Source organism: Cnephaeus nilssonii (assembly GCF_951640355.1).
Source record: "Cnephaeus nilssonii genome assembly, chromosome: 11".
NCBI lineage: Eukaryota > Metazoa > Chordata > Mammalia > Chiroptera > Vespertilionidae > Cnephaeus > Cnephaeus nilssonii.
The window spans coordinates 57,071,197-57,143,285 of record NC_137082.1 but is presented as its reverse complement, the minus strand read 5'-3'; positions in this window follow the sequence as shown (position 1 = coordinate 57,143,285).

Here is a 72,089-nt window from a genome sequence, read left to right as displayed (position 1 = left end):
TAGGGGGTGACCAGGCTGGCCGGGGGGGCAGCTGGGGGTGGCCAGGCTAGCAGGAGGGCAGTTGGGAGATGACCAGGCCAGCAGGGGGGCAGTTAGGGGGCAATCAGGCAGGCAGTCGGGCAGGCAGGCAGACGAGCAGTTAGAGCAGTTAAGAGCCAGTGGTCGCGGATTGTGAGAGGGATGTCTGACTACTGGTTTAGGCCTGATCCCACAGTCAGACATCCCCTGAGGGGTCCCAGATCGAAGAGGGTGCAGGCTGGGCTGAGGGACACCCCTCCCATGCACAAATTTCATGCACCGGGCCTCTAGTTATAATTCATAATATCCAAAAAGTGGACACTGACCAACTGTCCATTAACAGATGAATGGATAAACTAAGTTGGTACACCCTTACAATGGAATACTACTCAGCAATAAAAAAAATGAATTACTGACGCATATAACATGGATGGATCTTGAAAAGATTATGCTCATTGAAACAAGTCAACAACAACAGACCTGTTATTATACAACTGCTTTTATATGAAATATACAGAACAGGCAAGAAAGAAAGTAGACTAGTGGCTTCCAAGGCTGGGGAGAGGGAGAATGGAAAGTGGCTGCTAATTAGACTGTGGTAATGGTTACTCAATTCTGTGAATACACGAAAAAACATTTGAATGCACATTTTAAGTCAGTGAATTTTATAATATGTGAATTATATCTCATTAGACATGTTAAAAAAGAACAGTATACTTTTTTAAAAATCTGTTTTTTTAAAGTCAATCTGTCTTTTTCAAAATCAGTTGCAATTTTTCAACACTATGAATTACACTTTGAGAAGAGGGACATAAATCAGAATCTTTATTTTTGTCTTGCATAAAATGAGTTAGTCTCCAATGGTGATTATTCTCAAAAGGAAAAATAACCATTACCTTACTGTCTAGTTCACTCTACTTAGAGCCACTCAATATGTTGCTTTTAGTTGACTTGAGAATTATCACATTAAAATGTTTGTATATCAACAGCAGGGATATTAGTTTGGAGGGTTAAGTCTTCAGAAAAATGCATGTGGATGTAAATCACAAAATTTTGTATGCAGTTGTAAGGTCTTCAGATTAACCCTGGTAATTACTTAGTGTAGATTGGTAATCATCAGTAATGTCAAATCTAGAAAACACCATGTGGGGGGGGGGGAAGGGGGAGAGGTGGTATGAACATACATATGAGCTCAGAATCTGGCTTCTTTAAAATCAGCATTGGGAAAATGAAAGTGTCTATTCCTCACAATAAAAATAAATAAACAAATAAACAGGCCAGCCGGTGTTGCTCAGTGGTTGAGCATCAACCTATGGACCAGGAGGTTGTGGAGGCTATATGCCTGGGTTGCAGACTTGATCCCCAGTGTGGGCGTGCAGGAGGCAGCCAATGAAATCAATAAAACTATATTTTTTAAAAAATGAATAAATTGAAAAGAAAAACAAAAGAATAAATAAAGAAGCTCAAGTATAAACTGCACAATGATAAACATATTAAATTTCATTATGAAGCTTTACATTCCTAACAGTGTTGTACAAATCAAAAATTACATAACTGTCTGTATAATGAATGAACTAATTTTCTGTGTATATAAATTGATATCTCTCATAACTACTGACTAGCTTAGGACTGAACATTTCAAATTCAAGGAGTCATAGAGCTCTTTAGAAGTATGACATAGGCCATATAGCTACCCTATGTCACTCTATATCTGCGTTTCTAATTAGTAGTCCACTTTAAAATAGGAAATTAAACTCTTTAAAATAATAAGCACAGTATTGAATTGAGAGCAATAACTAACTCCAGCCTCTGCACTTCCATTTGGGAAATTCATAAATTCTCAAAGTGCACTATGCAGCACGTTTCCTCTTGTTACTCATTGTGTATTTGGAACAAAAACTATTGCTGATTGCTAAAATAATCAGTGGTATGATTGTTTCACATATTCGGCATCATTTTACATCCTGGGTTGTTGTGTTATAAGTAAACAATGCTATCAGAATTTACTATTGTTAGAATGGAGATCACCTTTGAGAGTTGGTGGTCAATAAAGTGCCATAAATTTACAGAGAGGTTGGAAGAAAATCATCATGGGCCTCAAGGATATGCCTGCAACAACATGATCACATTAATTCTGACTGATTACAAGCTTGATCCTCTGTCAATAAATTTAGCATCATGGAAATTTACCTTGTGATAAACAAACACTTGTAATTAAGAAACTTGTGCATCTAAAATATTGGCGTGCTTCAATTTTCTCTCTGGTCAAATAAGGTATCCTGGATTAGATGATCTCTAACTCTGAGGCTTTTCTAATATAAAAAAATGACCTGCTCATTGCATGTCCTACATATCTTTCCAAATAAATGCCATTCAGATTAATTAAAAATCTCAACACTCTGGGATACAGGTATTACCAGTATTGGCTTATGTTCTGACAATATTAAGGCTTGTGAAATCTTCATTAGGTGCATGTCCATCATAATTGCTCGTTTATACTCCACCCAGCCATAAATGAAATAATGCAGTGTACTGTCAGAATAAGTTAGTTCTTCTCCCCGCTTTTTCAATCAATTGAGGTATGACAGTTACCATGTTACTTACTTATTAACTTATTGATTGATTCAATAAATATTCAATAAGCTCCTACTATGTATTAAGCATATATTTTGAACAAGGGATACAATCTATATATATAAAAGCCTAATATGCAAATTGTCCCCTCAGGCAGGAGTTCAACCGACTAGGAGCTCAACTGCTCACTATGACATGTGCTGACCACCAGGGGGTGGCGCAGAATGAAGGAAGTTCCTGCCAGCAACTGGTAGCCAGGGAAGGGAGGCCCTGGCCAGCAGCTGGCAGCCGCTAGGGACCCTACCTGTGTACGAATTTTGTGCACTGGACCTCTAGTAGTAAATAAGACAGACTTGTTTTCTCTCCTCATGGATAATGGGTTGAGATTTTTTAATGGGTTGATGATTATTTGGTTTATTGATTTGTGTGGAATATACCAAGAGTCACAGCCTCAGCATTTTATAATTGGAAGAAACCTTAGAGATTATATAGTTTTACCACTTTATTTAGCAAATATGGATGTTGAGACCTACAGAAGTAAATAGGTTTGTCTAAAGCGATAAAACAAATGATCAAAGATTTAGGAAAAGCAGATAGAAATTCTGACTAGTCAATTCCTCACTATTTATTATAGTTGCAGGAATAATACGTTGCTCAAAAAAAGAAAATAAAACAGCTCATGTGACTAAATTATTCTCTGGCACTTAGGATAATCTTAATTTACTTGTTGGATGTCATCTTTGGGAAATATAAATGAGATAAAACATGAAAAGGCCTAACAGCAACATCTGATTAATTTTCCATAAACATGTTGCTCAAAACTATTAATCTTCTAAGGATGCTACTTTGAAAGGTAGTTCTCTCGCCCAGCTGGCATTGAACTATGAGCCAGAAGGTCATGGTTCGATTCTGGGACAGGGTAAATGCCTTAGTTGTGGGCTCGATCCCCAATGTGGGGTGTGCAGGAGGCAGCCGATCAATTATTCTTTCTCATTATTGATGTTTCTATCTCTCTCTCCCTTTCCCTTTCTATCTGAAATTAATGAAAATACCTTAAAAAAAGATAGGTAGTTCTCTCAGGAATAGTTCCCCTCATACTTTATATTAATTATTTTATATTTTCTTTCCTCTTATAAAGATTTCCCATGAATTATTTACTTTCTTAAACTGACGATTATAATTTTTAAGCAAATATCTTGAAAAGGACCTTTCTATTTGTTACCAACAACACAAATCTGAAAACGGGGCCTCATTCTTTTGTGGGGGCTCTGAATATAAAGGATCCTCAGACAATCTTCACAACTTTCCTGATATACTACATGGCGTAGTATACCAGGCTGAGAGTCAGAACTGTGAGTTAGTCCCAAACCTTGACCATACAATCTGGGGCAAGTCACAAAATGACTCTATGCACCAGTTTACTAATCTGTAAAATAAGGGAAATTTGTAGCAATCTTAAAGTACCCCTCAATTCTGAATACTGTGCCATTAGAGCTGGAAAAATTAGGATAATGCCTGTTAATTGAACCATATTGCATAATGATTATTCTGATGGTCACTGGTACTATTCACCCATGTGTGTCTCTCTTCCTTCTGAGCACATCATAGGTTTGTTCTTCCTCATCCCCTTGAGGTCATACATTACTGTGTGGCTTGTTTGTAAAATGTAGGTGGCTGTTTAGTAGGATATGAGACCCATAACCACTAGACACAAGTTTCAGGGCACTCAATAAACCCTGGAGAAAATGTTGCAGGGGTTGAGGTTTTGCATATATTTTATGCTGAATTGTGTGTATGCGTGGAATACTATTTGTAAGTTTGCTTGTTTTGCCTCAAAGCTAGGTAATCACTGGCATCTGGAAGCAGGTGCTTTAGGAACCACGATTAGGTAAGTGTAGGAATCAAGCATAGAGTGCTTCCTTTTAAGAGGACTCTGCCTCACAAGAGAGAATTTGTGAACAAACTAGGAGAAATGCATTGCTTTGGAAAATCAAGAATTAGACTTAGTCAACAAGGAATAATTAAAATTTAAAAGTAATATGCTAAAGAATTGGCTTATAGGGAAAGTAGATGAGCAAATAGTCATCTAGAACTGAAGAAAGAACATGGAATTAATTCTTGGGCAAATAAAACAGAGGAAGCAGAACTGAAAATTTTGGAAAAATTTCAGGGAGTGTAGCACAGGTGAGGTGAGATGCTCTGTGAAGCTGATGGTCATAACACCTGGAATTAAAGGACAGGTGAGAGGATGCAAACAAGAAGTGTATTCAATACATTTTTCTTAACTGTTTTTGGTCAAATGTTCTGTCTTCTTTCTTTTTCCCTTCTCCAAATACCTTCTGTTCCCATCAATATACTGATTTTCTTTTTATATGTCAACAATGGTCTCCATGTAAGAAAATCAAACCCTTTATTTGTCTTATTTACACCTCAAAAGCACTCAACAGAGTTAACCAAATGACCATTTTCCTCTGTTAAAATATATCATTTGGTGGCTTTTTTGAGAGATATTTTCTTACTTTATCTCCTCTTTCTTCCAGATTTCCTTTTCCAGTTCATTTGCCTGTCACATGTTAGACCTCCTCAGATCTTCAGGGATTGGTCTTAGACATAGCGGTCAAATTCCTTTCTGCCAAACACATTTTATCCCTACTTTTCTCTTTAACTAAAAAAAAAAACCCACAAAAAACAAAAAACAACTAGTGATAATCTGGTTAGTGATAATCTGTCTGATATAGCTAGTTTGGGCTCATCAATTTGATTTCAGCTGAAATGACACTTTAGGAGGGAAATGCTCCCATGTGGCTTATGCCATATGGGACTTCACACATGAACTAATGGACCACAATTAGCTTGGATGCCGAACTACACCTGGCTGCAATAGAAGCTCCGGATATTGGCCTGCTTTGGGCTCTCATGGAACCCAGCTGCACCTTTTCCAGGACTGGCTTAAGGGGCATGGGACTTTGGAACCTGAGACAAAGAAACTGCGAGTAACCCACTTTGGACCCCCTTCCTGCTGCTCCTTGCTGCTGGGAGTCCATCTCTCTCTTTAATAAATTTGCTTCCACTTAGCGTCTTTATCTGTGAATTCATTCTTCAATTTCTTGAGACAACGAATTCGACCCAAAATTTTGGCATCAATTCCATTGTGTTATATCTTTGAACATGGTTATACAAAAATTGCAGGCTTGCCTACACTTTTCTACTTTGGTCATGCAATTGATTTGATTTTCTGCATGAAGGTATAAAAATTGTTTCTCTATTCTTCAAGCTTAATAACTTGACCAGGATGTGACTCAGAATCTATGTAATAATTTTTTCCCCTGAAGATGGAATGATATTTAAAGCATCAGGATCATTTTTCAAACTTTTAAAAAATGATACAGATAAAATAGTTTAAATTAACTTGTATGATCTTGGGAGAATTATTTCACCCTAGCATTTCTCAATTCCCCATTAAGGGGAATCCTCACAGGGTAATCTGCTCTAACATAAGAAGTTATCAAAATTCCTTACTCTCATTCTTGCAACGAGAAAAAATTGAATAAGCTGAAAATCAACACATCTTAGATCCATTAGATAATTGACATCGTAGGGTAAACTGCTGCCTTCCCAAACTGGAGAGGCAGGGGACTACAGAGAGTGATGCCTCACTGGGGGTAGAAACTTCTTGAGCCAGTAACTTGAACAGTAGTTGAGGAATTGCTAGAGGCTGAGTGTGGACCAGATCAAGCTGGTATCCTGGGGGACTGCCCAGTGTTAGGGAAACTCTAAGCTTTTGTGACTTTTAGCTCCAGGAGCCTCACCTGGTTCTCACAATGATAATTTGAGAAAAAGTCTCTCATGCTTCTATCAGAAGAGGGAAAAAAAATGAACCACTTTGTAAATAATCACTTTAAATGTGAATGGGCTAAATCAACCAACAGTAAAACAGAAACTAAGTGAATAACCAATGGACAAGGGACAGACAGTATGGGGGTGAGGGCATGTGCTGAGGGGGGGGGGGGGATGTGTGTGTGTGTGGCAGCGGCCAGGGAGAAGTCAATGGGGGACAAAGGAGACATATGTAATAGTTTCAACAATAAAGAATTTAAACTAAAAAATAAAAATAATAAAAATAAAAACAAGATTCCACTATATGTTGTCCACAAGAAACTACTTAAACTCAAAAGCAAATAGATTAAAAGCTAAGGGATACAGAAAAAAATACTATGCCAACACTAATTAAAAGAATGCTGGAGTAGCTTAATTAATTTCAGAAAAAAACAGACTTAAAAGCAAAGAAGATTATCAAGGATAAAGCAGAGAATCACATAAAGGGGTCGAGTCTCCAAAAAGAAATAACATTATTTTTTTAAAAATATTTTTAATTGATTTTTTACAGAGAAGAAGGGAGAGGGATAGAGAGTTAGAAATATAGATCAGCTGCCTCCTGCATACCCCCTACTGGGGATGTGCCCGCAACCAATGTACATGACCGCAATAGAACCTGGAACCCTTCAGTCTGCAGGCCAATGCTCTATCCATTGAGCCAAACCAGTTAGGGCAGAAATAACATTCTTAATGTGTATCTTCTTAACAACTGAGCACCAAAATTTGAGGCAAAAACTAATGAAACTGCAAGTAGAAAGAGAGACATCTACTATTACAGTTAGAAACTTTAATACCCATCTATCGGTAATTTAACTACCCAGTAGGCAGAAAATCTGTATATATTTAAACTAATAACACAATCAAATGACCAGGATCTAATTGATAATTATAGATGACCTCATCCGAAAGTAACACAATACACACTCTTCAAGTTCACATCGAACATTCATCAAGATAGAGCACATTCTAAACCACAAAATGTAAGTTAACAAATTTGAAAGAATATAAATTATGTAAAATATACTCAGCACAATGGAATCAAACTACAAATCAATAACAGATAGACAGTTAGAAAAATCCAAAATACTGGAAATTATAACATACTTCTAAATAACACATGGAACAACAAAAAATTTGAAAATAATTTTAAAAATATTTTGGTCTAAATGAAAATGAAGGAAAACTTATCTATATCTGTAAAATGCAATGAAAATGGTACTTAGATGGAAATATATTGCATTGAATAAATATATAAAAGAAAATACGTAAATAAAATAAAGCAGAAATAAATGAAATTGAAACCACAAAAACAACAGAGAATACCAATAAAAACAAAAGCAAGTCCTTTCAAAAGATCAATAAAATGTATCAACCTCCAGCCATGCTAACCAAAACTAACTAACTAACTAAATAAATAATTAAGCACAAATTACTAGAATCAGACATAAAAAAGGAGCCATCATTACTGGTCCCATGGACAATAAAATGCTAATAATAGAATACTATGAAGTATTGTATGCCCACAAAATTTAGCTAATGACTGAACTACCCAACTTCAAAACTTATAATAAAGCAAGAGTAATTAAGAACATGATATTAGTAAAGGAATAGACAAATAGAAAAATAAACAGAATAAAGAGCCCATAAATAGACCCATACAATATAGTCAACTAATCTTTGACAAAGCAAATAGTGCAGGAAAAACTGTACATCTGTATGTCAAAAATGAATCTGGAGACGGAACTTAGTATATCTTCCACACAAATTAATTCAAAATTGATTATAGACCTAAATATAAAATGCAAAACTATAAAACTTTGAGATTATAACCTAGAGGTAAATGTGACCTTGGGTGTGGCAATTAGATTTTAGGTACAACACCAAAGTATGGCCCATGACATAAAAAATTAATGAGTTGGGCTTCATTAAAATTAAAAAATTTTGCTCTGTAAAATGCACTGTTAAGAGAATGAAAAGATTAACCGCACACTAGAAGAAAATATTTGTAAAACATATACCTGATATAGGATTTGTATTCAAAATATGCAAAGAACTGTTAAAACTCGCAAATAAGAAAACAGACAAACCCAATAAAAAAATAAGCAAAAGGTCTGAATAGACACCTAAGAAAATATACAGGCGGCTAATAAGCATATAAAAACATGGTCAACCTCCTTTGCTATTAGAAAATTAGTTATAATAACAATGGAATGCCACTACAAACCAATTGGAATGGGTCAAGTTTGTTTTCAAATGTTGACAATATCAGATCCTGGCAATGTGGAGCTGTACCATATCCTTGGCCTTCATTCAAAGCTTTCTTGTATTCACATTGTGGAGTCCTCTAAAACTGTCTGTACCAACATTTCAAGTTATGAAACAATAAATTTATAACACTCTAGGACAAGCAAGAATATTTTCTTTCAATAAAAAAATCCATCCCTCCCCCTAAAGTAAAACACAATTGTGAATTTGATAATAATTCTGCCTTTGTTTTTTTTTAAATAATTTTATCATCTCCATATTAACCCCTAAATATTATTTAGTTTTATTTCCTTTGACTTTTACCCAATGTTATATTGTTATGTTCACTCATTTCATAGTTGTATTACTATGTTATTTTATGAATATCCCAGTATGAGTTGTTTCTAATTTCAGAGTATGATAAACTTGCCCTAAACATTCCTGTTTATGTGTCCTAATGTACGTGTGCATGCCTATCTGTAGGGTATATACTTAAGAGTGGGAATCTGAGGCATGAGTACTATGTTTTCTTTCAACTTTACAAGACAATGACAGTTTTCAAAGTGCAAATATCACTTTGCAAGTATCAATTTATACTCCCAGCAGTGTATGTGTGTTCCCATTGCTCTATATCCTCCCAAATATTTGATATACTTAGAATTTATTTTATCCATTTTGGCAGATGTGCAATGGTATACCATTGTGATTTTAAATGCATTTCCCTGGTTATTAGTTAGATTGAGAATCTGTCATCTTTTGTTCTTTTTTCTTTTTAGCTATTTTGTTTCCCTCCTTTTATAGTCCCTAATCAAGTCTCCTCCATTTTCCCAATGGGTTGCCTGTCTGTTTCTCACTGATTTATGAGAGACTTTGGATATAAACCACTTCTCTGTTACATGGGTAGCACATATTGTCTCTCAACAGTGCAGCTGAAACTGTCTGTACATAATACAATAATTATTTATTATGACTTTCCTTGCCCCTTGCTATCTGGTCTTTTATAATGAAGAGAGGTTCTTAATTTTAATGTGCTAAATTTAAATAATTTTTATTATTAATGCTTTTCAAGTCTTCATGAAGAAGTCTACACATAAAGGTCATGCAGATATTATCTTTTTTTAAAAAAATATATTTTATTGATTTTTTACAGAGAAGAAGGGAGAGGGACAGAAAGCTAGAAACATCAACGAGAGAGAAACATCGACCAGCTGCCTCCTGCACACCCCGCACCGGGGATGTGCCCGCAACCAAGGTACATGCCCTTGACCGGAATCGAACCCGGGACCTTTCAGTCCGCAGACCGATGCTCTATCCACCGAGCCAAACCGGCTCCGGCAGATATTATCTTCTAAAAAGCTTTATGTTTTAGCTTTGTTTTTCACATATACAGGATTGGGCAAAAGCAGGTTTACAGTTGTATGTATAGAACATAATACAATAATTAATTAATAATAATACAAGAATAAACTCTATGTTTTGCGTACTCACAACTGTAAACCTACTTTTGTGCACACCTGTATAATTCCCTTGAACTGATTGTTTCCCTGAGATTTTACATATGGTTACCAATTGTTTGAGCCATTTCACAGTTTATGAAAAATTCATGAACATTCACTTTCACTCCATTGTGTATTTTTCATCTTTATGACAACATGAATTCTCTCTCTTTCTCAAATATCACAATAGCTTGTTACTGAATAATTTATTTTTGTTTCTTTATTAAGGTGTGAACTTGTTAGAGTCAGAAACTATGATATTTTTCTCTAAATATTCAGAATACCAAAACAAGGTAGATATTCAATAAATATTTTTTGATGAATGAAAACTATATGATGTTTATAAGAATCTTTCATTTGTACATATTTTGAATTACAACTATTTTATTTGCCATTCAAGTGTAGCTAATCAATTATATTTATTAATTACTCCAATTTTTTTGTCATTAGAGGTAATCCTGTAAGTTTTCATATTCATTTACATGCTTCTTATTCTCCTCAATTGAATGAAAGACCAAGGACATATATCTCAGAATTAATACTTTCACAAAAACTACAGTGGCAATAGAAATTTTGTGACAAATGCAGTCATATTAGGTATTTGTATTCATATTTTATTACTAATTTATTCATTAGATAATTGTCTCTTAAGTAAACTTAATTTAATTTCTTTTAAAACTATAGACAAATCAGAATATTTTCATATTTTTTAAATATTAAGTCATTTTAACTTATTTATTCAAAGTGTATTTCATTTAATACATATTTATACTGGTCAACATTCTAAAAAATAGACTTTATGATATTTTACAAAGAAATGGAAAAGATAGACTAATCTCATGTCCTTTAAAGTGCCTTCCTAATTTAAGCTATAATTACATTCTGGTAGGTCCAAGAAAAAATGAGTAGAATGCCATTAAAAGCATCACTCTACTGACTTAAAAAGTTAATGAAAAAAAAAGATCCTTTCCAATTTATATAAATGTCACTGAAAGCATACAAAAATTGTAGCATTGGTGGGTGATCACTCCCATTATGTCCAATGTGCTCTCAATGCTTTTCTTTTATTAGCATCTGGTTTTCATTAGTAGTTCAAATCAACAAATGGTAGTGCTGTACTGTGGAGAGCAGCTATAGCGTTTGGACAGGTTCAAGCCTTGGACTGACTTGTGGCAAAGCCACATACAAGTCCCAGCTTGGAGGGCAAAGCCCTCCCATCACAATTTAGCTAAAAGGTTAAGGTTGTAAGCTTGACTTTATAGTCCGACCCTGCAGTCCTAGGTAGCTAAGGCATGTGGGTTGCGGGGGTGGGGGGGAGGGGGTGGTGGTGCAGCAAGTGTTGCCAAAACAAAGCTTGATAGAGTTAAAGAGAATGTCAACAACAGGAAAGAAACAGATTTGAAACTCACAAGAACATCGTAAACATCTTGCCCTTGTTTTGCTTTATGTGATAAAGCTTCGGTTTACAGGGTGTGTCACTGTTTCCTCATCTAGGCACAGTGACCCACCTGGTCCCAACTGTATTCTCTTGTTTGTCTTCTTTAATCCTTCACTGCCCCTCCTCAGGTTCACCCCTGGCCATGCTGGATGCAGTTCACTTTATTAAGATGGAAATATGGATCAAAACATCTGAAAAGAGATCAAAAGAGCATTTTCTTTTCCTTTTAAATCTACAATGTTATCAGCTCCTTTATATGCTAATTATACACAGTGGCTTTAGATGTGCTGCCCAGTAAGCTAGTCACTAGCCTCAATGCCTATTCATTTTAAAATAAATTAAATTGCAATATTAAAAACTTGGTTCCTCTGTTGCACTAGCCTTATTTTAAATGCTCAATAGCCAAATGTGGCATTTACCTACTACATTAAAGAGTATAGATATAGAACATTTCCATTATCACAGAAAGTTTTTGTGGACAACGTTGGCTAGAGTTTTCAGCAGATTGGAGTTGGAATTTGTGCTTTTCATTGAAATACAACCAAGTCTGAGTGAAACCAATGAAGGTACTTTTGAGTTACTGCACTAATTTTTGTTGGAACATCATATTTTAGAACAAAAAAATGGACTAGGAGCTCACTTGAAGTTAATTTTGTTCATCCCTTTTATTAATCAGTTAACGATAGGACAAACCAGGGAAGGTTATTATATGGTGGAAAACAGACTATTGGTTAGAAAATTAATGGCAAAGCTGGAATTGGTACTCAGGTCTCCTGACATGAAGTTTATTTCTCAATCTACTATACCACACTGTCTCATTTAAGATTATTTCACTTTTGGTATTATACTCCTACCAGAGGAAAAAAAAAGAATAAATTACCAAGTTGGCAAGGCGTCAGTGAAATCATTAATTACTGTTTAAATTATGTTATCAGAAGTTATTTCCATTGTGATAAGGAAATATCACATCATTTCCAGACCCAAACTGAGCGTCATATTTACTGTAGCTACCTTTTTCTTTTTTTTTCTTTTTAAAATATATATTTTATTGATTCTTTACAGAGAGGAAGGGAGAGGGATAGAGAGTTAGAAACATCGATGAGAGAGAAACATCGATCAGCTGCCTCCTGCACACTCCCTACTGGGGATGTGCCCGCAACCAAGGTACATGCCCTTGACTGGAATCGAACCTGGGACCCTTCAGTCCGCAGGCCGACGCTCTATCCACTGAGCCAAACCTGTCAGGGCTGTAGCTACCTTTTTCATATAATAGTTTTTCTTGCTTAGATTACATTTTTAAAAAATTGATAATGTGCCTAAGTTTTAAGGTATTTTATAATATGGATATTTTGGACTTTATGGGATGGCTGGAGAAGTGATTGAAATGCCAGTTATAAAAATCTGAATTGTGTCTCAGTCTTAAAGTTACTAATAGTCTGAATAATTTTTTTTTTTGCACTATGCTCATGAAGAAGTATAGTTTAATCTCCTAACAGAGCTAAAAAATGAATATTTATTATAAGTCAATAGGGAAAAATGACCTTATTTATTCCCTAAATCTGTATTCACTATGACCATGGCATAATAGAGAATGTTGTGGGGGAAAAAAGGATCCATTTACATGTCTCCCAGAGAGATTGTGAACTTTTTTCAGTCACTGTATCACCACAAAATTTTTGTGGCCCATAGTGGGTGTTCATGCATAATAAATATAATAAATCTGAATAAATTTATAAATGGGTGAATGAATCTATGGTACCACTTATCAATACTTGGCCTCTTTACTGCCTGCCATTTTCATATTTTTAAAGCATGATGGGCTCTAAAAATACAATGTGGCCGAAACCGGTTTGGCTCAGTGGATAGAGCATCGGTCTGCGGACTGAAAGGTCCCAGGTTCAATTCCGGTCAAGGGCATGTACGTTGGTTGCGGGCACATCCCCAGTAGGGGCTGTGCAGGAGGCAGCTGATGGATGTTTCTCTCTCATCGATGTTTATAGCTCTCTATCCCTCTCCCTTCCTCTCTGTAAAAAATCAATAAAATATATTTTTTTAAAAATAAAAAAAATAAAAATACAATGTGAACAATATCACACTAACTTTAGGTATCTGGAAAACAATTTGCTGAACTATATGAAAAGCATGTAACACTGGTTTTTAGGAATCCGTCTAAAAGAACCTCTCTTAGCTTCATATGTCTCTTGGAGAAATTAACTTCAAAGACAAAATGGAAGACCACCGATCTTTTCTAAGAATACTATTCCTGTGCAGTGGATTTTAAAAAGAAAAGTATTAACATGATTGCTTAGAAACCATAAATGCATTCAAAACAGTAGGAAAAAGAGAGGAAGTAAAATGTCCATGATGGCATTTGATTTAGGTGAGGAAACAGCTAAAGTATTTTGTGCAGCCTTGATTTGGTGAAATAATTTTTTTCATCAAAGAACCCTGTTTGCAAATGTGAAGTTACTTGAAGGTTAGTTACTGTAGTATGGTAGAATATCTTTATCAGAATGACCATATGCCTTTTATATTATTTTATTTAGCAATTCTTCACAACAAAAGGTCAATGTTTATCCCCACATATTTTATATGATATCTCTTTATATATAAAAAGTTATTCATAGATTTTAAGATTGTTTAGTAGCAACTATTGACTGCCATGTTAAGTCAATAATTACTTTATTTTGGAAGAGGGAGAATTTGATATACAATATTGACAACAGATTTAATCTGTGGTTGAACACTCCTTCTTTACTTATATACTTTAAGACTTTATAATCTAGTGAGTTTGTAACAATGTTAGAAATAAAGAATGAAATTAATGGATTGGGTTCTCTAGTTTAGAACAGGATAAGATATATTCAGATGTTCATTTTTTAAAGCTGCTTTGTGTCTTTGAAATAATTCATGACATCATTTCAACTTTAAATTTCTGCTGGAAAACAAAGTTACTAAGTTTATAGTTTAGCTGCATTTTACAGGAAAAGACAAAAAAAATCCTTTTAGTCTTACAACTTAATGTTATGTGTGTTTTCAGAGACTGGTCTTTACCTCTCTCTCTCTCTCTCTCTCTCTCTCTCTCTCTCTCTCTCTCTCTCTCTTCTTTGAAGTGATCTCACTTATTTTTAAATATTTTCAGAGTTGTTGCCTCATCTACCTGATTCATTGTTTTGTTTTACAGCTTATTAAAAACTTTTAATAGGGATTGCCATCTGTTTGCCTTTTTGGAAAAGTGTCTATTCAACTCCTTTGCCCACTTTTAAATTGGATTGCTTGTTGTTGTTTTTTTGGTATTGAGTTTTATAAGTTTTTTTATAAATTTTGGATATTAACCCCTCATCAGATGTATTGGCGAATATGTTCTCCCTATAAGTGAGTTGTGTTTTCAATTTGTTGATGGTTTATTTTCTATGTAAAACTTTTTAGTTTGATATTGTTTCTTTTGTTATTTTTCTTTTTTTCCCATGCCAGAGGAGATAAATCAGAAAAAAATATCATTAGAAAAATGCAAATTAAAACCACAATGAGATATCACCTCACACCTGAAAGAATAGCTGTCACCAATAAATCAACCAATACCAAGTGTCAGAGAGAATGTGGAGAAAAGGGATTCCTCATGCACTGTTGGTGCTCTTAATTTACTCTTTTCTTCTGAAAGGAAAATCGAATCTAGAGGTAATGAAATAAGTAGAAGAATATAAGATATCGAGGACTTAACTGGAGTCATATATTGATCTTGCTTACACAGAAGTAATACTACCATTGCATCCTTTATCATTTCAAAAATACATAGAAAACTTGGAAATAAAATATTTCCAAGTATAATATATTACTTTAATCTTGGGTAAAACCAATGGTCTTTGCAGTAGTATTTAGTGATAAAGTTGTCAACTTTTTGTTCCCTGAATTAGTCTGTATTAGGGTTCATCTGTGTTAGTTATTCAGAGTTCTTCAGAGAAACAGAAAGAAATATATATATACTAGAGGCCTGGTGCATGACAATTCATGTACTGGAGGGGGAGTCCTTCAGCCCAGCCTGCCCCCTTTCACAGTCCAGGAGCCCTCAGGGGCGGGAGGCGACCCGGTGATCAGGGGAAGGCGATGCCCCATCACACCTCTGTTGCTGCCATTGCCGGCAGCACAAGCCTCGGACGGCCCTGGTTACCTGAGCCTCACGTGGCCCTGGGCGGCTGGAAAGCCGCCATCTGAGTCTTGCCTGTGCCTCGGGCCAGCCCTGGGTAACTGGGGGGCTGAGGGGATCGGGGGATTCCAGAGGCAGGTGCATTGAGCAGCTGGGCCCGCCTGGGGGCGGGCCTGGCCTTGCCATGCACCTGCCACCCCAGCAGGGCTGAGGGGACTGGGCGCCACCATCTTGTGGCTATGGCAGTCAATTAGCATATTCCCTCCTTATTGGCTGTGGGCGCCACCATATTTGAGGGCAGGGCAGTCAATTAGCATATTCCATCCTTATTAGATAGAATATCTGGTCTAACTCTGAAGGCCTGAGAAGCAGAGGGTATCACCTCAGTAGTTAGGCAGGTGATACTTTAATTACCAGTTTGTGATGTAAATATTTAAGATAACTTAGGTCTTCCAAAAGAAAAAGGGATTAATGGACATGTACAGCAGTGTGGTTATTGCTGGGGGGAGGTGGGATGGGGAGAAGTGAGGAAGAGTACAGGGGGATAAATGATAAAGGACAGAGACTTGACAGGGTGGTAAACACACAATATGGTGTATAGATATGTTGTAGAATTGTGCACCTGAGACCTGTATATATTTGTAACCAGTTTCACCCCCATAAATTCAATAAAATGTGTTATCTTAACCTTAAGTGATATCAGCATATATCATACCTATATTATTTTATAATCTAAACCCTTCATTATTAAACATTATTCTTTTCTAAGATTTACTTGTCTCTTTGCACCATTGTGGAGCCTGTGGAGCCTGCTGGGAACAGGACATCAGAAACACAAATATGTCTGGAAGGCTGGGCTGCAAGGCCATTTTTGCCAACTATCAGCAGGCTCTCCGGAGCCAGAGGGAGCACACAGCTCTTCTTAAAATGGAAGGTGTGTATGCTTGAGATGAAACTGAATTCTGTCTGCACAGGAGAGGTGCTTATGTGAACAAAGCAAAGAACAACACAGTGACTCCTGGTGGCAACCCAAACAAAACCAGAGTGGTCTGGGAAAGGCAACTTGCAACAGAGGCATGGTCCTGTCAAATTCCTAAGCAACCTTTCCGCTAAGGCCATTGGACACAAAATCCATCTAACACAAATAAAAGTGGATTTTTTTCTCTTTTCAAAAATATTTTTAATAGAGACAGTTGAGTTAATCATGGAAAATCACTATGTATCTTTTCTAAAGTAAAATTTTTCTAAAAGAGTGATGTCCCACTTTTTTGAAAGGTGTGACTAGTAATTTCTCTTATCAGTCACAGAACACTATGTCAATAGCCAATATCATTGATCTAATAATAATTCCTTATGGATGTGTAACAATTATAGCTTATGAACTGTCTTCATGTGTCATTTCATTTGATTCTATCCCAAACCCAAGATATTTTTTTTTTTCCAGAAGAGAAAACTTGAGTAAAGAGATTTGTCAAAAGGCACACAACCATTAATCACAGAACAGTGGTTTTCAGCCAGACCTCTAACTTCCATTCCAGAGGCAAAGTGGTGGGAGACTTGGCAAACTGATGGACTGCCTCGGGCCACCTTGAGGAGCGTGCTGGAGCTGACCTGACTATAAATAAGATTACCTGCATCTATCAGTGGCCATTTTCCTTAGAATGTGATTAAAGTGCAGAATATTCATCATTCTCCTATACTTTTTGAAAAGAAAGTTTTCAAATAAAAGTCACCAGGAATATTTGCATAAGATGAATACAATTTCTTGGAGAAATATTATTTCTAAAGATTAAAAGTACATGATTGAGTTTAGAATTTATTATTGTTTTAGACTGACTTCAACCTAATATGCTAAATATTCCAACAAGTTACATTTGCTCAGGAAAAGAGTTTATTTTTCTACAGATAAGAAGGAAAGAGAATAGACAGTAAAGAACACAAGGACAGACAATAAATAATCGAGGGACGCATATGTATGGTATTTGAAGACAGTACTTTAAAGCACTTAAAAAGTTACAAAATCCTTGGCCTGATATCAAATTGGAGAAGTCAAAACACATATTTTTCTCTTGCATTGATTTTAGTCTGTTACATCATTTGTGCATATTGCTACTTAATTTTGTCCTAGAATTTGGCAGTTGAAATGCTCATAGCAGCCCAGAACTTTTCCAACTTGATTTAAATAAAAATCTCTTGGTACTGATACAGACACAGCTCTCAGGATAAACTTCACTTATCGTGTTTTCTAGTAGAAACCAGTGAAATCAACTAAATCTCCCATCTGATAATGCTCAGCTTATTTTAATTAAGGTTTCAGAAGAAAAAGCTGTAAATGAGATTCCAAGTGTTTCACAAGGAGACTGTATTTCTGTGAGAAGCTAATATGTGTAAAGGAATTAAGTTAGATATTCCAGACACTGAAAATCATAATCTCCCTGAAATTAAAATAAAAACCACAGCTCTAGCTGGTTTGGCTCAGTGGATAGAGTGTTGGCCTGTGGACTGAAGGATCCCGAGTTTGATTCTGGTCAAGGGCACATGCCTGGGTTGTGGGCTGGATCCTCAGTAAGGGACATGCAGGAGGCAGCTGATCTATGATTCTCATCATTGATCTTTCTCTCTCTCCCTCTCCCTTCTTCTCTAAACTCAATAAAAAATATTTTTAAAAACTTTAAAAAATAAATAAAACCACAATAGCTACTATATCTCTAGGTCACAGTTAGACATGAACATACATAATTAGTGAGGCTGCAGTTTCCTCCTGTCCCTGGGCAAATAGAAAGGGCTGTGAGGGAAGGGAAATGAGCCTTTGGCTTTCTGATTGGACAGGAAAATTCACAACTGGAAACAGCTTCCACAGCTTTCCTCTGTTTCATTTATGCAAAAGCCATTAGAGAGAAAATATAACTATTTAACAACTCTAAATATAAAGATGCTCCCTCCCTCACCATCACAGCTTTTTCTCTTAAATCCAGGATTAACATTACATTGGTGGGAAAGTAAGATTTTGCCTGGAGCTTCAAAAGCAATGTAAGGGGTGCGGGGGGAGAAGAGGGAATGAGTATCTGTAAAACTATCAGCAACAACAAAATATATATTTAAAAAGAGAAAAAAAAACAAAATAAAAAAGCAATGTAAATCATATTTATTTTATAGATTATACTAAATTCTATTTTAAAAGGAAATACATTCTGATGATTTTTTCCCCTAATTTGAAAAGAGAAACCACAATATGTATGTGTATATGTATGTGTGTGTCTATACAAGTATGTCTATGTGTGTAGATATATATGCAGTTGTTTGATTTCAGTAAGATCAATGAGGTTACAATCTCCAGGGAATTATAAGTCCTCATTGGTTAATACTGGTTAAAATTAAGAGCATGTCTTAGTAAGAATTCTACTTTATGGTAACTAAAGAGAGAAATCATTTTGCATATGTCTAAAATTCAGTTTTAAGCTATCAAGGTACAGAATATGAATTGATTTAACTTAATTTTTAAAACCATTTTGTAAATGGCACTGGTTTTGAAAAGAAACTTTCTTCTCATTGGATCTGTATAACTTACATGTGAAATCATTTTTGTAAGGTCAATATTTGTATGAAGTAGTTTATTGTGTCTTTTCTTATTAATTTTTTGATGTTTAGAAATATCTGGCTTTCTCTAGTCTTCCTAACTTGCCCCAAATTCTCCATGCCCACAGATTTTAAACATTTTTTGATAATCAAAGAGAAAAACCAACAAAGCTTATGATTACTCCAATGCTTAAGGTAGAGTTATAGCAATCAATAACTTTTAATTTCATATCATCATTTAGTATGATTATTTACACTTAAGGAGAGATTTTTAAAAGAAAAGTGCATTTTTATAAGTAACTGCTGAATAAACCTAGGAATCTACAATATTATGTATGTAACTTCATAGAGAGAATTTCAATGATAGATTACACTGCATGGCTAACACACCTATAAAAACAGAAAGCATATTTTTGAAACTCCAACTAATGGAATAACCTACAGGGGGAAAATAAACTAACATCTTTCCTTCTTCACAAATTACTGATCAATAAATCACAATTTAAAAGAAGCTGACTAATTATATGAGGCTTGAAGCAATAGAATCCTCATTTACATATTAACAGACATTCATAGCAATGATTTTTGTCATGGGTCTGTATATGTTTAACATGATAAATTGCACCAGTAAGTCAGATAGACTTTTCTAATGCATAATAAAAAGGCATTACACAGTCTGAATATACATATTTGCTTACTACAGAAAAAAATGCAGCATTGATTTGAAAATTAAAATTAATTGTGAAATATATGCTCAGTCATAAAGCATCTACAACTTTTCTGGGGGTGAGCAGGGAGAGTAAATTCATAGTTTTTAGAAAAGATATAAAAACCAATATAACATTCCATTTTCTTAATATCAATTGGATTATAGATTTTTTTTAACAGGGCTATAGATTTTTTTAAATCATTCAACAGTTTTATTTACACAACCAGAGAAGGGAATATTCTTAAAATATCAGCTTTAATTATTTTCAAACATATTGATATAAGAAGTTAAATTGTAGTGAAATAGCAACTAGGCCATTGGTATTAATATAGTTAGCAAAGGTCCACATTGGGTGGTACTGACATCAGGGAAATTTCCAAAACCAGTGGTTGCCACTGATTAAATATTGAAATAACCCGTATTCATGGGGTCACGGGGGGAATAGGCATTGCTGCTTGTCATAATTGGGATCTCTTGCAACAACTCAACCACAAACAAAGCAGCCAACAAATTCATAAAATATGACTCATGAGACATAACTAGAAGGAGGGCAGTGATCCTATTTAATAAAGACGGAATATGCAAATTGACCATAACTCCGTGACAAAGATGGCGGTGCCCACAGCCAATAAGGAGGGAATATGCAAACTGACATGACAAGGCGAGAGGCAGAAGGTGGTTCTGGCTGGAGTGAAGGTGGAAAGGTGGCTCCAGGCCGGAGCGAAGGCGGTGCCAGCAGCGAGGGGAAGGAAGGCCTATTCTTGCAGGAATCTTCGTGCATCGGGCCTCTAGTATTGATATGCTTTCAGAGAATTGAAGCCATAGTATACACTGCCCCTTGGAAATATGGCAAGAAAGAGAACACAAAGAATGGGAGTTAATATCAACTTAGCTGAAAAAGAAGACAGTAGAGCCATAAACTAGAGGAACACCTGAATGTTAATTTTGATGAATTTCTGGATTTAGTGAGAACTCTCAGGAGAATGAGAAACTACAGAGGGCCCAATATTTTGAGGGCTGTCATACTTACGGGTTTTAACTTCAGAACCCCTATCAGGTTCTCATGGTGAAGAGACAAGTAAAAAATTGTCATTTTTCTGACTAAAGGAGGTAAAAGTCAACACTTTGGTATGTAGGGAAACATTATTTGTCACCTCATTCTGTGTCTGTTTGGCAATAGTATTATTATTTTTTTAAATAATAGATTCAAGAAGAACTTTGACCTTCTCCTCTACTGTCTAAAAAAATTTAGAGCCCTAGCTGGTTTGGCTCAGTGGATAGAGCGTTAGCCTGTGGACTGAAGGGTCCCAGGTTCGATTCTGATCAAGGGCACATGCCCTGGTTATGGGCTTGATTCCTAGTAGGGGGCATGTAGGAGGCAGCCGATCAGTGTTTCTCTTTCATCATTGATGTTTTTATCTCTCTCTTCCTCTCCCTTCCTCTCTGAAATCAGTAAAAATATATTAAAAAAAGAATTTAGATAAGGGCCTGATCAGGAAGGGAGCTCTCCCCATAGATAACTATAGCATAATGTAAACTAGGTGGGGTGGCAGAGACTTCACAGCCTTCGGATCAGTGTCCACTCTGTGCCCTCTTGTCTCTGCATGGCCAACAAATATTTGTCAAACCAAACATTTGCTTTTCCATCTTCATGTGAATTGTGTTCTTTCCCTTTGGAGTCCGAAACAATTACCCCTTCTGCTTTAGTCAAGGGGGCATGCAAGCCTCAACTGTTGAGCCCTAAATGCTATGGAACCCCATATGCATGGGCATAATTAAATTTGATTATTCTCTTCTGTTAATCTGTGTCATGTCAATTTCTTTCTTAGACCAGCCAAAAGAACTCAGCAGGACATAAGAAAATGTCTGCTCTCCCAACAGAAGTATGCTCAGGGCCTTCTCCTTAACAGTAACAAAGGCTTTCTCTGTAGGGAAAAAGAAATTACAGAGCCTCATCCAATCTGAAGGTAAGGCAATTATGTGGATCCAATATTCTTTAGCCTTTCTGTCTCTCCTAAGGTGATGGAAAGAGCTGAGAAGCACGTGGGAGGGTCACAGCCTAGCTACACAGACTCACTAAAAGCCTGAGATTTAATCATGGGATTATAGAAAATTGGATCTCCCCACATCTCACCACCACATCAACAGTGCCCTAGTATAACGACAGTGGGTACAAATGAAAGACCTGCAAGGCACACACTCTTTTTAAGAAATACTTCTTGGGGCAACCCCATAATAACAGGAGAATACCAAAAACAAGAATACCAGAAGAAATTGTAACCTCTGGCCCGTATACCTACAGCAAACATTAAACACAGCCTTAATCCCAGCCAGATAAACTTAAAACTTCACACTACAGATGGATTGCCTTAGTTCCTAGTACTTGATACATCATGTCAGATTTTCAACAAAATTAACCATGCATGTTAAAGGCATCATCACCCCAAAAGGAAACTCCATATCCTTCAGCTGTCATTCACCAGTCCTTCTTCCCTATAGTTTCAATCAAACACAAATTATAATTTAAGAATATTTCAACAGTATATTTTCATTTAGCCTATACATTATCTACATATTTCAAGGTTTATAGTATATGTAGATATAAATTGTATAATATTTGTAGAATAGATAGAATAAGGGAGATAAAAATATTCCAAAATGAGATACTGATGATGGTTGCAGAACTCTGTGAATATATTAAACACTGAATTGTATCCTTTAAAGTGTGAATTTTAGAATACATAAATTACATCGCAATAAAGCTGATACTTTTTAAAAAGCTCACAGTTATACTTTATATCTCTAAAATGTCCCTGTTCTGTACATTTCAAATATATGAAGTCATACAGAATGTTGTCTTTTGTGGTTGCCTCTCACACTTACCATAATATTTTCAAAGCTTACTTATTGTTTTTTTTTTTTTAAAGAAAAACTGTAGAATCCATTTACCTTTAATGGGATTACTGATAAGAGTTTCATCTGGTGTTTGTTTCTTTATGTCTTTTGTCTATTTGTTCCTCTATTTGTATACTGCCTTCTTTTTTGTAAAAGACATATATTGTAGTGTGTACACTACAAGGATAGACTAGAAAAACACTTTGAGGTGACAAAGATTTTTTTTAATTATAAAATAAAGTTATAAACCATAACAACTAGCTAAAGTGTACTTTATCAAAATTAAAACATTTTGCTCTTTAGAATATACTCTGCTAAGTAAATAAAAAAAGCAAGCCATAAGCTGGACAAAATACTCAAAATCCATGTTTGACAAGGGAATTGTACCAGCTTATATAAAGTACTCTTAAAACTCAATAAGGAAACAAAGAAACCAAATTTAAATATGAGCAAAACATCTTCACAAGGCAAGAGATATGAATGATAAACAGACAAAAAAGATGTTTTAACAATATTAGTCATTGGGGAAATGCAAAGTATAATTTTCATACTCATTAGCAAGTTTAAATTTTTTTAAAAAATTGTACAATACCAAACACAAATGAGGATATGAAACAACTGAATATCTTAAATATTGCTGGGGTAAAATAATAAAATAATCTTGGACAACTTTGTTTTTTAGTTTCTTATATAGTTAAACATATTTGCCATATAACCCAGTAATACTATTTCTAAGTATTTAACCAAGAGCATTTAAAACATATGTCTACATAAGGAATTTTATAGAAATATTTATAGGTTCTTTATTCATGGTTGCTGAATCAATATATTGAGTTATATTCACACAGAAGTTACTAATCAAAATAAAATAAAATTCATCAAATATACATTGAATAGGCACCATTCTGTGTATATATACTCAAAACCTCAATAAAACATGAAAATCAAAATAAATAAGTGAATGAGCTGCTAGATGCAACAACTAGGATGAATTTCAAAATACTATGCTGACCAAAAGAAGCCAGTCACAAAATAGTGCATAAAATATAATTCTTCTTGTATGAAAACCTAGAATAAGAAAAAGTAATTTATCTTAAAGCAAACAAGTGATTGGCTGCCTGGAACCAGAGGAGAGAAACACAGATAGAAAGTGAGTGCCCACTTTGTCAGGCAAGATATTCCAATGCAGTTTTTAAATTTTTCTTTTCCATTAGACAATGCCCTCCTTCACAAAAACAAGTGGTTAATAGTGATTGCGATAGATGTTAGGCACTTTATTATTTATTTATTTACTTTTAATTTTTATTGTTCAGAGTATTACAGATATCCCCTCCTCTCCCCGCCCCTGCCCCTTGCCCTTTATAAATACAGAGTGCCAGATTGTTCTAGTGCCAGCTTGGTTGAGATGGGAATCACATGTCTATGAATGCCCTCCCTGTACCGGTCGAGGTTTGTGTTGGCCAAAGGAAGAGAGAGAGGTGAAGCAGTAGCTATGACTCTCTGAAGGTCTTTTAGAGACAGGTAGGGGAGGGTTCCAGCATTCTTGTCTTGCCCGGGTTTTTATCTAACTCATCCTCCTGCTGAGCAGCAGTAGATCCACCACCAAACTCTTCACTGTGAACCTGCAGAAGCACTAAGTACACAAAGGCGAGTGTCCCATGTCTGCAAGCTTCCCTGTCCTGGTCCCATGTAGGCAGTTGATTTGGTTCTTTAGGTTTATCTGCCAGCAGTGATTTTTCTTTAAACACCCAGTTATCTATTCTGATCATTTCTTTTCCTAGCTCCTTCTTTTTCCTTTTATTTTATTTATTTTTCCACTTCCCCTAACCCCCCCAGCCCACAACCACCACACTGTTGTCCACGTCCATGAGTTCTCTCTCTTTTTTCTTTTTGGTTCAACCCCTCTACCTACTGCAACACTCACCCCTCCCACCAGAGCTGTCTGCCTTCTCTCTATCTATGAATCTGACTCTGCTTTGCTTGGTAGTACAATTTGTTCATTAAATTCCACATATGAATAAAAGCATATGGTACTTGTCTTTCTCTGACTGGTTTATTTCACTTAGCATAATGTTTTCCAGGCCCAACCATACTTTTCTTCTTTTTAATAGCAGAGTAGTATTCCATTGTGTAAATGTACCACAGCTTTTTTATCCACTCCTCTACTGATGGACACTTGAGCTGTTTTCAAATCTTGGCTATTTGTAAATAACACTGCAATGAACATAAGGGTGCATATATTCTTTTGGATTAGAGTTTCAGGTTTCTTTGGATAAATTCCCAGAAGTGGAATCACTGGGTCCAAAATTCAGAAAGAACTTATAAACCTCGACACCAAAAACCATACAATCCAATTAAAAATGGAGAAAAGTCCTGAATAGACACTTCTCCAAAGAGGACATATAGATGACCAACAGACATATGAAAAGATCCTCAATGTCACTAATTATCAGAGAAATGCATATTAAAACTACAGTGAGAAATCACCTCACACCTATCATCAACAAATCAACAAGCAACAAGTGTTGAAGATGTGGAGAAAAGGGAACCCTTGTGCACTGTTGGCAGGAATGTGGATTGGTGCAGCCACTGTGGAATGCAGTATGAAGGTACTTAAAAAAAATAAAAACAGAACTTCGTAGCAACTTTGACAACTGTGTCATTCTAATTCTGGTAATGAATCCCTTATCCCCAATCCCTCAGAGTACTCTCACCATGACTAAACATTGAAGCACGTATCCTGCTCTCTCTCTCTCTCTCTCTCTCTCTCTCTCTCTCTCTCTCTCTCTCACACACACACACACACAAACACATCTTCACAGTCATGTGCAATAGTTTAAAAAAATATTTTCCTGGTTGTGTGTGGGTTGTTTTTGTTTTTTTTTTCTTCAGAATTTTACCTTTTAAAAAACACACTCATGCAGGTTAATAATGTAAATGATTTTAACCAAGAAATGACTCAGGTAATGATAATTGAGTACATTAAATGTTGTTCATAAGCTATTTCCTTCGTCACTCAGTGATGCTGTCTCTAAATTTCTAAATTGCATGCAATAGGGCTCCAGATTTTTTCCAGAACCAATTACTACTGACAGTGCCACTGGAACCCTCCACACAAGGAGTCTCTCATCCTTTCTCTTCTATTTTACTGTCCATATTCCCATAACTATTCATTCAAGAAACATTTACTGAATACAGATTTTGTTCTAGACATTATTTATTTATTATTTTTATTTAAAACAATATTTTTATTGATTTCAGAGAAGAAGGAAGAGGGAAAGAGATATAGAAACATCAATGATGACAGAGAATTGTTGATCGGCTGCCTCCTGCATGAACTCTACTGGGGATCGAGCCAGCAACCTGGGCATGTGCCCTTGACTGGAATTGAACCTGGAACCCTTCAGTCCACAGACTGATGCTCAATCCACTGAGCCAAACCAGTTGGGTCTGTTCCAGACATTATGTAAAAATGGACCCAAGGAATTCACAATAGAGAAGCAATCATATAATAGAAAACTGAACTTATGAAGAAGCATATTCAAGGTACTATGGGTTCATTAACAAGGAGGTGACTAAATGTATAGAGAGTGAGTTTTTTAAGGCAGCCTTTATAGAGGATTAATGGATTGCTAAATTGAGCTTTATTAAACATATCTAAAGTAAATTTGTGTGAGGTTTACTTTTTATGCCACATATTTTATTTTCCTTATAGAAGTAAAAGCTACTCTTGATAGAAAAGTCAGGAAATAAGCAATTTACATAAAAATATTCTGCCCATACTTCAAGCACAAAAATATGTATTTTGTAGTTATTTAGTGATGTTAATTTTTTAACGTTCTGGTCACTCATTTATTTTTATTGTGATATGTATCATCAATTTTCCTGACAGTTTTTAAGAACTCTGTAATATGGCCCTGTAAAATTGTTACAAGCTCTTCCTCTATAATAGAGATTGTATTTTCTTTCCAAGTTTGTCATTTGCTATTTTGATTGTGATATTTCAGTCTGGATCACTGCAGAAAACAGGTGGTGCATCCAAAGGGTTTAATTTTAAAAAGTTTACAAAGCAATGGGCATGATTAAGAGAACAAAGAAGGGATAATGAAACACCCACGGATTAGCCACAGCAGGGAGGGGTTACCCTTTCTAGTCTTGGAGCAGCAAAAGGGGGAAACAATGATATTGATTCTAATCTGAACAGGAACCACAGAGGCCCTTTGGGTCGCCTGCTGGGGCCACCCATAGGTCACTGTAATCGAGAAGCTAGAAGGCAGTGGCAGCCCAGTCTTGTAATTAACAGAGGTCGGTCTCCAGGAACACAAACTAAGTAGAAAAGAGCAAAAATGAGCCACAAAAGTTTTTTGATTTATAGAATATTCTATTTTCATACGGTTAATGAACACTATTTTTCAGTTTGCAATTTCATCTGTAAGAAACCTTCTTCACCCAGAGATGATACAACTTTTTTTTTTTTCTCTTTTAGGTGTTTTTTTAAAAAAATATTTTCCATTTGATTGGACTTTTTTCCTGTTCTGAGATGACTCATTGTTCTTTCTTTAAGAACTTCACTCTCGCTTTTTTTTTCTATCTGAACAGTCGTCTCCCAAATTATAAGCTTAATCAAATTAAAGTTATCCTTTAGATTTCTAACAAGACACTGCCTTATAAGCGATAAGAGTTATTGGGGGCCTGGGACCAAATATTCACTTTACGTTGACAGTGTTAAATTTTACCCCAATGCTCCTGGAAAGCTACAACAGGTAATAAATACCTCTGTCTTTTGTGTTCCAAGAAATGGTTAAAAAATGCAAAGAACTACCCTTTCTCCTATGACTAAGAAAGATGCTTAGATATCCCCCTTTTAAAAATATGGCTGTACCAAACAAAAGCACTATAAATATCTCCTTTGCCTTATTAATGATTAGCTGAGTTGTTTGTTCCCACTGAGCAGTCTAGATAAAATACCTGCTACCTTGACTTGATCAAACTTCAGTTAAGCTTCTCTGCTCCTGCACATCAGGCCCCTTAAACTTGACCCACCTTTGAGCAAGCATCGGAACTCAGAACAAAGCCTCCTTAAGTCAGATCAAGCCTTTGCTCATCTCACGTCCTCACTCCTGGATTTTTCTTGCCTTGTTTACTCCTTCCTATAGAAGAAAAGCCTTTTTCGGCCTGACCTTTGAATTACTTACACATCTTCCGGTCCTCGTAGTCAGTCAGCATAAAAGCCCTTTCCTCAACCTTCCTCTCTCTTGCAAAGACTCCTCACTGTATTGTTAAGAGTCCTATTCCCTCAAGCACAATAATCCATTTGAAAAGAAGTTTCTCTTTACTTAAACTTTAGTTTGTTTTTTATTTGACAGCTCTTTTGCCCTTGCTCATCTCTAGGGCTGCTAGAGTCTGGGAAAGGAGTACTCATTCATTCAGCAATCATTTGTGGAGCAGCAACTCTGCACCAATACTCTGCTAGATGCCGGGGATACAGGAAAGGGAAAGGCACAGTCCATGCCATTTGTGAATTTACAGGATTATTAAAACACAGAACAACAAGTGCTAAAACACCCCCCACCAAAACCCAAAATTACCAGTTGCTATGAACAATGAAGGGGCACTTAACCCTGAGCAAGGTAAAATAGAGGAAATCAGCAATATTTGAGATGATGAAAATATATTATAGAATATCATCAATTCAGAAAAGTATATTGCAGGCAGTTAAGGACTGTTTAAAGTTGCAAATGTTCGAGATGAGTATAGCTGAGATAGTCAGAAAAGGCTTCATTTGTACACAGGTGAGGTGAGCCTTAAAGAATACTGAGGGTGTAATGAGTGGTAGATGTTTCAGCCAAGTTTTATGAGCACAAGGATGTGGAGCGGAGTGTATATGTTGGGGAGAAAAGAAGAATCAGTCTTAACATTTGCATTTCTCTACTCAGAGCACTCTCTCAGCACCCACTGGAATCCACACCTATGTTAAGCTTATAGTGTGCCATAGAAATCATGTCTCTTACTCGCTATATTTATAGTTAATTTTCACTTTGGCATCTGTCTGTAGAGCTAAATGCACTAGAGAGCACAGCCATTGCACACATTTTCCCCCAAAGCAGGACTCAGATGACCGATGGCTCTATTTTCATGGTGACATCAAGTCCTTTAGTTGCAATGAGCAGCAATTCTTGCTCCAGCACTGATTTGACACCAGACAAGTTCAGTCATCACCATAGACGGGCCTTAACAATTTTATTATGTCTATACGCTGAATGGAACATATTTGGTCTGAGGTAGATTGGCTGTTATCCTGAGGATGGAGAACATTTGTCAGAGTTTATTTTCTTTTTGGTACAGACTGCAGTGATGGGCCAACTGACTCAGACCTTATAGTTAATTCCTCGCATTATAATTTGATTTCTACCTTGGTCATCCAACAGATGGTTTCTCTCTTCCTGTCTTGGATATTATGAGTAAGTGGATCATATTCAAAGCGTGGTAAAGCCACTGTTGAAATTCTGACACAAATCATGGGCATCTTCCCGAATAAGTGCACACAAATGAGGTATTTCTGATCCTCCCTGTCAGCTTATCAAGTTTAATTGCTGTGGCCCCACATCTCTGGCTGGGATCATGCTGACGAGCAAGGATTGTGGAGACGGATATTCCTGGGCACAGACTGCAGTTTCATTTGCTTTCCTTCTAGTGTTGTTTGCTATACTTCTTTGGGCCTCGAGAAGGAAAGTTTTCTATATTCTTCCCAAGCAAAAAATGATATTTTTACCTTTCCACATTACCAGCCAGGGTGCTGGCCAAAACACGTGAAGAACTGCAACTTTGAAAATAGGCCTACTTTTAACATATGTCATTTTGATTGAGTGAAAAAAATTCACAAATTACCCAGCTAGTTTATAGGAATGTTATTTGGTTTTATAAAAGCTCTACCAGAAAATTGCATTTTAACTGCCAATAAACATATTTCAATATTGTCAGCCTTTCCTGACAGAAGCTGAGCGGTGATCACCTTGCTTTTTATCATCTCTCATATTTCTTAGTCACTTTCTGTAGTAAGACCCATAAAATCACTTATAAAAGATGCCTCATTTTACCATTAATTAGAAACCTTCAAGTATATAAACATTATTAAAGCAGAAAGAAAAAGATGCTCTTTTTAGAATATTATGTGCTGAGTTCACATAACGTTTTTAAAGAAATAGTAATTTTGATTACTTTTTATACTTTATTTCTAAATATACTTAAAGTAATATCTTTAGTTTTCATATAGAACTATTGTGAAAATGGGTTTGGTGTTGATATATAGAACATGCAGGCATTTTAACAGAAATTTAAATTATGGAATATGTGATAGTATAGAGTGACAAGAATAAATTATAAATCTATATACATATACATATAATTAAATCCTCAAAGTTCACAGCAGTTATGATGACAAAATGTGACTTTCTAAAATAAAATTTATAGTTTTATAATATTGGAATTGAATAACCTGAGGTGGAGTTTTAAATATTATCTGGATGCCTGTGGGTTAATTTGAAGTTTTATTTTCAAAATATGGATTGGGTACCATAACTAGCTCCTATAGAAATTCCACCTGAAAGCTTACTTTTCTACAATGTTTTTCACTAGAATATGGAGACCACACTGTTAACAAATGGCCTAACTAGATTTAAATCTATGGTAGAACTGTCTTAAAATGTATGATATTCTAAGTATCTAATACAGTGCCTGACACATAGCAGGCGTTCAACTTGATCCCCTTCTCTTCTTGTAAATAACAGGAACCGTGTTTGAAGTTCCAGTTTCCTCTTTACCGGATGCGTATTACTAGCACAGACATCGATTCATGAAAGGTGGGCAGACCCGTTCTCTGGCATAACGGTTCAGCCCAGCCTTCCAGGCTCAACATTATCACTGGCAGGGAAATCCACACAAATTACATATGGAGTCCTTTCAGTGATTTGGCTCTCTCCATCTTCTCCACCCTAACGTCTCAGCACATCACTCCACACAGCCTGTGCTCTCACTATCCTGCACATCTGACTCTTCACTTTCCTGACTCTGTGGCTTTGTTTGTTCTCCTTCTTTCTAAAATGCCACCCTGAACCTGTTGCCTATAATCCTATTCAGCATTTCCTTCTAGGCCTCCAATTCTGCTTCTGCACTATGACCTGGTCCAATCTCCTCCTCAGGCAAAATGAATCCTTCCTTCCACTGACTGCTCCAGTCACTTTTCTATACTTGAATCATGGCTAATATTTTATTCGGTTTTTTATTTTGGTATTTTTATGCTCCATACAGTAACATTTGTCAGGATGGGTAGGACCTATTTTGTCTGTACTCTTCACAATGTCTCCTTTTCTTCTTCTTCTTTTTTTTTAAATAAAATATATTTTATTGATTTCTTACAGAGAGGAAGGGAGAGGGATAGAGAGTTAGAAACATCGATGAGAGAGAAACATCGATCAGCTGCCTCCTGCACACCCCTACTGGGGATGTGCCCACAACCAAGGTAACATGCCCTTGACCAGAATCAAACCTGGGACCTTTCAGTCTGCAGGCCTACGCTCTATCCACTGAGCCAAACCGGTTTCGGCACAATGCCTCCTTTTCTTGTGCTTGTAATAAAGTACTAACAATCATTCAAGAGAGAATCAAGGAATGTATGCACCAGAGTAAAAAATCGATGAAGAGATATATACTAATTTAATAAATACAAATTTATAGAGACATGCATATTTGCTATAGTTTTCTATTTGTTTAAGTGTTACTCAGAGCTAAAACACACTGCCTCCCTTTATTTTGTTTTTTATTTTGGTAGGAAACACAACCTAGGATTTGCTATTTTAACCTTTTTAAGTGCATACTTTGATAGTGTTAAATACATTCTCATTATCATGCAACCACGGCCATCATCCTTCTCCAGAACTTTTTGTCTTTCCCAACGGAGACTCTGTAACCACTAAACACACACAGCACTTTATTTTATAACTGCTATCAAACAGACACTCCACATAAGGATTCTTAAAACACTGTTATGTATTTCCATTTCTAATAGTATGGGATAGTCATATCAGGGGATGCACTCTGAGATATTTAAGACAGTCTGTGGAAATGTGAGTCATGTAAAATTTGTAGGTTAAGGAAGTAACTGAGACTGTGAGCTGAAGTTTGAAAGAAACCAATAGAATAAATTATTATGAAATGAATACCTCTCTGTGAAACAAAATGGTATTAATGGAGCTATACATATCCAAAATGTTTCAATAAATATACCCTGTGATTACTGCATTTGCTTATTCACGTATTTGTGAATAGACCTTAATGTCTGGACCAAATTTATGCATTGAATTTACAATGTAGGATTTAAATTCCTTGGAAGAGCAACAGTATATTTATTTTTTTAAATATATTTTATTTTATTTTTTTACAGAGAGGAAGAGAGAGTTAGAAACATTGATGAGAGAGAAACATTGATCAGTTGCCTCCTGCACACCCTCTACTGGGGATGTGCCCGCAATCAAGGTACATGCCCTTGACCGGAGTGGAACCTGGGACCCTTCGATCCACAGGCCGACACTCTATCCACTGAGCCAAACCGGTTAGGGCAGAGCAACAGTATATTTAGAACTCAAACACATTTATTAGGCGAAGACATACATACATGTTTCTAAACACAATAATGATCTGAAAAATCCTTCCTTGTCAACTGAGAGAATATGAGGCATGGGTAAAAATGATACATTAGATATGATGACCATATGCTTTAAAACACACATTAATTTTAAGTATAAGAAGCAAAGAAGACCTTTTGATAAAAATGTTTCAGTAAATTTTTTAAAGTATATCTATCTCAAATTGTGATTATATATATAAATTAATCTTCATTCTCATATAAAGAAGTTCTCTTTTATGAATACAAGAAACTTTCACTCTGCTTGGAGATGTCAGAAAAATTCTATATGAAAGGTGACATAAATAAGTTGTGTATCAAAGAAAGGACCTTCCTAGGCAGAGTACATTGCAAATAATGAGGACTATATGTCGGGTCAAGAAATAGAAGTACACAGCCAGAGAAGTGAAAAAAAAATTCCCAGAGTATTATGCTTATTCCCAAGTCATGGTACCTTACCATAATGAACTGTTACCTTTTACATGCTTTTCTCTTCCACAGACAGATTTAATTGAAAGACTAGATTTTATCTTTATTGCAATATCCTCCATGGTATCACCAGGCTTAGATATTCTGTGTAATCAATGTGTTTTTATAAGAATTAAGACAGAAAGACCTCTAAGCATTGAAATGAGAAGGAAGTATCTGGAAGTCACCCCCTCACACCTTATGTCAGGAACACTGTCAAGAAAGCCATGAAAAGCATTGTAAGGATGGCTCAACAGGTAGAAAAATAAAAGTGCAAGAAAGGATTATAATTACAATAAATATGTGTTTAATTTTCAACAGGGTAATAAATCTGTGAAATAGCATTTCACATTGTAGAAATTTCTTCTACCTCTTATGTTATATTGTAATAATCCTCTCTAATAAAATGGTAATATGCAAATTAACCATCACTCCGCCACATAAGCCACACCCACCAGCCAAGCCACGTCCACCAGCCAATCAGGGCAAGTATGCAAATTAACCCCAATCCAAGATGGCTACAGCCACAGAGAGCAAGGTTTCCCAGGTAACAGAGCAAGCCAAGCTTTCCATAGCCATTGCAGGCCTAAGCCTCCACTCAAGCTACAAAGTTTTAATTATAGTAGGTAAACAAATACAAACAAATGGCGGCAGAATGGAGCTTGAGAGAGTAAGCCAGGGTTGCCGGCGGCAACAGGGGAAGCAAAGCTTTCCGCACACCCTGGCCGGGCTCACCCGATTAAGGCTACAAAGTTTCAATTGTAGAAGGTGAATTAACTGCCACAGAAATGGCTGCCGCCCCAGAAATGGCTGCTGCCCCAGGCTACAAAGTTTCAATTGTAGAAGGAAAATAAATTCCAGATACCAGGGCCTCCCCTTGGGTTGCCAGGGGGCGTGGCCGGCCTGCAAACCACCACAGGCCCCTCGCTCAGGCCGCCCCACACCCCAAGGGAACCCCCACCCTTATCTGTGACAACCTTCAGGGCAAACCAGCTGGCCCCCACCCGTGCACCAGGCCTCTATTCTATCTAATAAAAGAGTAATATACAGCTTGATCATCACTGCAACACACAATATAGCTGCCCCCATGTGGTCAAAGATCCTGCCCCCATTTGGACACAAGATGGCCACCACAAGATGGCCAGCAGGAGAGGGCAGTTGGGAGGCACCCGGCCTGCAAGGGAGGGCAGTTGAGAGGGACCAGGCTTGCAAGGGAGGGCAGTTGGAGGTGATCAACCCTGCAGGAGAGGGCAGTTAGGGGTGACCAGGCTGGCAGAGGAGGGAAGTTGGGGGCAAACAGGCTGGCAGGGGAGCAGTTAAGCATCAACCAGGCTGGCAGCGGAGTGGTTAGGGGGTGATCAGGCTGGTGGGCAGAAGCGGTTAGGGGCAATCAGGAAGGCAGGCAGGCAAGCAGTTGGGAGCCAGCAGTCCTGGATTGTGAGAGGGATGTCCGACTGCCCGTTTAGGCCTAATCCCACCAGGATCGGGCCTAAACGGGGAGTCGGACATCCCTCCAGGAGTTCCAGATTGGAGAGGGCACAGGCTGGGCTGAGGGACAACCCCCCGCCATGCACGAATTTCGTGCACCAGGCTTCTAGTAATATTAATAATGATACATAATATTTACTGAGTGAGTATCATGTGCCCTTAACTGTTCTCAGACTTTTTATTTCTTACTTATTTCTCACATTTGTGAAGTAGGTACTACTATTATCCCCATTTTACAGATGTAAGAATTACAGTGGAGACAACTTAAGAAATTTGTCCTGCAGACATTCACTTGTGGAGTCAACTTTTGAACCCAAGCATTTTGCTCCAGAGCTAATGTATCTATTCATGATCTTATACTGTCCCATATACTGTTAAAAATGAAATTATTCTTTTTTTCATATTACTGTTCTTACCTCAACTGACATTTGATGAGAAAGAAAAGTTGTAAAACTGAGAAATGCCAACAGAATTCTGACCCGAAATTAACTTGAGACATCTCCTGATTTGCTAAATCTTATAGTCTGAATAATGCCCAGAGTAATTCAATAAGTGCAATATTTAAATACATACCTGCATATATATATATATATATATATATATATATATATATATATATATACATATCTTACTTTTTCTCAATATTTATTAACCTTGGAAAAACCTTAACAGTTTAAATGCTTTGAGAGGTAGATGAACTCCTATTAAGATGCAAGTAGAATTTTCTTACCAAATAAGTGAAGGTGGCCAATTCAGTTTATTTTTGGAAATGTAAGTTGATGTGAAGATAGAGATATGTATGTGCACATAAATCTGTATAAATGTACACAAACATATCTATACTATATGTTATACAAAATTAAGGAAAAACACATTATACAGATTAGAAGCTTATATTTACACTAGAGGCCTTCCCCCTCTCACAGTCCGGGAGTCCTCAGGGGCGGGAGGCAACCCCGCAATCAGGGTAAGGCGATGCCCCATCACACCTCTGCTGCTGGCACTGCTGGCAGCATAAGCCTCAGCCGACCCTGGTTACCTGAGCCTTGGGTGGCCCTGGGCAGCTGGGGGGCTGAGAGGACTGGGGGACTCCAGAGGCAGGCTTGCGGCAAGGCTGGGCCCGCCTGGCGGTGGGGCTGAAGGGACTGGGCACTGCCATCTTGTGGCTGTGGGTGCCGCCATCTTTGAGGGCGGGCAGTCAATTAGCATATTGCCTCCTTATTGGCTGTGGGTGCTGCCATCTTTGTAACGGTGTGAGGGTCAATTAGCATATCCCCTCTTTATTAGATAGGATAGATTGTTTTGCCCAAATTCATCCATTGGAGATTATATGCCAGAGAAACCCAAGTCTTCCCAGCTGAGCCCTCAGATCAGATGGAAAGAAGCAAAGTTATTCCTTAAGCTTTGATAATGTCTGACCACTACACTCCCAAATCAATAAATATAGTAAAATGGTCGTTTTTTAAAATGTCAGGGTGAATTGTCACACAGCAAGAGAAAATAGAACAACATACAAAGAAAAGAAAAGTTGCTGTTTGTTCACATTTCAATGACTATGGAATTATAGATTTTTGGCATGTTAATAATAGAATTTGGTATTTCTCACATAGTTTTTAAGCATGATGTTTATCTTTCTAAAATTTTCAGGATTGTAAAAGATATAATTACTAGAGGTTTTTATTTCTTGAGTTGGGAGAGAAATCACTCTAATTTTGGCCTTCTCTTTTGTTCATTGAAATTTAAAACAATTCCTGTAATAATCATAATGCTTAAAGTTTAAATTTTAAAATAGATTCTCATTAAATAACTTCTTCTGCTACATTTCCATTTAAAAAAATAAAATTCTAGCTCTTAAAGTGCAAATTGCAATGCTTTATTTTGTTAAATAGAGAAACATAGAAATATGGCACCATATAAAACTATTAACATTTTATACATCTTGGTTTAATTGAATAGCTAAATATTTTCTTTTTAATGTCTACAACTATTGAATATACTGATGATTGTGTTATTTTCCACATATTTTCTAAGTATTAAATTACATATACATTTAAATAAAGTTATTAGGAAACACCAGAATTAGTTTAAAAATGATGATATTTAGTCATGTTCAGATTTATATTGAATGTACTTATTCTCAATTTTTTGTTTTTATACACACAAAGAATTTAACATGGTTAAAACACATCATATTACATTTAAGTCCATTACATTCAGCTTATTGATTAAGAATTTTCTGAAATTGTGTAACTTTAAAAATTTTATTTCATAGATGCATCAATCATATTGAAAACACCTTTTTTCCCCCAAAACTTTGAATATACATGAAATACATGAAGTAGGTGTGACAGTTTTTTTTTCTTTCTTTCTTTTTTTTTTTTTGGATACATCCTGGGGAAGTGGGGGGAGAGGGCAAGCCAGAGAATGTTTTCATGAGAGTTGGAGGATTCACACAGTATTTATTTACCCTTTTCATTATTTCTCTGAGCCTGAAATATACTCTTTGCTCTTCTAGCTAGTGACTTCCAAGCTGTTGAGCAAACAAAAAGCTGGTGTTTATATACAGGTGAAACTGCACTCTGGCACTCAAATCCATGCGTCTGAATGTCAAACTCTGATTAAAAAATTGTTTTCATTTTTACTCAAGAATTTGAAGAACTTATTTTATATCTCCTTACCAAATGTAAAGTTTATACAGTTGGCTAGGAAATAAAGCCATAGAATTTATAATACTATTCACTCTGGAATTTTCATGACTATATTTATAATTCTCTTGGGAAGACTGTTCCTCCAGAAATCTCAGTTGTTTCATCACATCTTAGTGTTGTTTTTTAAATTGTGGACCTTAAAGAAATAAATCTGATTAGACTTAATTATTAATTAGCATTCATTTATTGTTTTCTTACTACATTACAGGCATTACTCTAATCACTAGACATATTAACCCATTTACTTTTACCCTTCTTCTCTGAGACAGGAGCTATTGTTTTCATTTTCTACCCAGGGAAACTAAAGCACCTACAGATTACTTAAACTGTCCAACATTTTGTACACACATTATTTAAGTAGCCACATCAGTCACTTAACAAGTTACTGTTAAAATTATTAGGAGTTTAACCTGCTCACATTCACTTATCTCCATTATTCTTATTATTCCCAGAAAATTTGATACTGTGGTGATTCTAGGAGGCAGAAGCCAGCTATAGAGGTTTAAAAATAGTAGAAAACTATTTCTGATGAAGCATATTATTTATGTATTTGCCCGTTAATTTTATGAGTTGTGTGCTTATTAGATTCCAGGCACTCTTTAGCTAGTAGTTCTCCATGTAAGTGTGAATTAGAATCACCTAGGTTGCTTGTTAAAAAAAAATAAATGCTCTCTAATTTCTATCCCCTAGTTTCTGATTCATTAGTACTAGAGCTGGCCTAAGCTGGCAGTCGAACATCCCCCGAGGGGTCCTTAGCGCTGCAGTGGAGGCAGAGACAGGGAGAGGTTCCTGCCACTGCCGCTGCACTCACCAGCTGTGAGCCTGGCTTCTGGCTGAGTGGCACTCCCCCTGTGGGAGCACACTGACCACCAGGGGGCAGCTCCTGTGTTGAGCATCTGCCCCCTGGTGGTCAGTGTGCATCATACTGACGGGTCTTTCCACTGTTTGGTTGATTTGCATATTAGCCTTTTATGATATAGGATAACTGCTATAAGTTAGCTTATTGAGATATTGTGATTTTTTTATTCTTTCCTTTGACATATATATCATTGCTTCTATTTTGATGTTACCCACATATGCCTCTTATATTTTTCTTGAGTTACTCATAAAAAGATAGAACTGGACAGGTTTTAGAAACAGATATTGGTAACAGAATAGAAATTCTCCTCCAGGCTAGAAGTGGAATTTCTGAATTTAGGCTTCTATCTAGATGGATATTTATTCTTTTAGACTTCTGGAGATTTATAACTGACAAGGACCCGATAAATCACCAATATCTTAAACCAAACAGATTTCAGCAAGTGATTACTCTTTTTTTTTGCTGTTTCCCTCCTGACCATTCTCAGTAGGTCCCTGGGTGTCAAAGAGCCTCTAGTAGAAGATTGAAGATTTGACTCCTGGGATGTCTTTTGACCTCATTTGCCATTTGCAGTAAAGATTTATCAGCTCCAAATTGAAAGATGGGAATTGATTGTGAAAGCAAACATCAGGCTCTCATTCTGAAAAATAAGGAACACAGCCCTAACATCAAGAAAAAAATTTGTCCAAGTGTTATAAAACACAAAGAGAAAGACCTAGTTTATTTATGTTAATTATTCCTAATCACTGATAAAATTAAAAATACTATTTTCTCTTCCTACTTAACGGATATAAGTAAAGCTTGTGCTAGTGACAAAATCAAATAGCTTTTAAAATGTTCTTCCTTCTATGTTATCCCATTATAAAATTCTTTTGAAACTTTTGAATGGCACTAGAGCTCATTTAAAAAGAAACAAGACAGACACATGGATAAACAAGACAGATTGGCTACATGAAAATATCTTCTCCTCTTCCTCAAACATATTAACTATCATAGAAAAATAAAAAAGGAAATTAACTCTCCAGGACAAAGACAATGAGAGGTGAAACAAAAGCATATTAAAATATTTCAAATAATTTCCAGAAGACATAGAATGGATGCAGTAGTCATAAAAAGATCAGAGAGCCCAGGTTGTTAAAGCCTAAGTATTCGTTAAGGATTTCCAGTGAAAAGTCCTCAGATTCCCTGAAAAAAATAGGTGAAGAAAAGTCCTGTAAGAAAGTGGACTTGGTTGAAAAATTTTATACAAAATGATGAGACATTCAGATCTGCACCTGCATGAGAGCCAGGCAAGTATGTCTCTCCCATCCCTAGAAGAGAATAAAATTAAATTTTCGAAAGAAATTAAATCAGTATGTCTCTTGATACTAGGAAATCAGGTTTAGTGGAGTACAGATGTTAGGGGCTGGATTGTAAACCAGGGAATTTAGAAGTGAGGTTACCTCAGATCAGGTTGCATGGTAACTTAGTGGCTCATTGAGAATTCTCCAGTTCCTGCTAAGTCCCAGGAGCAAGCAGCCAAAAGCTTCTTCTAGAAAGGAAAGTAGGGCCCGGCCAGCCTGGCTCAGTGGTTGAGCGTCGACCTATGCACGCTTCAATTCCCAGTCAGGACATATGCCAGGATTTCTGGCTAGTTCCTCAGTATGGGGTGTGCAGGAGGCGGCTGATTCTCTGTCATCATTGATGTTTCTATCTCTCTCTCCCTCTCACTTCAAGTAGGCATCTGGTGGTAAGGAGAGGGATTTGCCCCCAAATTCTGTCTTCAGTGTGATTCACCTACAGAAGCCTGCCAAAGTCTCCAAACATCATCTCTATGTGCCACTGACACTTCAAGAAACAAAACAAAGCAATAATACTAGAGGAAATGGAAGCCTCTATTTACCTACAGTTAGAGCAAACATTAAACACTACCCAAGTCTTAGATTACCATGAATCTTTACACTTAAGGCTTGTTTATCTCAATCCCTATTACCTAACACATCATATCCAGCTTTCAACAAAAATTATAAGAATGTAAGAAAAAAAAAACATAGGTTGAAAAAACATCGATCAGACCGTCAAACCTCAGAGGGATATAGGGGAGGGTGGGGGTAAGGAGGAGAGATCAACCAAAGGACTTGTATGCATGCATATAAGCCTAACCAATGGACACAGACAACAGGGGGGGTGAGGGCATGAGTGGGGGAGTTGGGGGGAGTAATGGGGGGATAAGGACACATATGTAAAACCTTAATCAATAAAGAAATAAAGAAAATACAAATCTTGCATCAGAACCAGACTCAGATGTGACACAAATTTTATAATTATCAAATAGGGAACTTAAAATAATTATGAATCATATGTTATGGGTTCTAATAGAAAAGTAGGTTTTTATGAAAGAACATATGGCTAATGTCAGCAACAAGAGAGAAACCAAGAGAGAATTAAAAGAAAACATTGGAAAACAACAACAACATAGCAGTAGAAATAAAGAATGCCTTCAAAGAGCTCATTAGTAAACAGGACAGGGCTAAGAAAAGAATCAGTGAGCTGAAAGATAGGACAATAGAAAGTTCCCAGACTAAAATGCAACAAGAAAAAAAGAAAACAAACAGAAAAAGTCCAATAAATGTTAGACAAAAGGTTTAACACATGCAATACCTGTAGAGCAAGACAGTGTAGAATGGAATAAATTTTTGAAGTATGATGAGAGAGAGAGGGAGAAGAAAAGAATTAGGAGGAGGAGGAGGAGGAAGGAGAAGGAGGAGGAGGGGAAGGAGGAGGAGGAGGAGGAGGAGGAGGAGGTAGAGGAGGAGGAGGAGGAGGAGGAGAAGAAGAAGAAGAAGGAGGAGGAGGGGAGGAGGAGGAGGAGGAAGAGGAAGAGGAAGAAGGCAGGGGAGGAAGAAGAGAAGGAAGGAAGGAAGGAAGGAAGGAAGGAAGGAAGGAAGGAAGGAAGGAAGGAAGGAAAAGGGAAAGAAGGGAAGGGAAAATATATCTCAGCATATCATATTCTAACTGCAAGCCCCCTCAAAAAAAGTCCTCAATAAAACAAAACAAACAAATAAAACCCTTAATTATAGAGGAACAAAAATAAGAACACAACAGACTTCTTATTGGAAGTCATGCAAATGAGAAAAGAGAGCAGTATACCATGTTTCTTCAAACTGAAACACTTCTCCCCCTTGTCTATATCCTTAGTGCTTACTCTCTCATCTCCTTTAGGTTTTTGCTAATCTTACAGTATTAGTGAGTCCTCCCAATAACTCTATTTAAATTACAACTTTGTCCCCCATTGGTCCAAGCCCAAGCACATTATGTTCCCATTCCAAGCTTTATTTTTTATTTAAACTTATCTCTACCATTTTATATATTTTATACAATATATTATTTCTTATCTCTCCACACAAATAAGCTCCAGAAATAAGGACAAGGATTTTTATCTGTTTTATTAACTGCTATAGCTTAGAAAACTATCTGACCTATAGTAACGACTTAAAAATTTTATTAAAAGTTGAGTTGTCTGGAACAATCAGAAATAAAAGGGTAGCATATGATAATAATTATAATATAAATTATTTATTAAATATCTAACATATACCAGGTCTGCAGACTAAGAGCTTCTTCATGTATTTTGTCATTTAATTTTAAAAACAACCCAATGAGGTAGGGGTTATGTCAAGTGAGTCTTCTCAGTGCCATGGGTCAAATAAATTCCATGTCCCATGGCATGGGCTAGGGAATAACTTTCATGAGGAGAAGGTTAGCTCAAATAATAGAGTCAATAGGCGGAGATCATATGGTTCCCAATCTCCTCATTATCTCATGACACAGCCAGGAGGTCTGGTATAGGTGCTGATTTGAAGAATCCCCTCCCCACCCCGAAGCCACCTGTTGAGTGTCTTTCTTTTTCCTAAGGTTATGTGGATGTGGCCTAATCAGTGGGGAAATACACAGGATGTTTGGTACTGAAAAAGTGTGGATGTGGGATACCAACACTTTGTAGACTTTTATGGGAAAGACAGCTACCTTCTAGCTGGGGACATCAAGACCACTAGGGAGCTTTGAGCTTATAGATATTGTTGGGTCTCCCTGCCTGGGGAAAAAGGCAGGTGAAGCGGACTCCATTGCCATTTTTCAAGCTGGTCTCCTCTATGCAGGTTAATTGAAATGTGATATTGGGAACAGAGAAGAAAGTCAAAGTATAGAGCCCTCAGAATATCAATGACAAGCTCTGAAGCTGAGGCAGCCCTTCAGAGACTGGGTCTGGCTTTTGTAATCTCAAAGCAACCAATCATTATTGAAGGTTGCCCCAGGAATAGGCATAGACTTGTATGGTGAAGCTTCCTTGGTAGAGAGTAATTCCCAGATCGGAGCTGATCAGAGAATTATCTTAATTTGTAGTTGGAGAAATAAATGCCTCGGTTATAAAGTTGAAGGATTTGTCCAGTGTATAAAAGCATACACTACAGTCTCTATTGCTTTTCTTAATCCAAATGTGACTCTAATTCCTTGATGCAATGAGTACTGATAATACTGAGCAACTAGAAAGGAAATTGCACAGAAAAGGAAACAACACTGTAAAAGGTATATCTTCATTAAATAATAAGCAATAAAATCAGTTGAGGATATTTTTATAATATAACGCTCCAAATAACTCCCAACACATAAACTTTTATTGAGAATTATAAATACTTGGAGCCAAAAGGTAATACTTAAAATTCAAAGGTGATATACATTTTACTCATTGCTTAAAGTAGAGGGTAAATTATTATACTCTATCGTATAAAAATAATTTGTCTTTAGACAGTGATTCATAAGGAAATTGCTATTAAACAATCTCAATTACACACACTAAGTTACTGCTGTGTGATAAATTTTTGTGGGCAAAACTCTTAAGCAGAACTCTGTGGGAATTGAACCATTGTGTTATATATCAAAATGACTGAATTCGTACAGCAAAAAAAAAAAAAGCATGTGAAGCTAGTTTATTATTACTATCACCTCTACTAATTCATGAAACACCATATTATACTTTTTGAATTAAGCTATTTGCATTAATGACCTTAAGCAAGAGACTTAATAGTGTTCTCTTTATTTTAATTTATTTCTCTATACCACAGAGATAAAGATAATACCAATATTTCTTCTCTTATTGGATAAACAAAATGAGAAGATAAATGTAAAAACTTGGAAAATTAAATAGCAATAAAGAAATGTAAAGTGATAGTAAGAACGATATTTTAGATGTTCATAATATTGACAACTGGAAAACTGTATGATTTAAAGCTAGAAACTAGGTTATTCTTGTCATTATGTTTTTAGAGCAGTTTTAGGTTTACAGCAAAAATAAAAGGAATATACTGAAAGTTCCCATATATTCCCTTCCCTCACATATGCACAGCTTCCCCATTATCAACATTCCCTACCAGAGTGGCACCTTTGTTGTAACTGATGTACTTACATTCATCCTATCTAATAAAAGAGTAATATGCAAATTGACCGTACCTCTGCTACACCCACAAGCCATGCCCACCAGCCAATCAGGAGCGAGTATGCAAATTAACCCAACCAAGATGGCTGCAGCCACAGAGAGAGCAGGAAGCTTGGGTTTCCTCGTCAATGAAGGAAGCCAAGCTTTCTGCCTGCCCTAGCCTGCCTTGGCCTCCACTTAAGGCTACAAAGTTTCAATTATAGAAGATAAATAAATCCCAACAAAAATGGCGGCAGCCACAGAGCTGAAGAGAGCAGGAGGCTTGAGTTGCCCCCAGCAATGGAGGAAGCCAAGTTTCTGCAGCCCTGGCCTGCCTTGGCCTCTGCTTAAGGCTACAAAGTTTCAATTATAGAAGATAAATAAATCCCAGATACCAGGGCCTCCGCTTGGGTCACTGGGGGGGTGTGGCCAGCCTGCAAACCAGCACAGGCCCCATGTCCCAAGGGAACCCCCACCCTGATCCAGGACACCTTTCAAGGCAAACCAGCTGGCCCCCACCCATGCACCAGGCCTCTATCATATCTAATAAAAGAATATTATGCAAATTGATCGTCACTCCAACACACAAAATGGCTGCCCCCATGTGGCCACAAGATGGCTGCCAAAAGATGGTCAGCAGGGGAGGGCAGTTGAGAGGGACCAGGCCTGCAAGGGAGGGCAGTTGGGGGCGATCAAACCTGCAGGGGAGGGCAGTTTGGGGTGACCAGGCCTGCAGGGGAGAGCAGTTGGGGGGGACCAGGCCTGCAGGGGAGGGCAGTTAGGGGCAAACAGGCTGGCAGGGGAGCAGTTAGGCATCAATCAGGCTGGTAGGGGAGTGGTTAGAGGGTGATTAGGCTGGCAGGCAGAAGCAGTTAGGGGAAAACAGGAAGGCAGGCAGGCGAGAAGTTGGGAGCCAGCAGTCCTGAATTGTGAGAGGGATGTCCAACTGCCCATCGGGCCTAAACGGTCAGTTGGACATCCCTCGAGGGGTCCCATATTGGAGAGGGTGCAGGCTCGGCTGAGGGACATCCCCCCCATGCACGAATTTCGTGCACCAGGCCTCTAGTATATAATAAACACCTAGATAAACTATCTTTTAATTTAAAAGTAATATTTGAGTCATATTCAAAGCTACGTGAATTAAATCTTTCTAAACTATAATTTTCATATGAAAAATGGGGTGAATATTTAGCTAACAGAACCATGAGGAAAGCGATACCAGTGTAAAGCACTTCTTATTCTAAAATATTACATAGTTTCATCAAGATTATAATTATCACTTTGTCCATCACACTATCATATGATCACTATTATTATCACCATTCTTATCACCATCAACATATGGTCATGTTATAACTATTCTCTAACAAATGTCTAAAAAATAGAGGGAGTGCCAAATTTTGTCTTATACAACAAAATTGTGAATTTCTTTGTGTCCAATTAGAGGCAAGGATGATGTGGAAGATGGTTAATAAACAAATAACCATCACATAAATATTTTGAGAGACACAAATTAAGTATAACAGAAGTTTTGAACAAGGCACAGTGAGATTGACCTGGATTTTTTAAATTAAAAAATATATGATAAATAATAACTCTATTCTGATTTAAAATAATTACTAATATCATATTTAGAGTAATTAAAATTTTCAGAACAAGTCCACACATATCTTGATAAAGGTTAATGTTTATCAAGTTAAGTCTTATTATTAATGACAAGTCAATAGAACTTACTAGGTGTAACCCCTAAACTATAAAAAAAAATCAAGTTTTGTTATCTATTAAAAAGAATAACTTTGATTTCAAGGACATTTTAGTTTTGACCTCAGATTTCTCAGGATTTTCAGAAATGTTTCTCAACATTTGATGTGTCAAGAATTCTTTTTACAAACAGACTTTTTGTTAATACCTGAAGTCTTCATCTCAAATAAAGGTTATAAATACATTGGTTCCAGTATTTCTAGGAGATGCTCTGTTCAAAGTTAATTAATTCCCAGCTTTCCATTCCTAAATATACATTCTGCAGAAGCTTTTACACCAGCCAAAAAGGACAATTTTAAGAGTTAGTTGTGGTTGTAAGAAGTCGGAAGCTTCTTGTTTACAATCATTAGTGAATGAAGATAAGTACATTTTAGTGAAATACTGGGCAGGTCTTAGAAGCAATGGACTAAATATACCACATATATAGATCTTTAAATATATTCCTGACTTAACAAGTAAGAAACAGAATGGCTTCTATAGCACAATTATATTTACATCAATTAAAGTAAATTCTCGTAAAAATACAATGCAAATTTTACTATAAAACATAGAAATAATACACATCAAATATATTATAATAGTTCTCTATGGGCCTGAAAAATGGGGATAAAAGAGAACACAAGCATTCATGCATACTTCCATGCATTAACACATGCATGAATATATACATACACAATCACATGCAAATATACATGCACACATACAGAAAACTAGAAAAGGAGAAACTTACATGGGCTAATGATGATAGTGTGTTATGAAATGAGGAGTTGATAAACAGAACGTGCTACATCTGAGTATAAAAATTAAGAAATAAATAATCTAAATCCAATTTATTATAGTACAAAATAGAAAGAGAACAACCTAAATGTTTTACATTCACTCTATGATCAGATAAAATTTACTCTTAATCATTTTTTGACTGATCAAAACAAAATATTAACATCTGCCTTTAATTTAGACAACTTGCCAAATCATCTTGCAGTTTCTTGGCAGGCTGATAATCATACTGATGCCGATTTATTTTTATGTTAAGAGAAAGATATTTTAGAATTTAAAGCATTAGAAGAATATGTATGTCATAGGCAAATTTTCACAAAATTTATACTTAAATATTCTACATCTTGTTAACACATCCATAACCATTAATCTAATATTGGCTACATTTTGTATGCAAACATGTTGCTGCATCATAATGTGTGTAATTTTGTGTGTGCAAGGGTAGGCTTTCTTCAATGTCATATTCAGTCATTTTATTTATTAATTACTTTTATCACATAAAACAACATTATCTACTTAAAATATAAAGAGATACATTTATGCATAGTAGAATATACTATGGGATAAATAAGATATTTCCTTTTGTAATTATATAACAAAGAGTTATCACATGATAGAGTATATGACAAAATTCACTTCTTGTTAAAAAAAATACACATACTCCCTGAGAGTTCTGTGCCTTGGTCATCATTTCACTAGCGGGTTCTTTTCATTCAGGTCTCAAACCCAAGGCCACATCCTTAGTGAGTCCTTCTCTGATCACCAAATCCAAAATAAAACCCTCATCATCCCAATCTTCATTTATTTTTGTTATAGCATGTGCTATTTGAAATTCTCTCTCTCTGCCTTCTTGACTATTTTCTCTAGAATATAAGTCCTATAGAAACCTTACCTGATGATTTTTTGCTATATACTCAACTCAAAACACTTAGTACATGACAACCTTTCAGAAAACATTTGTTGAATGAATGGTGCAACAGTGAAGGAACAACTAAATAAATTAGATTTGACACAGTTTTTAAATTGACTCCTTTGGTGCTGTTGTCAACTAATATACACATTTTAACATTTTTTAAACCAAAGTAATAGATGCACTTGATGGAAACCATCAGGTTTTAAAATGAAAAGAGAAGGTCCTCTGCCTTACTCCTCCCTTCCCTGGTTCTAATTCCCAACGGTGAAGTGATAAGTTGGGATATGTATTCTACGTCAAGATGTTGTATAGCAACAAATACAGTATTACCAAATTGCCCTTCAAAAATGTATGATCATCATCGCCCTGGCCAGTGTTCTCCAGTGGTTAGAGAGCCAGTCTGTGCACGGAAGGGTTGTGGGTTTGATTCCTGCTCAAGGGCATGAGTATTTCTCTTGTTCTTTCATTTGGGGCATATTTCTTTGTCTCCGCATTAGGTCTTCGTGTATTGGATAGATCTGCTATGACTCCCAAGCTTGTGATTGATGGCTTTATGATGAAGATATCATGTTGGGTTCAGTGACACAATCGTTCAGGTCACATGAGCTCCATGTTCCAGGAATGCTTGTTGTGGGTTATGTGTACCTTCCTGTTGTAGTTGAGTCTTGCATGCTTTTGTCCCTTTTTTGAGGATAGAACTAATACTTTAGGCTGGCTGACTTGAAGGATAAACCTCAATCACTGTGCATGAGGTGCTGTGCAGGGGTGGTGCCTGCATCGCTTGTATGGCTAGTTGGGTAAAGCGCTGGTGTGGTCTGAAGCCCGCCACTGGTTGTGTTGTTTCTGGGTCCACTTGGGAGTGGTTTAGGTACAGGTTTATGTCAGAGGTTGTGTGTAACCGGCTTTGGTCTACCTGTCTAGAGATACCACGCTGTTCACTGTTTACGGCTGCATCCTGGGTGTGTGTGGAGGGGCCAATCCGTGTACAAGGGTTGGCTTCCTCTAGCTTAGAGCTGGGGGGGAATATATAAAAGGACTGAGGCTCTCTGAGGTTCGCCTCCAGCAGTTAACTACTCTGCCTCCCCCTGAGGTTGCTTGATCTTTTTCTAGAGCCTCTGAATAAAGACTGCAAATTGAGTTTATGCCGGCCGTGACCCAGAGACCCTTCCACTGGTTGTGAGCTTGGTACGGGGGCGGGGGCAACCAGTGTCAGGAGGATGGGGCTTGTGGGTCTCCTACTTGCGGGTCCTGCCCTCAGGCACTCAATGAGGAGAAAGTGGCCCCTACTCCTGAGCCGAACCACTCAGTCTCGCGGAAGTCTCCAACTCTACTTTTCCCAGGAGGAGCAGGCCGCAGGTTCAGGTTGGGTGCAGCCAGCTGTGGCCTCTGGAGGAGCAAGCTCAGCCAGGCAGAGCCGCTGGGCTCAGGAGGTCCCATCAGTCTTCGGGCTGATGCCAGCCCAGCGTGCAGGAGGAGGCCAAGCACTTTGCCTTGGTCCCAGACAGTAGCCTCTGAGGGACTCACTCTCTGAATGTCCCATTTCTGAGCAGCGCTCCCTTTCCCCTGTGGGGCCATGCTCAGAAGGGCAAGGTATCCAGGACTTGGAAGAGCAGATCCAGTCTCCCATTCCAGGGTAGTGTGGGCTGAGCTCGCAGGGGAGATCAGAGTGCCCCACAGCAGGATGTGGCTTCACCACCCAGACACTGATTCCCAGACATAAGCTTCCCCGGGAGACACGCTCGGAGCGTGGCAGCTCTGCACAGCAGTCATCTCCCTTCGCTGGTGAACTCAGCAGGTCAGGGCCAGCACAGGGATTCAGCAGGTGTGGGGGGTGCAGGCTGTGCGCAGGAGGTGGGGGAAGACTAGTCCCCTTTCCAAAGCCACACAGTTTAGTCACTTTCTGAGTCTCCACCAAGAGTCTCCCCAGAAAAAGGAGGCCCCCAAGGTCACTGCTGGGTGCAGCCATTAGACCCCTCCACAGAACCGGAGCAGGGCAGAGCGCGCTCTTGCCAACAGTTGGGGACTGAGCAGCGCACTCCCCAGGCTGGTGCTGTAACAACAGGAGTGCTAGTCGCTGGTAAGGTGGTGTCTGGGTCTGTAGCAGATGCCTTTCCCTCCCAGGCAGACTGAATTGCCACTGATTTTCACCCCTCTGACTTCTCAGCCCTTGCTGCTGGGAGGGGGGGGGGGGGGGGGGGGGAAGGGGGGGAGGGGACAGTGCTTTCTGCATCTCCAGTTCAGCCAGCCCTTCAGCTGGTTATTCCGGTTGATTGCTTTATAATTTAGCTGTAAATCTGGTTTGGTGCTGGAAGAAGTAAGTGTAGCTCCCACCTAATCTGCAGCCATCTTCGAATTTGATTTGGGATTTTTAAAATGAAATTATGTGTTTGGTCCCAATTGATTACATAAGTAAACTATTTTTCTATTTTATTGGGTACCCAAGCATTTCATATTTAAAATCAGGAGCTATGGGGTGATGAAATTATGCAAACTTCAACATAAATAAACATAATTTGAAACAAAAGAGAGAGAGAGCAGTTGCTGTGACTGTGGTGAAACAAAGAGAGTGAGGCTTAAGAAAACAATGGGTTTTTTAATGCTCCTGGGAATTTTGACGATTTGTGAGAATTATTTGGTAACTAATTCTCTTTAAAATATTTCACATCATGAAGCTAACGTGGTCATTGTGTTCTGGCGTACACCATATTTATTGTGAGTAATGAATTATTCTATATCTCTGTTACTCATGAATCATTAGAATAGAATGAAAAGAGAGAGCTTGTAAGTGTAGTTAAAATGATTCAATTTTTCCACTTGCAAATATGTTATTTAATGTTCACTTTTTGACTGGAAACTTTTCTGCACTATTATTTAATGATCATTTTTTTTTGCAACTTCCTCTTTGTCAAATTTGATCATTTCATTCTCTTCTGACTTCAAAAACATACCAAAATAACCTCTCCAATACCATACTCACACTTTGAGAGGAGAAAAAAAAGATTCTAAACTTTAGGTGAGATGAATAGTGAAATGGTTCTAATGAGAATATCTGTTTTCAGATAGCTATTTGCCCGACATGGTCATTTTTTTCTTCTTATTCTGTGTTGTCCTCAGTCTTTGTTATACAAACCTTTTTCCTTCTTCTTCTCCCAGGTTCCCAACACAATGGGACTTGTGCTAATTAGTTTCTTCAGAGAAACACAGCCATGAGAAGTGGTGCAGAAGGTCAGTCTTGAGTTTCTTTGAAATGTTTTGTTAAATCAGTAACAGCAAAGGTCATTTGAGATCTGAGTGGGGTATTGCATGTACTTATTCATTTTTAATATTTTATTGAATTTATTGGGTGACATTGATTAATAATATTATATAGGTTTCAGGTGTACAATTCTACAATACATCATCTGTATATTGTATTGTGTGTTCACCCTCCTTCCATCACCATTTATCCCCCATTTGCCCTCTTCTACCCCCCCACCCCAAACTCTCTTTTTCCCTCTGGTAATTTAACACACTGTTATCTGTGTCCATGAGGTGCTTTTTTTCTTTTTGTTTTTTTTTCTACTGGTCTCAAGATAGTTCACGTTTGTAGAATTCTATATTTGAAATGGTCTGATTTCAATTTTGAGAATCATATGTGTTCAACACATAGACACAAAAGGTATAAGATTACTGAGCAGCAAATAGCAATGTTGTTTAGTATATAATGGTAAAGTTCAGTGAGGAAATAGTAGTTAGACCCTCTGACATTTTCATATAAATATTTTGTGAAATTATGTGCTACTAAAAATTGAGAAACATGGACTCACGATAAAGACTACAGTTTATTGACACAAATGTTATAAAGTATTAGTAGCCATTTAGCCTAATTCCTTCACTTTGTTTATAAAATAATTCATCCATTGTTGTTAAGTACCTATATTTATGCCATTGTCTCATAACCTACAGAAGCAGCAATGCTCTATTTAACATGGGCAGTAAAACGCCTGACTCTTTTAAGAGGTCGTTCCATGAACATATTTATTATTTACAAAAGAATGCTTCATAAAGTCTCATTTGTCTCATGATATTTAAGTCATCTTTTTTCTTTATTCCTTAAAAGCCTTAAAGTTTCTTTGAATCATGGTTCTGTGGGCCTTGGAGCCTTGTCTATTTTATACCCCCATAATATATATATATATGATCTCTGAACGCATAATAATCTGGCCACACAGTGTATATTTTATATAATAAAAGGCTAATATGCAAATTGTCCCCTCGACCAGGAGTTCGACCAGCAGGCAGGCCGGTCAATCGCCCATGTCCCCTCCCCCTGGCCAGGCTGGCCAGACCCCACCCATGCACAAATTCATGCATTGGGCCTCATATATATATATATATATATATATATATATATATATATATATACACACATATACATACACACACACTGAGTGGCCAGATTATTATGCCTTCAGAGATCATAATAATCTGGCCACTCAGTGTATATACATCAACAACAAAAGTATACAATTTGCAAAGCATTTTATCCTTTCTTCTATTTGTAAAAAAGTCTCTGCATTCTATTTAATAATTAACTTCTAGAACAGATCTTAATTATTAGAAACTACTTTTTAGTTTTCCAAATTAAAAACAAACACATAGGATGAGCTGTAATCACTGCAGTTGTCTCAATCATAAGGAGGGAATATGATCATCTTGCTCCTAGACAGCAGTGACCAAATTGACCAAGGGTAGGCCTTTTATTGTCTACCTTCCTAAGTGGTTACATTGTCTTCACTACATAGACTTTTGAGATAAAAGAAACTGTACTTGCTGAGGCTGAAAAAGCAGTGAGAGAGTATCAGAACATAAATGAATATTATTATGAGAAGAACTTTTTAGAATGATTTCCATCTCTTGAATTTGAAATGTTAATTCCCTGTCTTATAATTAACTAGTGGCCTGGTGCACTAAATTCATGCATGAAATTCATGCATGGATGGGGGGAGTGTCCCTCAGCCTGGCCTGCACCCTCTTCAATCTGGGACCCCTCAGGGGATGTCCGACTGTGGGATCTGGCTTAAACCAGCAGTTGGATATCCCACTTGCAATCTAGGACCACTGGCTCCTAACCACTCACCTGCCTGCCTGCCTGATTGCCCCTAACCACTCTGCCTACCTGCCTGCCTACTCGCCCCCAACTGCCCCCCTGCTAGCCTGCTTGCCCCCAACTGCCCCACCACCACCAGCCTGATCACCCACAACTTGCCCCTGCCAGCCTGCTCACCCCCAAATGCCCGCCCTGCTGGCTTGATCACCAAAAACTGCCCTCCCCTCCTGGCCTGATCACCCCGAACCACCTCTGCCTTGGCCCCGCCACCATGGCTTTGTCCGGAATGACGTCCAGAAGGTCTCCTGGAAGGTCTCCCAGTCTAATTAGCATATTACCCTTTTATTAGTATAGATTACCTAAGTCCACACAGTGAATAAAGGGGATTTCCCCCTTATCTCTAGTCATCATCATCTAAAGTACCAAATAAATTGAAATATAAACTTATATCAAGTTGAATATTTTAAGGATATAAAATATATCAAATATATAAACCTCCCCTTTCTTGCAACCTCCATCTCTTTAAAAACACTTTATGAAATTAAGAAGCCATAAACCTCCCTGATCATCCATTTAGGAAATTGATATATCTCAACTTCATGTAAAAGTTGGGAACTATTTTCAAATATGTTTAAAATGTTGAAAGAAGAAAAAAATCATTAAAAAATTTCACTGAAATACCTACCTTAAAAGAGCTGGGATTTGATGTATAAATTATATGTTTATTAATAATTACTAATTGTTCTAAATGAATTTTAAAGATTCTGCAGTTCACTTTAGATAAATGAAACGAGTGACTTTGGCCACAGAACCCTCTACTGATGTGTGTGTGTGTGTGTGTGTGTGTGTGTGTACACAATTTGCAGAGAGAGAGAGAGAGAGATTTTCTGGAAATAAGTACACTGCTTGCACTTTTATCCCCCCCCCCTTTTTTTTCTGAATAAGAATGAATGGAGAGATCAACCAAAGGACTTGTATGCATGCATATAAGCCTAACCAATGGACACAGACACGGGGGGGTGGGGGGTGGGGGTGGTGGTGAGGGTACGTGTGGGGATGGGTGGCAATGGAGGGATAAGAACACATATGTAATACCTTAATCAATAAAGAAAAAAAGTATAAATAAATAAATAAAACTGAGAAAACCTATTAAAAAAAAAAAAGAATGAATGGATAAAGAAATCTTTAGAATGAGAAAGACTGCAAAGAGAACACAGGCCAGTACCCAACTGCAGTTGCTACTCAGTGGTTTATTCACCTTCCCATAAGTAATACAGTCCTTTCCTAAGGATATAATTCTTTGATCCAAATCTTGGCATAAATGACCATACGTCATTGTAAAAGCACATCCTCTGGGCACTAATGTTGGTCACAGGGCTTCATCTTGGACTCTAGTGCTGCCACCTTGCAGAATTTCCCCCTGGCAGCTTACCAGTCAGGGATGGTTTCAGATGGTTCCCTTTCAATACTTGCACGGATGGGGTTAGGAACATTTTCCTTCTAACCTTTCATATATATTAGCAGTCTGATTACTTACTCCTTACTTGGAAGAGGAAGCTTCCAAACAATTCTCTGAAAGAAAGAAAGCTCATTGCTTCTGAAAAAGGTTGTATTCATTACTTAGGATTCGAAGATTACTTTTTTAGCATATTTCTTTCTGGCAAAATTAAAAAGAAACTTCCCTATCAGAGAATCCTGTATTATGAAGAAATTCTTATAACTGCATTTATTGGAGATCTAATAATTCATTCAGTTTCACTGTGAAATAACCCAAGCAAAATTATTCATTATGATTAATACAATGTAGCCTGTAATCATCAAAGTGGTATTAAATATTACTACATTAAAAGAAAACTTACAATATGCATATGATATTCTGAAATTAGATGCCTATTACTTCAATTCATGTGCTCAAAGGACATTTATCATTGTATATTTTGCATATTGACCTAGTATATATATTCACTCTGAGTTTCACATGTTGAGTGAATCTGGATCTTGTGATGTGACGTATTTTTAAAAATATGTTTAGAGTGTTTACTGTGTATCAGGCTTTTAGGACACAGTAACATAATTGTTGTTTAAATGTTTAGGTGTTAGGGATATAATGGGGAACGAAGACAAAAATCCACGCCCTTGTGGAGTAATTTACTCTTTTTGTTGTTGTTTTTCATGTCCTTTTAAAGTATATTATGTGGTGTCTTATGTGATCCTGAGTAACTCAAAATTCTTAAATCATAAATGGTGAGATTGTACTCATTGTTGTGTAAGTAAGAGTATATTCTAAAGTGTAAGTGACATGTAGCTTTCCATGAGTAGAATTTGAAACTCGATATCTTAAATTTTAGGTCATCAATTACAGAGTAACAACATTACTGCTCAAAAACACTTACCTATAACTATTTCATTAGTCATTCTGATGGGGTTCCACATCTGACAGGAGAAGACAGCTTTATATTCTTCAGAGGAAAGCTGAGGGATCTGAAATATAAAATGCCACCAATTACATGACTAAAGGTATCAAATACACAGTGAATACCATTTGCCACCAATTTGAACCATTCTTATTAATAAATGATTAAATCTCTTATAAATATTAACATCTTCCTTAGCAAGTAGCTTTTATCAGTTTTCTTAAAATGTTTGATAGATAAATATATTGATGAATGACTGAGGTACAGGAACCATGGGTTTCAAAAGTGCATATTCCAGTGCAAGCAGCTCATACCCACTTCTTTGGTCCATTAAGAAATAGTGAAAAAATTCTTGTTTAAAGGAAGCTCAAGTAGTTCCACCTTTTTCCTTATGTTCTTTGTTAGAAATCTGTCTTCAGTCTTATGAATAAATATAAATGCATAATAAGGAATTTACTTTAAGTTCTGAAACACATTTTGCTAGAGCTGTGATTCTTATAATAGCATTAAGATCCAAGAAAACAAAACTTCAGTCTGTGGCCTTTCAATAGTATTTGTTTCCAGAATTATGGCTATTTATATTTGAAAGGTTCTGTACTAGAGATAAATCAGCACAGTTATATAACCTTCAAAAAGGATCACTGGGGTCAAAGTTGAGAGCTTTATAAATCACTGTGAGAAACATTACCTGGAACTTGAAAATAGGAAAAGATTACCAGGTATGCCCTCAGCACTGGGCTTGTACCTTTGATTAACTTTATAATGGCTGGACTGTTTTACAGCGTGGTTGGAGATGAGGTTAACTGGAAGATTTTTGTCTGGTAGAGGTGAAAATAATTTAATTATGGTATAACAGATAAACTTTATAATTTTAGTTTATTGTAACTAGTTTCATACCAACCTTGGCTATCTTATTTTAACATTTCTTTACCATACTCTTTAGGTTGATTTTACCATCTTATTGATTTATTATGTGATGATTTTAATACAATCTCGGACATGTGCTTGTGTTATATTTGTATAAAAACGCATTTTTAAATATTTTGAAAAATCATGCTTTAACAAGATTTAAACCCTTTTTACTTACTACCCATTCTATTTATTTTTATGGGTCTTGCCATCTTTTTTTTCATGGGGCTCTAAATGGAGAGCATGGCATGACTAAATAAAGTCTGTACAGTAAGCCTGGTCCCACTAACTGCTTATGTAACCCTGAGTGCCTCGACTCCTCACCTGAAAATGGTGAGTTCATACTAGTTGGTGTGTAAGTGTAAATTCTAAAGAATACATGAAAAGTAGTTTCCCATGGGTATAATTTGAGACTTATTTCTTACTTAAGTTTTAGAACATCAGTTGCAAAGGATAAACAACCATTCATTGGATATTAGGCTCCGGGCAATTCAAAATATATTCACATGAGACATACACAAGTAATTTTTTCAATCAGTACATATTTTTATGCTACCTCTGTACAGAGCTTACCCCGATCACTCCAGCTTGAAGCAATATCTCCCTCCTTCAACACTACAGTTATACTTTATATAATCCTTTACATGTCATCTGATCTTTGTGTGTGTGTTTACCCCCATCTAACTCAATTACAAATAGGAAGCAATGGAACCAAAAGAGTTTTGATTTGGATTAAGACAAAATAAAAATAACCAAATAAAACATAAAAGGCCTCCCTTATTACACACGTAAAATCTGTACTTCTTAGATGTCATATAATGGCCTTCACCATCTGGATCCAATCCAGATTAAGCTCTCATCATCTTTTCCAGCTAATTTTATTCCACAGCCACAGTGGGAATTTGTGGTTTCCTTAGCATGTTTACTGTCATATCTTTGTTTTCTTTAAATATATTTTTACTGATTTCAGAGAGGAAGGGAAAGGGAGAGAGAGATAGAAACATCAATGATGAGAAAGAATCATTAATTGCTGCTTCCTGCTTCCCACTGGGGACCGAGCCTGCAACCTGGGCATGTGCCCTGATTGGGAATTGAACCATGACCTCCTGCTTCATGGTTGAAGCTCAACCACTGAATCATGCCAGCCGGCATACCTTGGAACTTTATATTGTTCTCTTGGCCTAAAGACATTTCTCACTATCTTCACTTGAAAAAACAAAATCAACATAAAAGACAAAGCCAAACTAAAGTAAGCTTTTGTTATTGTCCTGGCCAGTTGGTTGGAGCATTGTCTGGTGAACCAAAAGGTTATGGGTTTGATTCCCAGTCAGGGCACACAATTCAGTCTTGGATTTGATCCCAGAGGAGGCAATGATAGATATTTCCCTTTCACATTGATGTTTCTCTCTCTTTCCCTTCTTCTCTCTAAAATCAATCAAAACAAAACAAAACAAAAAAAACCACACATCCTCAGGTCAGGATTAAAAAAGCTTTGTTGGTAAAGCTAGTTTTTCCTCCCAACTTTATTTAACATTAAAGCATAGCCTAAAGGTTAATTGTGTACTATTTTTCAGTCATATAGTCTCCAAAATATGAAATGCCTTTCTTCATATTTTATGAAAGTAAGGTAATAAATAATAATAATAATAATGATAAATGAATGAGTGGGTGAATGTAAAATATACCTATACTTTTCACTAAAAATTGGCTACCTATTTACTCTTTACTGGCTACATAATAATCTTCTGTCCATTTTCCATCACTAATTTGTAATTAGATTATACATTCTATAGTGCACATGGTCACACACTTTCCCCCCCCCCCTTCTTCATGTTTTCACCCTTGTTTTATAATTTATAAATTTCCTAGCAAATCATTCTGTTCCCTGGTTAGTATTCTGGTTACTTTATGAGAATTAGGTTTCAGAGATCTTATACCATTTCCTACTTCTTTCTTTCCAATGAGTGCCCCTGTTTTGTGGTATTCCTTTCCCGGACACCATTTGTCTGGCTGTGGAATGCACAGTGTCCTGGCCATGGGACCTTCAGGTCTTGGTTCCATGCAGCTACGGAAGCCTGTTCACTCAAGGACTTTCCTCTCGTCCAACTTCCCAATAGCACATATCTTAGTCTGTTAAGCTTCCTTCTGTGTAAGAGCAATCATTCTCAATGGCCAAGGGAGATGGAGGGAGTATATGAAATGGCATTCTTCAAGGAAAGATGTAATAATATTTACTAACCTACCCAGTTCCTACCAAATCCAGTCCTTATTCTGACATGTCTTTCTTTTTCCCTTGTGTTGAAGAAGTGGACCTTAGTAACTATTAGAAAGTTAATATGAGAAAATGTTCAGCTATATATGGAACTTGGGAAAGAAGTGAATGACTCTTTAGTATAATGGAGAAAAAAATGGTAAGTGAACCAAAACTGGATGTGGCCACTGATCAGCCACAGAAAGGTTGAGATCAGGTCTACAGGTCTTCTTACTTAATTGGATTACAGTTAAAGAATATTGAAGCTGAGCTACATATATTATTAGGGTGGAAGTTGAGAAAGTAGAGAGGAATAAGGAAAATACTAAGAAGTCTAGCTTTCTCAAATGTTAAAAATAATAAATAGAATTAATAAAGTATCTGCTATTTACTAGAGGCTTTATATTCATTATGTCTTCTTATTACAATTATTAAAGAAAGCATTACTTTTATTGTAGACTCATGACCTGAACTTTGTGGGGAGGGTAAGTCTCCAGGCCAAGGTCACACTGTGATGCAAACTCAGGTTCATTTCTGTTCTTCAACTTGCACTTTGTGCTTTCCACAGCACCAGCTAATTCATGCTAAATTGATGACTCCCCTAACCTGGTGACCTTCAAATATGGTAACTGTTGTTTGAGTCACAAGTTATAATAGGAAAAGAAATAGAATCTGTGTGTATATGGATTGTGATACTAATAAAATTACCTCAAACATTTTAGTGAGAATAAGTGGTTAATTAGTCAAATTTAACTGATTAATGATAGGAGAAATGTTATTCAGATGACTAATATTTAGAGCCATAAATATAGGCATCTCTATTTCCAGGGCTAACTTAATATTTCATATGCTTAATTAATGATGGATTTCCTTGCATTGCTACTTGGATTACCTTAAAGTGTTACAAAGTTGATTTCCAATGATTCTTTCTATACCCTAATGACTAACAGTTACTGATTTTTTTCCCTGGGCTAGGAACTGTGTTAAGCTCTTATATGGATTATCTCATTTAATGCTCACAAACAATTTATTAGTTAGATAATATTATTATTTCTATTTTATTTATTTGTAAAGGGGGCTCAGAGACTAAGGAACATGTCTGAGACTCTACAGACAAAACTACATTGAACACACACTATTGAACCATAAGGCCATCAGGTTAAATCACACAAAATCTCAAACTTGAAGATAATGTCATCTCACTTGAAAAGAAATATAAAACAAATACATCAAAACCACCATTCTATGAGCAAAATTAGAACATAATGAACACTAGTGCAATAAAAGTTCCATGTTTAGAAGTTTGCTTTTACTAGAATTTTTTTTACTCTATACTACAAAAGCTGGAATGGTAGAAACCTCTAGCTATTTAAGTTAAGGCATTTTTAGATAAAACAAAATCATGTATATGAAAATAGTGTACTGTATAAACACTGTATACATTTGTAATGTTTCTCAGCCTGATTGTGCAATTTTTAGTTACCATCAGTGACAATGGTTGTATCCATAGCAACAGGTATTACAAATACACTGAATTGTTATGAACTCTCTGGGCTTAGAGATTTTGTTCATCCATGTTTAAAAAATATTCTTCTTATAAAAAGTAGATAAACATAGCCTCTATATAAATATGAAAATTGGTTTAACATCCTAAGGTTTGATTTTGGTTTATTTGTTTGTTTTATATATAAAATACTAGAGGCCCGGTGCACAAAATTTGTGCACGGGGTGGCAGGGGGAATCCCCCTCAGCCCAGCCTTCACCCTCTCCAATCGAGGACCCCTTGGGGGAGGTCCGACTGCCAGTTTAGGCCCCATTCACAGGGCAGCAACAGTTAGACATCCCTCTCACAATCCGGGACTGCTGGCTCCTAACTGCTTGCCTGCCTGCTGGCCTAATCACTATCTAACTGCTCCCCTGATGGCCCCCAATTGTCCTGCCCAGCTGGCCTGATGGCCCCCAACTGCCATGCCCTGCCCACCTGATTACCCCTAACCACCTCTGCCTCAGCCCCCACCACTGTGGCTTTGTCTGGAAGGAAGTTGGATGTCCAGAAGATGTCCGGTCACCTAGTCTAATTAGCATATTACCCTTTTATTAGTATGGATGGTTACTGAGCAGTCCATTCTGGGGAACATGGGGAAGTGGACTTATGACTCAGAGACCAGGGACTCGACAGGAAGCTGGGAGGTCTGGTCTCACTCAGCAGAGGATGGGCCTGGGATCATGGGTGAGACCTGGACTGTGTTTAGCTCCGAGGAGCCTCCCTTCTCCAGGCACCACTTGCTCAGTGGCCTCCCATACACACCCCGACATGGGTTCAAACACGCAACCTTTCAATGGACAGGACGAAGCTCCAACCAATGAAGCCACCTGGCCAGGGCAGTTATTCTTAGCTTTTATTTTATTTTTAGTTTTTACTCTTTTTTATTAAATCTTTATTGTTGAAAGGTTTACATAGGTCCCCTTTCCCCCCATTAATCTTTTCTAGCCTACAACCCCCTCTAGGCCCTCACCACCCCATTGTCTGTGTCCAGGGATGATGCATATATGTGCACAGACCATTGGTTGATCTCTTCCCACCCACCCACCATCCCCCACCTTCCCTCTGAGGTTCCACAGTCTATTCATGCATCTGTGTCTCTTTTTGTTCATCAGTGTATTGGCTCATTAGGTGTTAAAAGTGCTCTGGTTGTGATCACTTGGGTTTTCTAAAGATGCAGTCATATCATGTACAAATCTTTTTTCTTTTTCCAAATTTACTTGTGGACACATTGGGAATATAGATACCAGAAACAGAAGTCTGTGAATAAGTTGGGAATAGGATGCTTTTTCTTTCGTTACGTTGTGTATGTGATCCTGTGCTCCCGCTGTGTTGAGAACACTGAGTACTCTGGCTGCAGGGAAGCTCTCATTGGCAACTCATCCACGTAGAGCCATTGCCTCCCTCTCCATCAGCCGCAGCTCCCAGGACAGACGCATGCACCCTTCAGCAGAGGTGGGGGCACTTGGCCACCTCCCGCAGGCTTGCCCCCTATCATCACCCGGTTGGGGCCCACCTTCTGCATATCACCCTCTTGTTCCTACTCCCAGGCCATTCCATGCACTTCCTCTCAACCAGCCCCCTCTCTCCTCCCATCATGTCCGGAGCCCCAGGTGCTGTCCCTGCGAGGTCTGTGGCACTCCCTACCAAACCATTTCATCTCATTCTTTCATGGTGTCCAGTGTTTTTTCTGCCTTGTTAACTTGGTTTGAATCTGAATGGAAATGGCTCCATCTTCTATTCCACTTGTGTCCTTTCCACCCCTAAGTTAATGCCGTGTCCTTAGTATGTGGCTATGAGATGTCTCTATGACTGAGCTAGGAAACCTTTCATGTTTCTCTTTCCTTTTCTTTCATCTCAGGATAACTGAGCTCTGTGGTTTGTGTGGGACCAAAGGCTCTGGGAATTCAATGCTGAGCCCTCTGTACTCATTTTATTCTTTATTGTATTATTTAATTCCTGGGGTTGAATTAAACATGAAAATAGAAGAAAATATACCCTTAGATATACAATCTGAGTTATTACCCGGAGATTTCTGCGGGAGCTGACACTGAGTTATGAGACCCATGTGTTTATTGGTCAGTTTCCTCACCTATGGAACGAAGGTTGAACCTGCCCCTTGGATCCTTTGGAGGTTGGATATGATGCATCCAGAGGGATTAACTGATGGCTCGGAGAGTAAGATCAGAAGTCAACAGACACTTGTTTCCTTTACCTGGACAGAGTTAGAAAAACACAACTCTTTATCATAACACCTGGAAGGGCTATGCCTGTGGGAGGAGGTGCAGGGAACCGGGGCTTCCCCCTTGCTCCTGCCCCGCCCTCCCTCCCTCCATCCCTGCACTGGCCCAGCCACCATCAGGGGACCGCTCATCTCTCAGGAAGGAGCATGCGCAGTTTCTTGCAGACACTGAAGCAGCTGGGGAGTAGGGAGGTGGTGGTTTTCCCCCCTGAGGAGGCGCTGAAGTCCTTGTTGAAGTCTCTGCTCTGGAGCCTCTCACAGCTGTGAGTCCTCGTCCAGGAAGGCTGTGCAGTGGAGGCTCCACGTGCCTTTGAGAAGAATGTCAGCTGGGGGAGGGAGCAGGAGGTCTGCCTTGCGCCCACTCGCCAATCCTCAGTCCCGCTTTGCTGCCACCCAGCCCGGTTCCCTGTGGCTCTCCATTGGCCATCCAGCCTGATGGGAGCCTGTGGGCCAGGGGTGGGGGAAGTGGAGGGGAGGGACCAAGAGGTGCTCCATGCACTTCCTGGTCGTGATGACCCCAGGCTTTTGGCCTGGAGCCTGCGCGGACACCTGGCTACCCGCCTCCGATGGCAGGGTAGCTGGGTGTCTGCGGCAGCCGCCCCGGATCCGGCTGTTGAGAGGTGCAGGGGGTGGTCTCAACGGCTGGATAGGCCACCCCGAGTCCCACCCCCCAGCCTCCCGCCACCCAATCGTGGGCATAGCGGAGTGATGGTAATTTACATATTACTCTATTATTAGATAAGATTTTTAGGACTTTTGAATAAAGGTGTTTTTCCTTTATACTAAAATTTACATCATTTAACCTCAGAGTTTGGTTGATTAATTTCAGGTATGCATGATTGTGTTTGACTTTTTAAATATTAACATGGATTCAATTTCTAACATCAATTATTTTCACTGGTTTCTTGTGTAGAGTAAAAGTCCACCACAAAAATGTAATTTCAGCACTACTACCAATTAGCCTTGGTACTCACTTACAAATCCCAACTTTGAAAATTTTCTTAAGTTTTAATAGCTTGACTGTGAAAATCACATTTCCCAAATGACATTATTTAGTTACTGAAAATGTTATACAACATAATGTCAGTAACACATGCAGATTCCTCCTTTCTGCCTTTCAGATGCTGGTGCTTGTGAGTTAATAGGAGCACATGAGGACACTGGGCCTGAAGACACTGTGTTCCTCCCTCTCACCAAGTCAGAAAAATCTCAGAAGCTGTGTTCTTGAGAATCCTATGTCAGAGACCCACTTGCAACACCTCCAGAAATTCTCCTATTGTGCTAACTGCCTGGCTTATTTATCTCTAGTCATTATTTTTCTTTCTATCTGGTAAAGTTCTGGATAGGGAGGAGGGCTGGGGAAGATTGGAGAAAGAAAAGAGAAAGCATGCCATTACATCTATGTAATTAATTTTTCTATGCCATGCTATGGCTTGTATAGCTTTCTAAATAGCTCCTCTCTCTCTCTCATAGGAAATTATTTAATATCACTTTGATTTTTGGCTTTTTTTACAATGAAAATTTTAGAGGTAGGAATGAAGGAAGTGAGGGAGAAAGGCAGGGAGAGAAAATTTTCTCTACCTTCAATGTAGCCTAATAAAAAGTGAAAACCATGGCCTAGCTGGTTTGGCTCAGTGGATAGAGTGCTGGCTTCTGGACCAAAGGGTCCGGGTTTGATTCCGGTCAAAAGCACATACCTCGGTTGCAGAATCCTCCCTGAACCCAAGCCCTGGTCAGGGTGCATGCAGGAGGCAACCAATCGATGTGCTTCTCTCACATTGATATTTCTCTCTGTCTTTCCCTCTCTCTTTTACTCTCTCTAAGAAATCAATGGAAAAATATTCTCAGGTGAGAATTAAAGAAAAAAAAAGTGAAAACTCTGGAGCAATAGTAAATCTTTACTGCACTCATCCGATGTCAAACTCATTCCAAATCAGGAAAAGAGAAAAGGTTCTACAATTTAGCAAAGGCGGGAAGGCCATGGAAAGATAGTAGCCAACGGTTGACCCCCCTTTCCTGCCCCCTCTTTGGGCGCAGAGTGCTGCAAGCCAGAGGACATGGGCCAGGTGGGGACAGGCAAAAAAAAGCCAAATACAAACTTTGTATTTTATTTTCTGCCCTTATCCCTCACCATTATCTCCAGCACAATGACTGGCTAATCTATCAGATGTCCACTGTGCAACTCCAAATAGAAAGGGTGGCTATCAGAAGAGAAACATCATTATCAGTGCTTTATCAATATACTAGAGGCCCACTGGAGGGGGGTGTCCCTCAGCCCAGCCTGCATCCTCTTCAATCTAGGACCTCTTGGGGGATGTCCGACTGCTGGTTTAGGCCCGATGTGGGATCAGGCCTAAACCGGCAGTCAGACATCCCTCTCACAATTCATGACTGCTGGCTCCCAACCACTCGACTGCCTGCCTGCCTGCTTGCCTGATTGCCCCTGTTTCTGCCTGCCAGCCTGATAATCCCCTCACCACTTCCCTGCCATCCTGATCGATGCCTAACTGCTCCCCTGCCAGCCTGGTCACCCCTAACCCCCTCCCCTGCAGGCCTGGTCCCCCAACTTCCCTCCCTTGCTGGCCTGGTTGCCCCAAAATGCCATCCCCTGAAGGCGTGGTCCCCCCAAAATGCCCTCTCCTGCTGGCCCGGTTGCCCCTAATTGTCCTCCCCTGCTGGCCTGGTTGCCCCCAACTGCCTTCCTTTGCTGGCCCAGTCACCTCTAACTTTCCTCCCCTGCTGGCCCGGTCACCCCTAACTGCCATCTCCTGCAGGCCTGGTCCCCCCCAACAGCCCTCCCTCCCCTGCAGGCCCAGTTGCTTCCAACTGCCATCCCTTGTCCTCCCCAACTGCCCTCCCCTGCTGGCCCAGTCGCGTCAACTGCCCTCTCCTGCTGACCTGATCACTCACAACTGCCCTTCCCTGCTGGCCATCTTGTGGCAGCCATCTTGTATCCATATGGGAGTGGCCATCTTGTGCCCACATGGGGGCAGCCATCTTGTGCAAGGGCGTGACAGTCAATTTGCATATTACTTCTTTATTATATAGGATTCAATGATGCCTAGCAAGTATTTGAAGTTTTAGAATATCTTAAATATCAAAGAATGTAGGAGAACAGTTATATATATATGTGTAGAAGTCAATTAGAATACACAGTGTCCATATCATTAAGTATTTAAATTAATTGGAACACTACCCTATCTAATAAAGAGGTAATATGCAAATTGACCATCACTCCAACACACAAGATGGCCACCCCCATGTGGTCAAAGATGGGTGCCCCTATGTGGACACAAGATGGCCGCCACTAGATGGCCAGTAGGGGAGCGCAGTCGTGGACAATCAGGCCAGCAGGAGAGGGCAGTTGGGAGGGACCAGGCCTGAAAGGGAGGGCAGTTGGGGGCAATCAGGCCAGCAGGGAAGGGTAGTTAGGGGTGACCAGGCCAGCAGAGGAGGGAAGTTGGGGCCAACCAGGCCTTCAGGGGAAGGCAGTTGGGGGGAACCAGGCCTGCAGGGGAGGGCAGTTAGGGTTGACCAGGCTGGCAAGGGAGGGAAGTTAGGCGTGACCGGGCCAGCAGGGCAGGGCAGTTGGGACGACCAGGCCTGCAGGGGAGGACAGTTAGGGGCAACCAGGCCAGCAGGGGAGAGCAGTTAGGGGTGACCACGTTGGCAGGAGAGGGCAATTAGGGCCAATCAGGCCAGCAGGGAAGTAGTTAGGCATGATCAGGCTGGCAGGGGAGTGGTTAGGGGGTTATCAGGCTGGCAGGCAGAAGTGGTTAGGGGCAAGCAGGCAGGCAGGCAAGCAGTTGGGAGCCAGCAGTCCTGGATTGTGAGAGGGATGTCCGACTTCTCGTTTAGGTGGGATTGGGCCTAAATGGGCAGTCGGACGTCCCTCGAAGGGTCCCAGATTTAGATGGTGCAGGCTGGGCTGAGGGACACACCTCCCGTGCACTAATTTCATGCACCGGGTCTCTAGTCTATAATAATAAAAGCATAATATGCTAATTAGACCAGACACCTGGACAACCGAACAACCTTCAGGATGTCCTTCTGGAGAACCTTCTGGATGAAGCCGGGGCTGCGAAGGCTGAGCCCTTGCACGAATTCTGTGTGTTGGGCCTCTAGTGATTAATATTAGAAGGAAGACTTCAGTCAAGATTCGTATGGGGAAAAATCTTTAATAACATTTTTACTTTTTTGTGTGGTACCAAACATAAGAAAAGACAGAACTATGATGTTTCCAGAGTAGTTTTTTCTAAAGTGAAAATGGAGTTTTAGATTCTATCAGTATTGCCAAGGTCCCTTGCAAACTCAAAGCTGTTAACTGGGCCAAGCCTTAGTGGCCTCATGGACCTCTCTCAAACATGGATGTTAATTCTGCATCCTCAGATGGCATGAGCTTCCAGCTAAGCCCTTATTTCAGATGGCATGGTCTCTCGCTGCTGTGGAGGAAAAAAGAAACATGGACACACAAAGAAAAGCCCCCGAGGCCATTGCTGATTTGCAACTCTCCAGTGTTTTCTTAATCCACTAGTGTCCAGTGCTTTTCCTTTCAATAGAAGAACAAAATTTCAAGGAAGAAATCCCACAAGTTGTCTAACTTTCTTTCTACAATGTTTGAGATTTTGAAGTAACTAGTGCTTGGAAGCAAGCAAGCACTGTGTTCCTTACTTGTAGATTTTGGGAACACTGATGGTCTAAAAGGCTCAAGCATTTCCTGACCCAACAGAAAAATCTATCCAATACAGCACCTTTTTGCAACCATAGGGAGAGTATTGGGCTTCTCTTATGTGCAACTGACAATTTCTTTCCCTCATTGCAGGTGGGGTGAGGTGCTTAGACAGAGAAATGCCTTGCTATCCTTTTCACAAGTGAAGGAACAGCAGGGTTTGGAGAGGGAATCCCCAGTTCTTGCCACCAATCCTATCACAGGTGGCAGCCTGCTCCTAGGAGAGTCTGGCAGTTTGGAGGAAGCTGTTGGCTGGAAGCAAAGGATAAATAAGGTGACTTGCAATTCCTATCTGGCAGAAATTTTTCCTCAGCTGAATGAAATAAAAATAGGAATGCTAATTCCTGCCACCTGGAGTAGGCATCTTGAAACAATGAGATTCAAGCAATACATTCATTAATACCTAGATTCTATCACTGTCATGAGACAAAGTCCTCAGCTCATTTCCAAGGGGTTAGGAGGGCAGTGGCATCTGAGATAGGCACTAGATATTATGCTGGAAAAAGCAATTGGGCACTCTAATGTGTTACTGTTACTAGTGTTATCCATAGACAAGCAGCAGAGTTATTAAATGAGTGAATGTTAAATATGCAGAAATTCAACCCTGACAGGGCGGCACAGTTGATTTGAGCTTCGTCTTGTACACCAATAAAGGTGGGGGTGTTTGACTCCTGGTTGAAGCAGGTCCCTCTCTCTCTATCTCCCTTCCTCTCTTTCTCAAATCAATAAAAACATATACTCGGGCAAGCAATTAAAAAAAATGCAGAAATTCAGCCTCTGCCTCCCCCAGGTTTTAAGGAATCATAATCTGATTTTTAACAAACATACTTACCATGTTATTTATATGCATACTAAAGTTTGAGATTGAAAAACTCAGGATAGTAAAAAAGCTAGGCAAGCTGCATGAGGTAACACGTAGAAAGAAACCATCCAGCGGGCAGAATGTGGGGAAGAGGTGAAAAGGGCAGCAGCAATTCTGGAAGTCTGGCAGTCATTCTGAGCCCCCAGCACACTGCCCATGACAGTAGGACACCTGCACCCCATGGGCTGCTGCTGTCTGGTTGAGGGGAGGGGCAGGCTAAGAAGAGCAGAATTCAGCCTTATTCCCCCAGTGGGTGATCAAGTTCTTGGTAGAAGGATTGTGTAAATCACTAATAATATATTGTGAAGTTAAACATCTATATGTATATCAAAGCCTAAGCGACCGTTACGACTGGTCGTCCGGCCAGTAGCTATGGCTTGCACTAACTACCAGGTGGCAGGTGCTCAATGCAGGAGCTGCCCCCTGGTGGTCAGTGCACTTCCACAGCCAACCTCCCATGGCCAACCTCCTGCGGCCCTCCCTCTGGCTGGCCTACCCTGATTGTTTCGATGTCTGGCCAGGCCAAGGGATCCCACTGTGCATAAATTCATGCACTGGGCCTCTAGTCTAATAATAAGAACACAAAAAAGGGGAAACACACTGTACGTAAAATTTGATGGGCCTATATGAGTAGATATACCAGAATTTTCAGAAACAAAGAGAATAAAGAGGGAATAAAGAGCCAATAAAGGAATACAAAAGTTAAATATCTAAAAATAAGAACAAAAAAAAAAGAGGGTAAAAAAATTATAATGTTGTGAAGTTAGCTACATTATTCAACTAATATTATGTACAGATAGGCTGTAGAGATGCATATAGTAATCTCTATTACAACCACCAAAAGTACACAAAGCATTATAGCTAAGAATTCAGTAGAGTTAATAAAAGAGAAACAGAAAATAACAGTGACAAACTGATATATATATATATAAATAAGTATGTTAAATGTTAATGAACTAAGTGCTCCAATTTATAGGTAGAGTTTTCAGACTGCCTATAAAAAAAGCAACATTTAACTATACATTATTTTAAATATATATTTTAAATATAAAGGCCCAGACAAGTTGAAAATAAAAGGGTGAAAAAGATTTTCCACATAAACTCTGTGCATAAGAAATCAATGTGGTTGTATTAGTATCAGATTAAGCAGACATAGCAAAATATTCTGAAATAAAGGGAATAAAGAGACTATATATATAAAAGGCTAATATGCAAAGTGTCCCCTCGGGAGTTTGACCGGAAGACCGGGAATTCACTCACTATATATGCACTGACAACCAGGGGGCAGCGTGGAACAAAGGAAGACCCCAGCTGGCAGCTGGAAGGCCTCAATTGGCCCTGATCGCCGGCCAGGCCTGGAGACCCTACCTGTGCACGAATTTTGTGCACCAGGCCTCTAGTAAAGAAATAAAGAGCAATATTTCATAGTGGTAAAGTCATCAATAAAAAGTAACAATTCTAAGTGTTTGTGCATTAATAACAGTGCTTCAAAATATATAAAACAAAGTTTGATCAAATAAAAGGGAGACAGACAAAATCACAATAATAGTTGAGGACTTTAACAGCTCTCAGTTATTGATAGAATAAGAATACAAAATCAGCAGGTATATAAAAAACTGGAACAACACATCAACCAACTTCCCTAATTGTCATGTACACTGAACTCAGCAACTGCAGAGCACATGTTCTTTTTGAGTAGAATATTCATTGTTAGACCATACACCAGCCTTAAAACAAATCTCAATAAATTTAAAGCACCTAAACCAGATTTATTTTTATTACTTAAAAACTTGTGGTATATCTATTTATTTAAAAATTAAAGATTTGAGCATAAATATATATAAAAGCAGAACTGAAATAATATATTAAATTAGGAGGGAGGTGATACCACTAGATATTTCAAATAAAATGATTACCACAATTGCATCATGAACTGGACTAATTTTCCTAAGAGTGAACATGAAAGGAAAGACTAATTTTTGTTATGTAACTTTTCTTTTTACAATAAAGAATATACAACTTGATTTGCAGGACAAATTTTTATGAGAACTAATCACAGAAATGTTTATTACAGAGTAATTTATAAAAAGCAATTTATAAAACACAGTGAACACATTTTCAAATATATCTTCACAAAATTCTATATTTCTAAACTTTACCAGTGATAAAGTTGAAGAAAATTATGTAAGTAAATTGATTTCTTTAGGTTATGTTAATTTAGTAGCTCAAATAAATTGAGACATAAGTGTATATTTTAAGCCTATTCATTAAGAAAAAGTCATCACACTGAGATTGCATTGCGGATTGTGTGTATACATGTATATGTATATGTGTGTGCCCGCGTGTATGCATGGGGGCCTTCAGTTGATTTCCATGCCTTTAGGAGTTTTGACACTTCTACAGCTTTATACCTATCATCTGTCTCACCCTGAAGGCACCCAATATGGTTTCCAGGCATTCATATAAAAGAGAGCATGTTGTTAGGGAAACATGTCTAGTCTCTCAAGTCAGAGCCCATAGGTTCAAGTACCAACTCTACTATTAAAGCTGTGAAATTTCAGCAAGTTCTGGACACACAGCTTTGTCATAAGGAAAAGTTAAGTGTCTGTACTTGGTAGGATGATATTAAGAATTAAATAACATAGATGTATACAAAAACAACTTCTAAGTTATAAAATATATGAAAATCACTTAACCAGAAACAATGAAATGAAAATAAACTCAAAAACCTTGATTAAAAGAATTATACATCTATACAATTGGATATTATATAATCAGCAAAATACATGTTTTTGGATAAGGGGAAATTCCAGTTATAAAAAAAATATATAAAAATTATAAATTTTAATTTTAACACACACATATATATCTATGGAATCTAGATGCATCACACACTTCCCTACCATGCATAGTTGAATCATTTATTTCAATTAGTTTATCTAATTAAAATGAACACTTTGCCCTTTCCGTTCTAGTTCCCACCAGCGTATGTGGAATCCTTAGCTTTGTGTGAACAGACATGTTGCATCTTAGTTACCTCTGGAAGACCCCAAGGCTACCTCACATGTGATCAGGCCTGTCAAATCAGTGTCGGTTAAGTAACTGTGCTGTCCCCGCTTTGTTTTTCTGCTACAGATTTTCTTTTATGCTATTCTTTATTCATGAAACTCCTCAAGAAAATTCACAATTGCCACCACATCTGTGTATGGATTGTGCTTTTTTTTTTTCCGACCCTCCATAAGACCATAGCCTTGGAAGTGGCTGAAGTGGGCAGAGTTCTGATGGAGCACTAATTGGAATTTTTCCCTGAAACATTTTCTCTAGCTTTTAATCTTACTGGCTCTCCTCATTGGGACTCAACCAGAAAGCCAGAGAGAGCACAGATTTCAACCTTTCCCATCCATAGATACCTTCACTTAATGCTATGCACCAAAACAAACAAAACGTTCTTCCCCTCTAACTCTACCTTGGCATAAAATTTTAAAGCCCTCGTGTTTATCAGCTCTGCAAGAAGACATGAGGCCTCTCCACTATCCCTTAACCTTCCAGATGGATTAGCCTACCATTTCCCCTAAAACATACTTGTGTCTAGTATGTTTTATCTTCCAGCATTTCTTCAATTGGCATGTTTCAAACTAGTCCTGGGTTGTGAGATTTTTTTATTTGTTTTTGGCATTTTCTTATTTTCTGACATATCTAGAAGGAACATTCCAATTTAATTATGTAAAAACATTCCAGTAGAAAAGGGGAGTGAACTCATAAAAAAAAAAAAAAAAAGAGGGAGAAGCCCAGCTGGCATGGTTGAGCATCTGGGTACACACCCGGGTTGTGGACTCCATCGCCAGTGTGGGCCAGGCAGAAAGCAGCCAATCAATGATTCTCTCTCATCATTGAGGTTTCCATCTCTCTCTTCCTCTCTGAAATCAATAAAAATATATTTAAAAAAAGAGGGAGAAACCCAAGTTGATTTAATTTTTACTGCCACAGTTTTTTGTTTGGAAATCTTTATGCACAATCAATATGCTTGTTTTTAAAAAAAAGGATATTTTCAAGTCCTAAAATTTGGCCATGTAACTTAAATACAAGTGAAGATGCATACTTGTATTTCTATTTAGACTTCTGAGACAGCTATGTTTGTTTGTTTTTTAAATACCATAAGACGAAGTAAGTCCCCATTCCTTGTGGATTTAATTATTTTGAGATCTCTCTAAAATGATTTCACTGAGCAAAATCCAATTCCACAAGAGCATGATCAAACAAAATTCTTCTTCATTCTAGTTCAGAGATGGGGTTCTAAATTCACTTTGCTATAAAGATGATTTCATTTCAAAAGTCACTCAAATTTTATACATTTTTTATTATTTTAAATGTTGCAATTGACTCTTTGAAATACATATTTTTTTGGGGGACTACATTCTCATTAATAGAAGATTTTGAAAGCCTCAGGATTAGAACCAATAATATACTGGCTCTTTATTCATTAGATCCATGTAATCCCCTGGTTCTTGCCTAACCATTTACTGAGGGATGTCACAAAAAGGACAAATGAAAGGAATTTATTGTAGCCAAAGATATCTTCTGTGTTAATATGAGCCAATAATTTTGGAGAAGGACTTTGATTTCCAGAAATATGCCTCCCAACTGTCCCATCTGTTCTCCTGTCTCAGTAGTGATATTAGTGAGTCTTTTTAGGTTTTGCCAATCAATTATGTTTTTTAAAATAAAAAACAACAACAACAATTAGTAAAACTGAATGTTACCAATCATGATGGATGAAAATGTCTTAACTATTAATTTCCAAAGGAATATTAAGGCCAACTCCAACCCCTTCTTTAGTATGTAATATGAATGTGAGAAAAGTATCACTAGCATGATAGAGACAATTAAATGTATTAACTCCAGGCTCAGACTAGTAAGGTTTAATTCTACTTTCCTTTCACTCATTTGGTGTGTGTCCTTTGGCAGTTTTATCAATTTG